This window comes from Pipistrellus kuhlii, unplaced genomic scaffold, assembly GCF_014108245.1.
Source record: "Pipistrellus kuhlii isolate mPipKuh1 unplaced genomic scaffold, mPipKuh1.p scaffold_m20_p_6, whole genome shotgun sequence".
Lineage (NCBI taxonomy): Eukaryota > Metazoa > Chordata > Mammalia > Chiroptera > Vespertilionidae > Pipistrellus > Pipistrellus kuhlii.
In genome coordinates this window covers 6,401,633-6,473,721 of record NW_023425562.1, presented here as the reverse complement: position 1 = coordinate 6,473,721, position 72,089 = coordinate 6,401,633, and positions in this window count along the sequence as shown.

Sequence of the window (72,089 nt, the reverse complement as noted above, 5' to 3'; positions counted from 1 at the left end):
CTGCAGTGACCGGTACTGGCTGGCATGTTTTTCCCTCGATTGTTTTTCCTGTGAGTGCTGCTGGAAGACTTTCCAGACCCTGCATGCAGATGGCTTTTGACGGAAAAATGTCTCCCTGAGCACCTCCTTGTAGGAACCACATATATCAAAATCCAGCTCCCAGACCACCCCTCCAGCCAAACATTCATAAATGTCCAGGAGGGAAAGAAGTTATGCAGGAAGACTATATCTCTTAATAAAATCTTGAAAGAGTTTCCATTTCATTTCTCATAAATCCTCTGTAAGTGAGTGTCGTACAATACTTTCTTAAGAGGCAAAATCGCCTCCAAATCTTTTCCTGGATGGAGGCTACAGGCTCATTTGTACCTGTCCAATATATCGTAATCCATCTCTGGCTTGACAGTAGAAGACACTATTTTTTATTTCATTTATCATATTATTATTCAAGCTCATGTTTAATAAAAAGAACACAGCTTATTTTTAATATGAAAGCCTAATGAAGTTCAGCATCAATGTCACACTTGTTCCTGGAGTGGAACTTGCTCCAGAAGGCACTGTGCTCTATTTTTGCCTTCTAGAAAGTGGTAGAAATTTGGGGAGTGGACAGAGCATTGTGAGTCAGAATCACAATGAATTCAACCGGATGGGTCAGATTCAAATACCTCTATGTGACCTAGAGAAAGTAAATTTATTTTCCTGAGCATAATTTTTTTTCTTTAATTTTTTTGATTTTATTGGGGTAACACTGATTAATAAAGTTATAGGTTTCAGGTATATAATTCTATAAAGCGTTGTCTGTATATTGTGTTGTGTGTTCACCACCCCAAGTCAAGTCTCCTTCCATCACCATTTATCCTCCCATAACCTTTTCTACCTACCTGTGACTTTCTTAGCCTCAGTACCCTTCCTCTTATCAGTACTAGAAAACTAGTGGCATGCTTATAACACCCTCAACAGAAAAATATGACTGAACTGGGGGTCACAAACATAGCTCTGCCTGTTTTCCTTATGTGAGAAATTCTTCACTGTACCACAGTTGCATGTGATCGGTTTCAGGGAATTTAATTGAAATGGCATAGTATGTTGTCAGTTACAGGCATCCTAAATGACAGTTATGAGGTTGTCTAAGGCACCTGCTGAGGAACTGGCTTTGGGGTCCGAGAGTTCCAGCACAGCCCTCAATTGAAGCCACTGCCACATCGCAGCTATGACACGTCTTAGAAAACCCTGAGCCTTAAGTTTATTTTCTACTCATGCAGGGTCTCCAAACTTTTTCTGTAAAGGGCCAGATAGTACATATACTTAGGGTTTGTGGACCAAGAAGCAATGTATTCAACTCTTCCAACAATTGGACCACCAAAGGGCCACCACCCAGCCTAAGGGTATAGTTGGACAACCCTGTCCAGGGTTCAGCGGCTGAGTGCATGCATTCTGGAGCCAAACCACCTGGATTTGTGTCTACATGTGTCACTTTGTAGCCGGGTGACCTTGGGAAAATGGTTGAAACTCACTCTGCCTAGGTTTCCTGCTGTGTGTATAGGGAATGAAGATACTATGGGATGCTGGGTTGGATGAGTGAGCATGTGGCAGGCACTTATGCAGTGTGTCCCCTGCAATACAGGATGTTTGTCTTTATTCCTACCATGCCCCTCCAGCTCTCATTTCTCTGTTTTATAAAACACGCCCAGTACCAGCTACACCTCACTTTGTAGTGATCTAGCTTTCCCTAGTCCTTGTGTCAGGGTTTCTCTATGTGTGTTTTCATGATTCTCTTGTGTCTGAACCACCTGGGACACATCCAAACCACCTGTTACAAACACAGATTCCTGGGTCCTTCCCCAGACTTGCTGGATGGTGGCTTTTGGAGGTGGGCCCTGGGAGTGATCATTCCATATACTTACGTCACTGGTGGTTGCTCTGCACATGAAGTGTAGGGTCCATTGCCCTCAGAGGTCCCTATGCCATTCTTCTGATTAGATTCCAGGCTGGAAGATGAATAGAAAGGAAGAAGGCCAAGCACTGAATGAACATTAATTCCAATTCATCAGCAGCCTGGCTTGAGGCTCAAAACCCAGTAGTTGAGTACACACTTCTCAATTTCCTCCAAGACGAGGAGGGAAAGTAGTAACTGACGATTGGGAAAACCAAGAACGGTCCCATCCAGGCCGTGTGGTTGAACCAAGGGAGCTAATGCCATGCAGAAATGAACTCAGCTGAACCCTGTGGATTTGGAACTCAGTGTGGAAAGGCTGACCTTACAGTGTCCCGGGCCTCCTTCCAGAACAGTGGGTTTGGGAGACACACAAGCACCTCCGGACTTCCCCAGCTTCCACGATGAGAAGCAAGCACCCCAGTGTGCAGCTGCAGGGAAAAGCCCCCGGGATTACTTTTTCTAAGTGCAGCCATCTTCATTAGTCTTCAATGTATGCAATAAGAGTGAATACGTGGGGGTAGGTGACTAGTTGATTGTTATTTGTGTGTTTTTTAAGGTAAAAAAAACTTCAAAAAGTGCAAATAATGTAAAATTTAAAAGCTCTCTTCCACACTCAATCCTTCTCACCAAAGATAACTATAATTATTATTTTCTTCTGTGTCCTTCTAGAAATGCCTTAAGCATATGCATAGCCTTGCGCATATGCATAGAAACTTGCTGCACGTATTTACTAGAAACTCATTTTGTTTACAACTAAGAAAATCATATAATATTTACTCTAGGCAACTAGCTCTTTTGAGTTTAATTATATCCTGGGCCAAAGTTCACTTTTAATTCTAAATGTCCACTTCTAACACTTTTATCCTTTCTAATACATCCACCTCCTTCTTCCTCCGTTCTGTAATGTCATTCTCTATATTACTTAGAAATTAGATGGAGGGGTGTCTTATCATCCCAGTAAGGATGACCGCCTATAGATGAGAGATATTTCTTAAAATGTAACAAATGCATAGACCAAGCTCTCTGCCACTCTGCAAATGAGCCTGATGTTTTCCTGTGCTCTCTCAGCAAAATGCCAATATCGCTTCCCACCCTTCTTTTCTTCTCACTCACAAAATCTGGGGACAGCTTCCAGAATAGTTGATGAGGCTACCAAACAAAGAGGTGACAAGTGCTTGCTTAAAGATCTACATATCCAGCTCACCTCTAGCAACTCACAGTGAGCTTCAAAAAGCTGTTAGGTAGTGTAGAACATTGATTTGCTCAAAAAATCTACAGTGGCTCCATCCTACAAGGCATGGCTCATTCAGGGAGTCAGTAAAATAAATATCTCTAGTGTAGAATATGAGAACTTCCAGAGCACTGAAGACAAGCAAGCACGTAGAGTTTATTAAAAGAGAGAGAGAGAGAGAGAGAGAGAGAGAGAGAGAGAGAGAGAGAGAGAGAGAGAGAGAAAATGCAGGATCCCCAACCATAGACCAGCAGGCCTGATACAGCATATCAGAAAAAAAAATTGGCAGTGGGCAAGGAAAATGGAGCCTTGTGAACACGTAGTAAAAGAGGAACCAGCATGAAGTCACCAAGACAATGCCATCCTTCAGTACCCATACAACCACATTCCCTTTTTTGGTGCAGTTAACAGACTGTCAGACCAGGAAAAACACCATAAACATAGGGGATGAAGAGCTCAGCAGAGGGTTTTACAAAATCCTCGATGAGGGTAGGATGATATTTTATTTCGTTGAGCTTCTCAGAATGTCTGACTGGCCAGAGGTAATTAGTGGTGCACCTCAAGATTTGCTATGATACTTCTGGGCCCCATGGATGACACAACCTCAGGGAAAGGACTACTGGGAATTCTGGAAGAATGCAGAGGTCCTAGGTAGGGTACTTATTACAAGACTGTGTGCTTTGGAGCTGATACGAATGAGCAAAAATAAGCCAGAGCCATACACAATGATGTAAAGACACAGGGATGCTGGGAAACTTAGGAAAAAGGATAAAAGATGACAGAGCCCTTCTCTGCCTGGCAGGTGTTGGGGCAGAGGCAATTTCCCTCAGCGTCTATGATCTCCCAGTATCATTAGTTTGGGGTAAACTTCATAGAGAAGAAAGGAAACCCTCTAGATACTTAGGAGAAAACCCTTACATGCTCATTAGGAATAGAATATATTCAGTAAAAGGAAGCAAATAAAAAGAGAGTTCTCATCCACTTTCTAAAGTTCTTCACAAAGAGCAGGCTAGACAACCTGACCCCAGAGGGTCAAGTGGGACTTCGGCATTTCCTTGGAACTTGACTTCTTGCCTCTCCAGAAATAATGATCTCTGAGTGGATGAGCAAGGGAGTGAGAGTCATTCGTTCAGTCTACTCTCACTAGATACTGTCTGCCCCAGACCTAGCCTTGTGACTGGTGCTGGGCAAATAGACATGTATAAGACACCCCTTGTCTTTAAGGATCTTGTAGCCAAGACTATATTTCCCAAGGAACTGTGCCTGAATTACCTAAATCAGAATGCTTGTGTTAAAAATAATGTAGATTTTTTGAAAACCACCCTACATTTGTGAAATGTACCTTTTGAACAATTTCCTAGGTCATGGTATTGAACACTGCTCTGATGGAGGCATGCAAGAATCTAAGTAGAGAGTGGATGCATGTATATGGTCGTGGTGAAGATATGTGTATTCATACATCTGAGGACATGCTGTGAGAATCTATGGGTGAGCATATATGAATGCACATGGTAGAGGGGTTGTTGCCTGGGAAAAGACATTTATATGCATTATGTTCAATTACCTAATCAGAAAAGAACAAAGGACCAGACCCTGAGTTTCTGAAACTAAAAGCAGCTTATGCTCCATTGAGAGCAAGTGAACCATGGGATAGAAAATAAGCAAATGCTTTTATACTATCAGTGTGTTGTGGCAACAGCACTTCTAAGAGACACAGGGATCTGGACTTGTGTTTAGACTGTAACACTTACTATCTGTGTGATGATACACAAAAATCATGATTGTGGAGCCTTGATGTTCCTTTCCAAAGAATGGGGTAGCAGCACCAGTTCTTCAAAGTGTTGTAATTCTGGCATTGTGATTCATTGTAATTCATGTCATGCAGCCCTGGAGACCAGATGCATGAGACCTGGAAGAGGGCAAAGTGGCATGGCTTGAGGAGTGAGATCCAGGAGGTGGAAGGTTTTCCCTCTAATATTGCTCTGGGGGTCTTGGGCATCAACTCAGGAATTCACAATGAAGACAGCTGCATTTGTCCTCTTTCATCTGATGAAAGCCTGGCTTTTCCCTGTCCTTTACAACAAGAGCAAGCCATCAAGCCATGGACTTCCTTAGGAGATGCTGTGTTTCCTGTTAGCAGAAGTATTTGAGCACATACTGGACCATGAGATGCATGCCCCATCCACCAGCATGACTTTGACTTTGAGCATCTGACATGTCCCAGAACAAGGATCCCATAATTCTGAGACCCTGGATTTCCCTAGCGCCCCAGGATCTTATGCATTGTTTGACCTGATGACATGCTCAGATCCCACATTGGAGCGTTCTTCTTGTCCACTTGTACCCCTAAGAATAGCTCTGAGGAGGCCGTCGGAGGTGGTCCTCAGAAGGTCATACACACAAACACGGATTTACATCCAACTCCTCCCCCCAGTGAAGGTACCACCCGGGCTGGAAAAGATGTGGCCCTCACCACAGGGCCTTTCCCAAATGCACCCCAGAACAGGCTGGGGGCAGCGCTCTGCCCGACTTACTGTGTTTCAATGGCTTCCTACCTACTGGGTTGCCATATGTTCAAGATCATTCTATTGCCAGATGTATGTCAAAGTTTTCCTTTTTAAAATGTAATTTCCTCCAGAATTTATTGGCATCCTACAATGCTGCTTCTTGGCTGCAAAAGCAGCTTTTCTGCCATTTAGGCCCAAAATAGAAACCACACGCAACCTTGACAGTAATCATGACCAAAGAGAGAGAATGCATGTCTATTTATAAGGCTTCTGAAGGTGAGTTCTTCTTTTGTGCTACTGCTCTGAAGATAAGGTCAACCTAGCTGGGAATATCATCCTATTGACTATGCAACTTTACTTAAAAATTAATTCAATCACAAATATATAGTGATTACAGAAATATTAAAAATCATAGATAAAGTTTGTTACTATGAATTTTTAAAAATGTGAGATGTTCATGAATTTGAATTTTGTTTAGAAGTCATATATTTTGTTCTTTGCCTTATCATTTATTTCTTGCTCTCAATGTCACATGCATGGTGAGATCTTAACATCTCCTTACTTCATGGATGCTACAATACCCAGGCATGTGTTCATATGAATGAGTATGCTGCTTAAAGAGATGGTAGAAGAATGCTCAAGAATTTTACTGGTATTCAACAAAGCACCAACATGTGTGTTTGACATCCAGAATGCACTTCGAGGAATGGAAATCACATTCACGTTTAAACATTCTTACTCATTTTCATTTGAAGAGTTTGGACAAATAACCAACATATTTGTTTTCCTTTTCATTTCCTGGCACTTGGGATGGCAGCCTTCATGGGCCCAATGGGAAATAGTCAACTCAGCTCTGAAAATAAGAGTGTCCGTATATCACCCCAGGATACTAATGTTCACCCCCACCTCACTCCTTCTCAAAGCTGATCTCTTCTTTCCTATCAGCTACCCATCTAAGTGCGTTGCATTTCTGGGTTGTTCCTTTGTTACCTGGTTTATTTGTTCAAATAGTTTTGGATAGAAAACATGCTGCCTATTCAAATCTGCAAATTAAAAAAAATACTGCTGGGTCCTCCTAGGGTAGCCTTTGGAAGATTCACTCCTCTGGAACTTTATCAGTGCCAAAGTCGAGTGCATTTAAGGTGGATCACATACACAGTGATATTCTGGGACTTAAGATACTATCAGTCCTATTCACACTTTCGCTGCCTCTGCTGAGGATTTTGCTGGAGATTACTTCGGGGGCTCTAGGACAGAGTCTGGCTGCCAGCTGGTGTTGAAATGGAGTTTTCCCTGTGGAGTAATCAATTATCGTTTCCCAAGACGAGCTCATGGAATGCTGCCAGCACAGTGGGTTGAAGAATCCTGGAGCTGGAACTCTTTCCCAGATGTAGAGGCCGTCCCATGTGCGTGTGGTGGTGATAAACCAGAGAGGCAGAGAGAAGAAACAGGGACTATTGAAAGCAGGTCTGATGTGAAGAAAAGTTGTAAAACAGGTAACAGTGATATAACACATATTACATACAAGTTGTTATCAGCTGAGGATGTTAAAGAAATCAGAGATAGATTTTCAGGGACCAGTGGAAGGAATGGATCTTAGATATAATCTGTTTCAATCCCCTAATTAGTAGGCAGTAGCTTTGATGGAGAAGCTATTATGTGCAAAACACTATCCCACTGCAAAAAAAAAAAAAAAAAAAAAAAACACAAAGGGAACAACCCAAACTCTTTCTCCAAGGTCTGTACAGGAAAATAGCATATTAATAAATAATAATAAAACAAAGTAATACATATGATGATAATCACTTTTTTGAGCATTTATTAGGTGTATCAAATGCTTTGCTAACACTTTATGCACACAATTTCAATTAATTACTTAAAAAAAAAACACCTTCAATTACCTTGCAAAAATATTTTAAAAAATAAGGAAGGCCCTGTTACAATTCCCACTTTAAAGATGGAGAAACTGAGGTTCAGGGCAGTGTTGACACTAGTGAAGCAAGAGGCACTTGCCTTGGGTGTGAAATTAAAGGGGAACACTTTTTCAGGTATTAAGCGAAAACAAAAAAATATATATCACATAGACATAGACATGAGCGTGGTGTTAGCCAGAGGGAAAGCTGTTGGGGAATAGGTAGAGGTGAGCATAAGAGGGGGTAGGGATGGGGACAGAAAGAGACTGTGCTTGGGGCAATGGGTGGATGCAGTGTGCAGATGATGTTTTATTGAGTTGTACACTTGAAACCCATATTGTTTTGTGAACCAATGTCACCTCAATAAATTCAATAAAAAGGGTAACCTTTCAAAAAAAACAAACAAAAAAAAAACACAGTAATTACAATTTGAAGCAATCGGGTGTAAAAACATTCACAATGGACAAAATATCAAAATTTTAAATTAAGACAGTATTAGTATAGCTGAGTTTTTCCTTGGCCTGACTCGGGCTCCAGTCTAGCATGGTGCTGGTAAGAAGACTTCCCAAAGCTCTATGGCAAGTGGTGGTGATAAACCAGAGAGGCAGAGGGAAGAAACACCAGTGGGGCATATGGCCTAAGAGACTTGATTGTCCAGCTTGAACTTTCACCCACTGCTCTCCGAGTGTGAAGGTCCAGGGTCTTTCTTGTCTTGCTGATGTGGGTCCTGGGCAGGAGCTATCAGGGGAAGTCTATCTTGCCCAGATCTGCAAGTGAGTTAAGATCGAGCAGATGTGAAAAATCAAGAGAAAAGTGGCCGTGTGCCAAGTCCTGTCTACTGGGGAAGAAAAGCCAGCTGGAATTCAGGAAACTGATGGTGAAATACTGATATTTGAATACTGTTGTCAGGATCAGGGGGACAGCAGTTGAGTGTGCAAGTGGGAGTTAGGACTGGCTACATCCCTGAGTTAGGGAAGTGTTTTATGAACTCCAAGAAAAATGGTGCTCAGATGAGCAAGCACACCCATGAATGGGCCCAGGGAGTCACTGAGCATCTTGGACCCAGGGCCGCAGCTCAGATTCATTCTAGGTTGGCAATTGATAAAACCAGGCCTTGCCACTTAACAACCACCTCATGTCTCCAGAGAAAGGGTGATTCGCCTTATTCAGTTACACATTTCTAACCACACCCCTGCCCCCACAAATATTTGAGCCCTGGTCTGGGATAGGGTAGGTTGATAGCTCTATGGGGACAGGGTGGATACTGGCTTTTGGACACAGAAAGATTCCTTTCTCCTAAACCTCTGAAAACTTGGTAAGAGCATTGTACTAGTTAGGGCTCCTTACCTACTTTTGCTTTTGATTTTCACAATCTTAATCATTAGTAGGTGCTCAAGCAATTGAGCTTGTCTTCAGAGTGGCGAATGTTGGTACTAAGATGTAAGGACAGATCTGGCAAGGGGTTCAGTTGGAGAATGAAGCAAGAGGCACTTTCTTTGGGAGAGTGAGGACTGGATGAATTTCTGATGGAGGAAATACGGAATTTCACTTACAAACTAATGGAATGAGAAAGCTGTTGGAATTTCATAGCAGGGATACCCCTGAGAGCCCTTCCCTAGTGTCCTCACATTACTGCCTATTACAGTACTATCTAGTTTAATGCAAGAGATGTTTCTCCAACTCCCAGGTAATCTAAAAAATATGTTATTCTGATTTCAGGGGGATTCACCCAACAGGCTCGGAGACAGGAGATCCTAATGTTCTGCTTTTCTCACCAGTACACTGACCCTCCCAAAATAAGTGACTTCAATGAGGAATAGTTCCTTTTATTTTGTGTCACCACTTCACACAGCCCTCAAAACTACCCGAAGCACTGGGCCTCTCTCCCTCTGGGCCCACCTCCCACATGAAGTGCTTAGGCATGGAGCCAGCTAATGTGGGTTGGCTATTGGCACCTTGAAATGGACGTAAATCCCTAATCTTCTGATTTATTATTTCCTTTTCTTCAAAGAGGGGGGAAGGCAGAATGCTTGAAGTATTTAGGCAGTTAGTCTCTGTACAAATCCATCTCTTGTCTCACCCCCAATTCAGGGGAATAATATTTTTTCCCCGAGTTACATAAGGCATGATAGAAAGCATTTCAGAACTCTCTCTGCCCGGGGACCGATTTCTTGCAGTAAATCTCTAGAAAATCTTTCAGTTTCTAAAATAAGTGCCCTGGCTTTGGAAATAGGTTTTACAATGTGAGCAAGCTTAAGTTCACTCATGTGTTAACCTTGCCATCATTTCCTCTCTTTTCATCATCTTTCTGTCTTCAGTTCCAGCGCAGTTTCATTCAAATCACAGGTGCAGCTGTCTGTGTTTGTGTAAGTAGAGCTATAGTTAAGACCTGGGGATTTTTGATATTAAAGCTGAATGTGAAGTAAAAAATAAAAATGCCACGGGAATGAGGTGAAATTTAACATGAACTGGACAATTTCACAATTAGCCAAAGAACTGAGATCATTACCAACTAAAATTTCCCAGACACACCCTGTCCTGGCTGAACAAGGCATATGGTATGACATTAACCCCTTATAGTGTTGTCCGTGTCTGTGTTAGTTATCAGTAGATGCTGTCACTAAATGAATAGAAGATGCACATAGGAACCAAAGAGCAGTTGGTTACATCTGTAACTTAGCCCTGCTTATGGTTGTAAAATGGAGAGGGGGGCAATCATTAGATACGTTTTTGTTCTTGGGCTAATTCCTGATAGCTCCTGGCTTTCATCAGGTTGGAACCATGGTCCATCTTCTCTAGTTTGGCCCTTAAGATCTGTTCTCAGGCTCAGCTTTAAATTCACCTATTTCCCAACAGCTCATCTTTTGACTTGCCTGTGTTCTCTGCATCTCAGAACCAAAGGTTGTGTGCAATTTCTCAATAGTATCTCACAGATTAACTCATTTTCTATTTTCTGATCTTTTAACATGACCAACTTTCAAATGTCATTCTGGGTATCTGCTTCTGGCCTTCTCTTAAGATCTGCTTCTTGATTCTGGGAATGCCACTTCTTGTCACAAAAAGATCCAGTTGTCCTTAATCCATAGCTGTTGAACTATTAGCCCACATGCATTAATAAACAGAAAGTTTAGTGTACTCTCACTATATACACGCACATATATATAGACAATACCTGACTGAGACATACTCTATATATAGACAATACCTGACTGAGACATACTCTATTTCTTTATGTAAATTGAAGGGGAAGCCCCCATGCATTTATAGACAATACCTGACTGCATATATAGACATATATAGACAATACCTGAGCATATATAGACAATACCTGACTGAGACATACTCTATTTCTTTATGTAAATTGAAGGGGCAGCCCCCATGTTTGTGAGTTAATGTCTTTAATTCTGACAGTGAGGCACTTTAATGCCCAATTCTAGGCATATGGTTCATTTTTTACTCCAAGTCTGGGACCAATCAAATTCCAAAGCTATTGAGACCTCAGGTTACTATTTATACTTCATTATACTTCAAGTACATCTTGAACATCTCTCTCCTGCTCTGACTTTGAAATCAGCCACCTGAGAGATGGTGGTCACCTGCTACCTGGCCTCTATCCCTGATGGACATTTTCAGATTCCAGAGATACACTACTGTTATTTTTTCCTACCTTCCTTCATTTTTTCCATCCTTCCTTCCTTTCTTCCTCCCTATCTTCATTACTCCCTTTTTTCCTTTCTCTCTCCCTTCATCCCTCATTCCTTCTTTTTTTTTTTTTCAATAAAGATAACATGTTAATTATATACTTTGTAGAAACTTGCAAATATGATTGGAAATAACTTCTTCCACCCCCAGCTTTTGTGTAGAACACACACACAGAGTGAGGAAAAACATTTAAAAAGAATATAACATTAAGCACCAAAATAAATAATATAATACAAACAGTCCTTGTCATTGAGAGAAAGGTAAAGAAAATAGAATCTGGAACAAACTTAGAATAAAATCAATAATATAAATAATTATCTATACGTTTTTGAGTGTTTCTATATCTGAATTAGACAAGGTGTTGCTCTATGGCAATCACTGCTCAGGTATAGCCAGTTCTCCAAATCGTGGCTGTCATGGTGTGTGTGTGTGTGTGTGTGTGTGTGTGTGTGTGTGTGTGAATGTGAGTGCCTAGTAGGGTATATTTTAAGATTTCTTTATTTATTGGGTGTGTTTTTTAGAGAAACATTTATTTTGTTGTTCCACTTATTTTTGCTTTCATTGGTTGATTCTTGCATGTGCCCTGACTGGGGATCAAACCAGAACCTTTGGTGTATGGGGATGAATCTCTAATCAACTGAGCTACCCGACTAGTGCCTAAGATTTCTCTAAAACTCACATTTTCCTGAGGTAGGAATCATATTTAACTCATCAATGAGGAAACCAAGACCTAGAACTGTACTATTAATTAACTAATTTTCAAGACTAGTAAGTGGCAGGGTTGAGTTTGACTAATCCGAGGAAACAATGAGCATGAGGCTTAGATGCTGGGATGAAGAACCAAGGGTAGTAAGGAGCCCTCAATAGTGCTTGGTGGAGAAGTAACTCAGTGACTTCTGTCTTTGAAAAGATAAATTCAGCCCAAAAAGCTAGATCCACTGGGGTAGAAAAAGAAACAAGAAGGTTAGCAACTGACAGATGACATCCATTCTAATATGATCTTCTCCCTTCATCATTCCAATTAATTAGAAACAGAGCACATGAATTTGGTAGCCTGCCAAGGAAAATTCTTCCATGTTTGCTTCTTCAGTTGTTTGCCTTTAAACCAATTCCTCAGAGTGGTTTTCTTTTCCCTCTAATGTTAACTACTAAAGTGTGTAATGATAATCCAGAAATAAAAAAATAATAAAAGGAGAATTTATCAAAGCAAAATAGTAGTTCTCTCTGATCTGACATAATTTCTGAGGAATAATTTTGGGGCTAGAGACCCTGTACTAACAGTGAAACATGCTCAAAATTTCACCAACAGAAGATGGAATTTTGCCAGGAGCTGATGATTATTTGTTATTGGATGGAGAGTGTTCTGGAGGATATCCACAGGTGAGTCAGGGGAAGCCCCCTTCTGCTCAGGCTCTTTGTGAAGTCATAAGATGGGGTTTCAAAGGACAAAAAATTTGTTAGTCCCAATGGAAGTCAATCCTCTTCCTAGAAGTGTTCAACCCAGTGGTTTCTCTGGGGAAAGGAGAGAGAAAAGTTAGGGATGGATGAGTATGTGACTAATCAATATCATCCATGCCCCAGGAGGGAGCAGAGGTTGAAACCATTTATTTATAATTAGAGATGCAATGGGTTGTGTGACTTGAGATTTCATAATTCAGTGTTCTTAGTGAAAATGCCCAATAATAATTCAGAAAACAATAAAAAACTTGGGCAAGAAATATTTGAGTTTGTACCAGGTATCCTCTTTTCAAGAAAGACCAACACAGATCTTCTGATAAGTTACCACTTTGAAGACTAAACCATAATTTTAAAATTCCCCCTGCTGGATGGGTACTATTTAGGGCAAGAGGCTAGCTCCCAGTGAGAATAGGGTTACTGGAGGTAGGTCTGAGTTCTCAGGGATCCCACCCAAAACTTCCCTTTGATATGTACCCCTTGGAATTCCAGAGTCTGGAAATAAATATAACTGATTTATATGCAGCAGCATGAATTAGAAACCAACTCAATGTCTACCATTAGAAAGAATTTTCAGACTTTGAGTCCAATGTTTTAATTGAAAATACAAAACATGGAAGCATACTTACAACATGATTTTTAGTGTGTGTGTGTGTGTGTGTGTGTGTGTGTGTGTGTATGCGCGCGCGTGTGCGCGCGTGCCCATGCGGGGGAAGGAGAGTTGGGGGTGAGAATCAGAATGTGAGCCTCCTGATTTCAAATACAGATGGGAGGGGACAGGACAAGGATGACATTTACAAATATGTAAATATTAATTTAGGTTTGAGACATTACATTGAATGCTGCTGTTTTGTTGGTTTTACATTTTTCAAGTAGATCAGAGAACCATTCATTGTATAGAATTGAATTATCATCAAGATACTGGTTTTGAGGGAGCTGGGTATACTCTTCAACCATTTCTCATCATAAAACTTTGTCATGAAAAGTAAGTAAGTTAACAATGTAGAGTGCTTAGCACAGTGTCTAGCACCTGGTGGACCATCTTGTCATGTTTTTGTTGTTGTTGTTGTATTTTAATCATTTTTACTAGTATTTATTTCAAGAAGAACCAAGGTAACTATGTCCCTTAAACTTCTCTACCTGATTTGGCTTCCCTGGTGATGGTATTTTCCCCCTTTCATTACTAAAATTCCACTCTGGTTTTCATAAGCCTTCCTGAGTGAATTTTGACAAATCTGATCATTCTTGGTGCTGCACATGTGGTGTCACCCATAGAATGACATTGCAAATGTAAAAGAAGTAAGAAATACAGGCTGAGAGAACATACATTTCATGAAATACCCACATTGCCATGGCTACATATGTTAAAAATACCTAGAGGAATTTTCTGTTTGCTGAAATGTCTGATATTCTGGACATCAGAGTCCAGACACTGTGAGAATTTCAGACGTATCAGTCTTCCAACCTCCAAAGCAAGGGAACCTTTGCAGCCCTCATTTGATATCTCTTACAGGGGATTTTCCTGTCATAGAAAAGGCCTCGGTGGAAGCTCCAAATTCATCAGTACATATCTTCCCTACACTCCAGGGCCTTTCACTCTAAAGACCAGCTATTTAATGAAATGAAATATTTTGTTCTTTCTCACCCTCTCTAGAGGCCAAGCATTTCACTAAAGCTGCTGGCAGACAGGAGTCAGAAGACAGTCTGTTATTAGAACAGTGTTTCTTGTTGCTGGGACTGTCTCAGATGGGACTGGAGTCCTTTCAAGAAGCACAGCCCAAGGCTATTTCTAAGCTTTCCCATCATCAAGGTGTGTGGTATGCTATAAATGCATTGCCATTGCCCTGATTCTGGTATCCTCTGGAGGAGTCTGCTGTGTGGACTTCAAAGTAGAAGCATTATCCACCTTTCATTCATAATTTTTTATGGGTCATTGCTGCATTTTACAGGTCCTAAGACACAATTGTTGTTGTGTTGGTTTGTTTCATATTTAAAAATTTTTGAATTCAGGAGTGTTTGGGAAAGTTAGGCAGTTGATGGACATATGTAATTACTGCCTGTGTATAACCATCATCCCTTTTTTTATGATCAAAATTTTTGTAATGAGTATTAGTGACTTGGAGGAAAATCCTAAGGACAAGAGTTGGGCTATTTATGATTTTTTTTTTTTGCCAATATGCTTTAGAAACCCAAAATACAATATTGTGTGGGGAAAGAAAAAAATGAGTAACCTCAGAGATTGTGAGTCAGAAAGTGATTCACAAGACTCGTACTCAAGTATAAAACATGTTAAGAGCACCTTAACCAATTTATTATGCAATTATTTTCCTCTTCATGTGTGCACAGGCATGATACATAGCAGAGATCTATATCTAAATAAGTCTAAAAAGATATTTAAACTAAATATCAATGATGTCTTTAAAATAAGAATAACCTAGTTTAAAACAACAAAGTCTAGTTTTAGAATAAAGTTTATTCTATTATTCTCCTATGAAAAATAGTATGTGGTCAGGTTTAAGGACTATACAAGTCAATGGTATGAAAAAACGTGTACATTACACTTGGTTAATTATCTCGAATAAATCAGATTAGGCAATGCAGTGGTCTTCCTATAGGTATCTTACACCTGAACAAGCAGGGCTGAAGATGATCCATGGTCTGATGAATCTTCTACCTGATTGAGCATCAACCTCTGAAATGAATTTGGAAGCAACACTCAAAATGCACTGATTAAAAAAAAAAAAACTGAAAGAAGAAAAAGATCACTTATATTGAACATGTGATAGACATTGTGCTAAGCATTTTGTATGCATTAGCTCATTCAATCTTAACAAGAAATTGGTGAGGCATATATCCATATCCACAAATTACAGATTTAAAAAAAATTGACCAGAAGTGTTTTCTATTTGCTCCAAGTTACACAATTGGTAAAGTACAAATATGGGTTTGAACTCCAAATACGATGTTTTTTATTATATAATCTTAATACAAAGTATTGAATTATCCTGTAATCAATCTACGCCAAGAATCGTCCCACACACAAACACACAAACTAAATTGCTAAACCCACAAACTAAGAGCTAGTAATGAAATGTTTATATAAGTCAAAAGAAATATTGAGCCAAGTAATCACTTATTTCATCAGAGAATGCATTAAAACATAAAATGATTGATGATGATGTAAAAGAAAGTGATCAGTGGACCTTGGGATCTTGACATTGCGTGATACATGAGCCAAACTTGTTATGGAAAGTCCTGAAATTGTTTAACCTGTGTGAGTGAGGGGTGAGAGGTCATGCTTTTCAGGTTGGTGACAAATTTTTCTATTTAAGGGGAAAAAAACACTTTCATATATGCTGTACTCCCCTCTCGAACATAAGCTCAAGGGGGAAACAGTTTTTTAGTGTTCATTTAACTTCCATGAAGGATGCATTCTGATTGTAAGGTTTTGGAACTTAAAATAGGCTTTCTATAGAATGGCCCACATTTTAAACACCTGGTACAATCACTTCAAGAACTTAGCATTCAGAGACCTTTTCTAAGAAGTTATTTCTTTTTGCCATCTTCTTTATCACTGCATTCATTTGTAGAAAAATATCATTTTCATGGGAAGCTCATCTCCATCACAATTTTGGGCCTAATAAGTAAGAGAAAAAGGTTTAACAGAGGAATCACTCAATAGGTGATGCTATTTAAAAAGGAAAATTAAAAATATTCATTTATGATAGCCTTCAATGAGGAAAATTTGAAACAGCAAACATAAAAGGATGAATGCACAGCACAGATAACAATGTGGTGAAGCTATTGTAGATTGTGCTGCTATGAACATAGGGGTGCATATATCCTTTCTGATTGGTGTTTCTAGTTTCTTGGGATATATTCCTAGAAGTGGGATTACTGGGTCAAATGGGAGTTCCATTTTCAGTTTTTTGAGGAAACTCCACACTGTTCTCCACAGTGGTTGCACCAGTCTGCATTCCCACCAGCAGTGCACGAGGGTTCCTTTTTCTCTGCAACCTCGCCAACACTTGTTGTTTGTTGATTTGTTGATGTTGGCCATTCTGACAGGTGTGAGATGGTACTGCATTGTTGTTTTGATTTGCATCTCTCGGATAATTAGTGACTTTGAGCATGTTTTCATGTGCCTTTTGGCCTTCCTTCTGTCTTCTTTTGAAAATGTTCTATGTAGGTCCATTGCCCATTTTTTAATTGGATTATTTATCTTCCTTTTATTTAGTTGTATAAGCTGTTTGTAGATGTTGGAGATTAAACCTTTATCAGTGGTTTAATATCAGAACATTTGCAAATATGTTCTCCCACACTGTGGGCTTTCTTGTTGTTTTGTTGATGGTTTCTTTTGCTGTAAAAAAGCTTTTTATTTTGATGTAGTCCCATTTGTTTATTTTCTCTTTAGCTTCCATTGCCCTAGGGGTAGTATCAGTGAAGAAGTTCTTTTGGCATACGTCTAAGATTTTGCTGCCTGTGGATGCTTCTAGTAGCTTACATGCACATAGTCTATGTGAAGGAGAATGCACCATATTCTTCATAAATACTGTTGTTAGAATTGAAACCTAGAATTTCTAGGCCCATGTCATATCCTTCACAACACACTGCCTCTCTGCAGCATTGAAGAAAGGCAATGATCTATATCTAAATTAGTCAAAAAGGCTATTTAAAATAAATATTGTTTTCTTTCACGAATGGACATAGCCAATAGTTTACCGTGTTCAGTAAAAAGAGTATAACAAACTCAGGCTTGGTTACGACTGGTCTGAATCAAAGAGGGAAGGTGTAATCTATGAAAGAGGAAAAGCAACAGGTTCTAGGAAGATGCTGAAGTGAGCTGGGACACATGTCCATGGAGCCAGAGATAGATCCACGGCACCAGGACCTCATTCTGTGGCTTCAGATATAAACAAACCTGTGCAGCTCTAGAAAGATGGTTGCAAAGAACCAGGCGGAGGGAGACTCAGGGTTTGGCTAAGTGAGCGTGGCCTTAAGAAGCTCATAAGGGAAATGAAACGCTGACCAGAGAACATATTTGGAAGCCCAATTGCAGGGTTTGGCAAAAAAAAAAAAAGGAATGTTGTAGAAAAAGGCTCAGATGAGCCCACATACTGGCTTCCAGGCTAGCGGTGGCATGACTCACTCTCAGCCTTTGCACGCCCTTGTGCAGATAAGGGGCCTGCTGATCTGAGGTTATCAGAGGGACTTCAGTTGCTCCAAGGAAGAAACATCTTGTGGGACTATTGTGAATTCAAGCATCTCAGACGTTATCTCTTCACTTTATGTGCCTTCTGGAATAGCACCCCTCTGCTCTTTTGTTCTTAGCTGACCTCTGGTGTTTTGGTGGGAGACCATATGATGCAAAAGCAGACTGAGGCCTTGGCCATGTGTTTTGAGGGAGGAAAGGGAGGCTTTTATTGCCTTCAAATTCCTACCACTGATATGCTAGTGTCTGGAATTTCATTATCCCTTTGGGTTATTGTTCATTTCCAAAGATCTTTCTGACTATCTCTTTTTATTTGTTATCTCTGTCTTCATACTAAATATATCTTAACTTGCAGTAACATCTGAGAGGATGATCCCTTTCACCAACATGTGATTTTTACATGGGAAATAATGTATCTCTTGAGAAGACATCAAGTGGGTTTTTTAAATAGAAGTGGAGAAAGGTTGAAAGCATAGAATTCACGATGAAAAAGAGGACTGCTGTGTTGTTTAGGTTATATGAAGGAGTTGTAGGAATAGCAAAATAAATAAATAAGTAAATAAAAATAATGCAGTCCCTGTCCTTTGGGGCATGGCTCTGTCATGCCAGACATGTGCCAATTGCTTTATACATAGCATTTCATGGACAACTCTTTCGTGTAGCTTTGATTTTCTCCACTTTGAAGATGAAGAAATTAACTGATCATCTGAGAGCAGAAGACTAGTGACTCTGTTAGTGAGCAACCAAAATAAGGTTCCAACCCAAGCTCTGTTTTTGCTTCCCCAAAACTCTTTCTCTTTTCTCTATGGTGGCCTCTGTCCAAAGTAACTCCCGAGATGCATCTGACTTCTGGAAACATAAATGACAGCTCTAAAAGAAAATGTCGATCCCTGTAGCCCATCCTCCCATTTTACAAATGGGAAGCGAAGAAAATGGTGTGCCAAGTGTACTCTTCACTTCCACTCAAGTCTTGTCCTTGGATTTCAAGGGAAGAGTCTAGACTGGAACTGAGGGAGACTGCCAAGCCCCACCCAGGATTTCATGTCGTCCTCCTACTGTGGTATGCCCGGATTAGAGGGATGAGTTCAGGAATTTAGCACTCAGACCTTTTCTAGGAAGTTATTTCTTTTTGCCATCTTCTTTATCACTGCACTCATTTGTAGACTATCATTTTCATTTTTTTTTTACTTTTGCCTGTATAAAATATTATATAAGTATTGACTCTACACAAAGCAAACAAACAGTGCCAACAAGGTCCAAAGAAACCATATGGCACATTTTGCTACTATTGTGTCCTTGCTTTTAAGGTTGTGTTCTCTCTAAACCACCAGTATTATTCAACTTAAATAAAAAAGGAGGGGTGTGTTTTTTTTTGCAACTTTAAAATTTTGCTCATGAGTACTCTGAATATGTTTACGGGGGGGGGGGGGGTAAATAAAAATTATTGTTCAGATGTCATTCATATAAATCACTTCTGTGCAATGGAAATAATTGCAGCTGTGTGCCCTCTACTTGGAGGAGTAAAGAAAAACAGCATCGATCATTTAAACAGGAGTGTGAGAGTGCCCAGCATTTCTAAAGACCATTTTTGTCCATCCATTTCCCCAGAAACACCAGTGACTATTCCTCCAACAATGTTTCCAATTACACAGCACCCGCATCCCTAGTAATCATCCCCTGCCATCATCACCATAAGCGTACCCACACGATCTCACTCATACCCACTTTACCAACTCTATTTTCATGCCAAACACCCATCCTGGTAGGAGGGTCAGGCTGAATCAACAGGGGTTGAAGTAGTGGCAAAACCAATCCAATGCCAGATCTGAACTGCAGCCAGGCATAAAGCGGGGCTGGCTTGCAATGACCACATGGAATTGGAAAGTTTGTTCCCAACAACTTCTTCCCACATAGACGTTGCCCATACAAACTTTGAGGTCCACAAGAAAAAATTAATGAAGAGTAAAATAAATAGCTAAGGAGCATATGAGTTTTCTAGAATTCTAATTGCAAGTCTCTGCCCCAGGTTGAGAAAGCTGACCTCTAGCCATATAAAAGAATGAGTTCACCTGGCTGGCATGGCTCAGTGGGTGAGCATCAATCTATGAACCAGGAGGTCACGTTTGATTCCTGGTTGGGGCACATTCCTTGGTTGTGTGTTCGATCCCCAGTATGTGTGTGTGTGTGTTGGGGTGGGGGGGGTGTTGCAGGAAGCAGTCCATATGTGATTCTCATCATTGATGTTTCTCTCTCTCTCTCTCTCTCTCTCTCTCTCTCTCTCTCTCTCTCTCTCTCTCTCTCTCTCCATTCCTCTGTCTGAAGTCAATAAAAAATATTTTTAAAAGAATAATCTCAAAACTTGTGCTAATTTTGGGACCCTGGAACCTACTCTAGCACACAGGGCTCTAAAAACTATCTTCTTGGAATAGTAAGTCATTTTCTTGGTAAGCATTTTGCCCAACTACAAAAAAGAAGTTCCAATTTTTTTCTCTCTCTTCTCCATCTCCTCCCACAAACTTCAAAAGCACCATGAAGATCCAAATCTCTGTTCTGTTTGCACTCTCTTCCTGCAAGTGGACAAGCATTTTGTGACATCTGAGTAGGAATTTGAGAAAGTTACTATTGGACTTTGCATTATCTTGCACTTTTGCATTCTACATTTGCTACAATATTTCAAACGTATTTTTCTCTAATAGGACCAAGTACCAGACAGCAAATTTTCACATTTATAAATGCAATTTTCACAATCCCTAATTTTATGAATGAAACAGTTGCCTCAGAGAGCTTACTAAACTTATGTAAAGTCTTTTGTCATCTACTTCTTTGATATTTACTATTGATGAGAAGGTGGCCCACCCAGATTCCTCATCAAAGAAAGACTTGCTGTCCTGCTGCAGAGAATGAGTTGGCAGAGAGCTTTTCATCATCAGTAGCTTCTTTGGGGTCTGCCTCTCTTCAGCAAGCCACCTTGTCTAAGGTCTCCCCTTCCCAGGACAGCTGACCTCCAGCAACCGGGCAAGAACCGAGAATAAAGATGACCATTTTGGCTCAACGCATTACACACCGATGGGCAATATTACTCCCACACTCTCTTCTAAGTTGTCCAAGGCTTTGACAAGTCAACATGACCCTTTGACTTCTCCCTCTACTCAATCCTGCCTTCCTTCTTCTCTAATAAATGTCTCACATCCCAGCCTCTATCTCAATATCAGCTTCTGGATGACCAATTGCTGATACCTACACAAACCTTATTTCTCTCTCTCTTTATCCAGATCTAGTCTAGACTCTCTGACTCAGCTTGGCTCTGACAAGGAACGTACAGACAGTATATAGGTGACTTATCACATCCAGCCTCAGCTGGTGCTCCTCAACCTCCAGTGTCCCTGGGCACGGGCTTCTATCCCTGAGGGTGAATGCCTGTTTTTCTCCCAGATTTCCAGTGACTCTGCCCTACTGGTCCCCAGCTTCTAAACTCCAGTTTGCTCATAACTGACTCCCCAATATTTACTCTAAGACATTGTTTATAATGCTCATTATCTTTTATCAGGGGTCGCAAACTCAAATGCCTGTTGAGAATTGTCCAATAAAACTACTACTTGAAGCTGGTCATGTACAAGACAATAGATACTAAGCTGTTTGTTTCGCAATTAAACATAACAAGTTCCTGTTTGTGTTGCCTGACAAAATTCTGTGCATGTGAAACCAAACACATCCCATGCACCATCATCTATTTACCCCTTGCTTTGATGTTTACCAAGTGGCTAGCTATTAAGACACAGTCTGAATCCTTAACTGAGTAGATCTTCACATTTTTCCTTTATCTTCTGGGTGAGCTGGTGTTCTAATGGCAGATGCCCTTTGACTATGCCCTAAGTGCTTACCTATTCTTGGAATACCTAGCCCAGGCCTTACTCCCCTTACAGAAATATATCTAATCTATAAGAGAAAATTCCTAGTAAATGGCTGGTGGTTGCTGAGTGGTCAAAAAGATATAGTCCAAGATATGAACATTGGTGAAAAATGGTTAAGATCATAAATCTTTGCTGCATATTTGATGATAGCCCAAACTCAGTTCTCTTTTCTTCTCAGCAATATGGTATTATAATTCTTAAGCAATAAACACATTGTGTGTTGAGTCCTTGTTTGTTCTCTGTAACTTGATATTTTTTCACAGATGGAAAATAGGTGATGGTTGCTACATTCCATGAGCTCAATCTCTGTTTTCAAGTCTATCAACTATTATGGAATGATTCTTTGATTTATTAATTTCATTTATTTGACATATAGTCACTCATAGCCAACTTATGTCCTCCAGTTTAGTTATCTTAACAAAGCTACCCACAATATGATTCCTATGCCAGCCCCTCCCAGAAAAATTCCACATCAGAGTCAACAGGTCTTTCACTTTGAAATGTTCTTCCCCAGGTCAGTTAGAAGGCCCACATTCACTTAGATGCCCAAGCCAGACACTGGATACTCAGACTTGATTGCTCCCTTTCCTTTGTTATCCATGTCTACCAATTTATTCATCCCCAGATCTTTCAGTTATAACATTCAAATCTTTCCTGAACCTGTGTTCTTTTCTCCTCCGACTCTAGCCACCACTCTGGGCCAAGCCACGGCATCTCTCACTACTGCATTGAGATCAATTCTGAAACCTTTGCTTCTTATCTGGCCCTCCTCAAATCCACCTTCCACTGAGTAAGCAGACAGAAGGATTAACTTAAAACCTCAATCCATTTATGTAACTTTTTGTTGAATTCAGTTTAATAGCATCTAGTAGCACTTAAAGCAAAAGCCAAATTCTGTGTCTACCTAGTCATGAGGATCTAGACCTGCTTAACCTCTCCCGTCACTCATCAGCTTCATCCGGTCCTCTGTGGTCACATGACCTTATTTCTCAAACCAGCCAAGCACTTTCCAGCTTCAGTGCCTTTGTGTTTGCTGTTCCTTCTACCTAAAATGACCTTTCCCTGGATATTTCTTATTAGCAGGTAGTGACTTCATTGCCACTTACTCAAAGAGCTTTCTCCAACTGTAGTACCTAAAATAGACCATGTGGCCCTAACTGGTTTGGCTCAGTGGATAGAATGTCAGCCTGTGGACTGAAGGGTCCTAGGTTCAATTCCAGGTAAGGGCATATGCCTGTGTTGCAGGCTTGATCCCCAGTAGGGGGCTTGCAGGAAGCAGCCAATCAATGATTCTCTCTCATCATTGATGTTTCTATATCTCTCTCCCTCGCCCTTCCTCTCTGAAAACAATAAAGATATATTTAAAAGTAAATAAATAGGCCATGTGTCTACACCCTCTGTAATCCTTTATTATAACACTTGTTACTTTATAGAATTTCTTCCAATTTGTGATTAATGAATTTATTTGGGTATTCAATCTCTATCTCTTTTACTAAACTGAATTCCAGAGGGAGACGTTTTTCTTATTCAACCTATATTCCTAGCACCTAGCATAGTGTCTTGCCCATAACTTTAGAATGATTGAACCTTCTTCCTTCTCAGGCCCCCTTCTTAAGGCTCCATATTAAACTCCCTGGTGTCTCCACCATATTTGATTTTGTTTCCCAGTTCAGTGCAATCCTATTTTAACATTCCCACTATCATTCCCTTCTCTCTATCCCCTATGTCACTGCCTTAATCCAGACCCTTGTCATTCCACACTTAGACAATTACCATACTCTCCATGCAGGCCTCCCTGTCTCCACTTTCTGCCTCTCTATCCCCCATACCCTGTCAGAGTGACCTTTCCAATATGCAAATCACTCCCAGGTTTAAAATCCTTCAATGGCTCCCTGTTGCCTACAGGATAAAGTTCAAACGTCTTAACCTGACATGCAAGGTACTCTGAGATCTCACCCTGACTTCCCCTTGGGTTGCTTGTCTTCTCTGAAAACTCCCATCTTCACAGTCTCTGAACATTCTTTCCCTGCCTGCCACCATCCGGTCCATTCTACCCCCTAAATACCTTTCTAATCCATTCATTTCTCTGCACCTTCAGTTACCAATCTCACTTACTCTGGCCTGGATGACCACATCCTTCTCTTTAATTGCACGTGGCCCTGAACAATCCATTTTTTAAACAGCAGCAAGTGAGCTTTTACACATCCAGTTTAATCATGGAGAAACCTGCCTCGTCTCTTCCTTGTTTGAAATCCATCCATGGCAGAGGTTGACAGCTTTTGCAGATGGTACCTGGGTATCTCTCTATCCTTTTCTCATACCCCCTTTCCATGCTGCCCTTACTCAGACCCACTGTCATTCTCCTTCCTGCTCTTCCTTTCCTTGTCTACCTCCATAGCAGGATAGTCGATCCCTATGGCTATCTTTTTCATCTCATGGCTCACTGTTCTGCTTAGCCTAACCCAAGATGCTTTGACTGTCCTCTCACAGCTCACTGCATTATCTTCAAAGCTCTTATCCACCCACAAAGGTTTGAGAGAGAGAAAGAACATGTGCCCAAAAAAGATACAATGAATTTCAGACAGCAAGTTTGGAGGCTGTGAGTGCTCTCTATTCAGTGAAAGGTACTCCAGAGATTTTAAAAACATTGTTATACATTTTCCCCATAATTCCTGGGGGTTTGATGTAGCACATGTTGCAGCATGTGCTCAATTCAATGTCTGGAAAGAATTAAAATTTTGGCATTTTATTTGTTTAGGTTTTGTTTTTTGACATTTTCATTGTATCTTTTTTTTTTAATCTTTATTGGGAGGTGGGTTATTAATCAAGTGGATTTTTCATCAACTTCCCAAACTTATTCATTCATTCATTCATTCCTTTAGTCATGCACTAAGCAACCACTCAGGAGATGGCACATCCTTTCCTAGGGGCAAGGAGGAGAAAATGGCCTTAGGACACTGTGACTAAGTAACAGGGAGAAAAGAAAAAGTGCATTTGCATCCTAAGCTTCAGAGAGATCAGAAAGTAGATAAAGGTCGAGTTTTTCAAGTCCAGAGCAATAGATAAAAAATTCAATTGAAATTGATGAAGAGAGTGGGGCAGATTTAGAAAAAAACAGGAGTCCTGGGGCTGGATCCCTCAACAAGAGAGAGCTCCCTGCAGTGATCTCAGCCAAGTCAGTGGCTGGAAAAGCATCTCTTTGAGGGTTTGGCAGGTTCCTATAAACAAATGAATAAGATCAAGGTCACTAGCCAGTGTCACTTGGCTCCAGGCATATATTGTATTCTCTGCAGAATTAAAAACCCTCGCCAAGAATATTGAGGAGTGAGGCCCTTGCTGTAGCAGAATATGGACAAGTGCCCTGGAAGGAGTTGGGTCCCTCTAGAATTCTAGCTAGTGCAACAGACCAAAGGGACAGACAGGCACACAGGCCAATTTCCAACCCTATGGACGCAACCAGCAGTACAGTTACGGGTTTGTAGCAAGAATGCCTAAGACTTATCCAATGCTGGATCTATTATTATCCCTTAATTCTTAGTACTAAATACAAATGAGTGAAAACTGGATTAGACACTCAGCTCTGAGCAAATCTGTCTCCAGCAGAGGCAAGATGAGGCTGCAGGTGCCAGGGCAGGGGAATGAGGTGGACACTATGCACGTGCCACTGCCCCCTCACTGTCCTGTCTTCCTGCAGAACCCCAGGGGGGGAATCCTCTCTGTGAATCAGGGCCCACTGCCTCCATTTGTTCAAACCTGCCTTGTGTCCTTTTTAAATATCACTATTACTACCCCCTCATGGCACTGTTTGGTCCTTTACCCTTTCATCCAGATATTATTAAAAATGAGTGTCAAAATGGAATTCTCCAAAGACCTTGTAAAAGTCAGCTGTGAGGCCGTGCTATACAAGAGCTCAGCCCTAACACCTTGGTGAGCCACATCTTATGCCGTGACTTTTGCATTCAACACTTTTCATTTCCACCCCCATGATTGAAAACCTGGAGGTAGCTCACATCCCACTCCGCACACCGCACACTTCCTGGGCTTCAATCCATGATTAGAATGCCACTTTTTTTTTTTCAAATGTCTATCAGCTTAAAACATACTTACCTTTTATACACACTCTCCCTCTATTTTCAATCCCAACTGCCCTCCACACACACATACACACAGTAGTCTTTCTTTTTCTACAGATTTTTCTGGAACAGCAAGGGTATGTCTTGCCCTGGGACTCCAGTGAGTGGCCCCTTTAAGACTCTCAAAGACATTTTGGTGTACAGAATAAGACATTTGGAAGGAACAGTTTTAATTCAGCAGTTTTTATGTGGAAACAAGTATATAAAATGGTGTCTATATCTACGGTAGGTAATGTGTTGTTGTGCCATGAATCCAATCCATAGTAGCCAGCACAAAAGATAATTACTTTTTTCACAAATTAAATTAAATCAAACTTCAATATGGTTAAAAGAAAAATCAATTTCTGTTAGATTTAGTGACCTTTCCATCTCCCCAAGGTCAGGAAGTGGTCATTGTTGTTATTATTATTACATTATAATTAATTAAATACGGTAAGCATATAGCACTTGCTAAGTTTCAGTCACTCTGCTAAGTATTTTATCGTTACAAACTCACTTATCATCATAACCAGCTTATGAGGTAAGTACTATTGTGTTTATCCATTTATAGATATTGAGGCACTAAGATCTTCAGCCCAAGCCCACAGAATATACAGAGAAGCTGGCATTTGAACCCAGGAGGCTTGTTCTATAATCCATGTTCCCAGCAATCGTGGAAAACTGAAATCCTAGCACTTAGAAATTATCTAGGAAAAAGGAGAAGATCTAATTCTTAATCCAAGGTGTCAGACATTGCTAGCCATAATCTCCTGCTCCATGGGGTGGCTACTTCATTTGTATTCTCTATCATCTTTAGGACTCCAGTCCCTCAGGGGGTCCTCCCCTGACACAGAATCTTGATTAAAGACTGTAGGTCTTACCCTACCCAGCTTGGCTCAGTGGATAGAGCATTGGCCTGCAGACTAAAGGGTCCCAGGTTCGATTCCAGTTAAGGGCACATGCCCCAGTTGCAGGCTCAATCTCCAGTGTGGGGGGTGGGGTGCAAGAGGCAGCCAATGAATGATTCTCTCTCATCATTGATGTTTCTCTCTCTCTCCCTCTCCCTTACTCTCTAAAATAATTAAAAAAAAAAAAAAAAAAGATTGTGGATCTTAATGTCCAATTATCACTGTCTCCCATTGAGATCCTCAATCCAGGAGCCTTCAGGGCATGGGCAAATAGCTCTCGTGAAAATCCCCATTTACCAACTGTCCCCTAATTCACATACCAACCTTTTAAACTAAAAGCACAGATCTCCCTTTCTCAACTCAAAGCATCAGCCTGTATCCTCTCTCCTCCGGTGACAATCCAGAACAACCTCCCCAAGGAAACCTGAAACACAAAGGGCATTTACATCTTTCATTTCAGCTATGGATTTGGGAGTGGAGTGTGATGAGATCCTAGAGTGGGATGGAGAAAGTACTTGATTTATTCAACTGTGGTGAATGTGCATAATTTTTTCCTAATCTTGAACTCTGATATACACTGAGTGGCCAGATTTTATGATCTCTGAATGCCGATTAGTGGCTATTAGAGATGGGGGGGGGGGGTGTCTGGTGCATCAATTAGTGCATGGGTGGGGTCCAGCCAGCTTGACCAGGGGGAGGGACATGGGCAATTGGCAGGTCTGCCTGCTGGTCGAACTCCTGGTTGAGGAGACAATTTGCATATTAGCCTTTTATTATATAGGATATATGCTGAGTGCCCAGATTATTATGCATTCAGAGATTATAATAATCTGGCCACTCAGTGTATATTGAAGATATACTACAACCCTCACCCTATCACCAATCCTGATTCAACTTTATTCTACACACCTTCACTTTCACCTCTTCCTTACCCTCACCTCCACCCCAGCACTGACATGCACCCCACACTTTAAGGAGATTCACAAAACTTGCACCTGCATTTTGAAAAATGGTAAATCAAGCATTCCTTATCCTGCTTATTCTATATTGAACTGTTTTTTGTTTTGTTTTGTTTTTGTTTTTTTCAGGTAACCAAATAGTTATGGGTAGAAAGTATCCATTTAGGTAAGTGTTACTGATAATACATGAAGGTAGGATGATAAAATATCGCCACTTTGCCCCACCAGTATGGCTCAATTGGTTGAATTGTTGTCCCATGAGCCAGGGGTCATGATTCCATTCACCCTAAGGGCACATCCCTGAGTTTCAGGCTCATTCCCCAATGTATGAGGCAGTCGGTTCATGTTTTTCTCTCATTGATGTTTCTTATTTTTTCCTCTTCCTTCCTCTCTTTGAAATCAATAAAAACATTTTTTTTAATCACCAATTGGCAAGCCCTAATGAATTAACAGATCTAAGCAATAATCATAATGGACTCTTGCACCACCAAAAAGAGGTAACCAGAAATGAACTACTTCCTGCCAAAACAAAAACAAGTCTGCACCTGATCAAGTCTGTAAACCTGAGCTGTGCAATACAGGAGCCTCTGACCATGAGTGGCTATTGGGCACTTGAAATAAAGCTACTCCTAAATGAGGTGTGTTTTAAGTATGAAATGCACATCACATCTCTAAAAGTGAATCCAAATAAAGAATGTAAAATACCTCAATAATTGTATTGATTACAACAAAGTAATACCATTTTGGGTATATTGGTTTAAATAAATATATTATTAAAACAACAAAAAAATGTTTTGCATCTGTAAACCTCATTCCATCCCTTCTGTCTGACCTAGGGCCTCATTCTGATGTTAAAAGCATGGATAAAGCTCAAAGTAAGAAGTAAAGGTTTGAATTGGAGTAAGACTTGGCAAGGTGGAGCTCAGAGTTAAATTTGATTTTTTTTAAGTTGATTATCTATCAAGTTTTATCAAAATTCTCCTCTTCAAAATGGAAATATACCAATACCATGTGCTCAGGGATAGTGTGATTAAAAAAAAAAAAAAAAGAAAAAGAAAAAGAAAAAGAAAAAGAATGTTCAAGAAAGGCCTCAAGGCAATAAGAAAAGGCTAAGGCCAGTAGAAATGGTCTAGACTAGGGGTGTCGAACTCAATCAGAGAAGGGGCCAAAATCTAAAATCCAGCCTAAATCATGGGCCGAATGGTTTACTGAACAGTCATAAACTGTCATTGTGATGGAAACGCAGCGGAGTGCAGTGATGACAGCGCGGTGCGGGCCACATTGCAAGGCCTGGCGGGACGGATTTGGCCCACATGTGTCAAACACAAGGCCCGCGGGCCAAATCCGGCCCGCCAGGCCTTGCAATGTGGCCCGCACTGCGCTGTCATCACTGCACTCCGCTGCGTTTCCATCACAATGACAGTTTATGACTGTTCAGTAAACCATTCGGCCCGCGATTTAGGCTGGATTTTAGATTTTGGCCCCTTCTCTGATTGAGTTCGACACCCCTAGTCTAGACTGTTCAGATTGGACTGACCTCCTGGTTTTCTGTTAGCTCCCACTGGCTTTGGCCTTGAATTCCTTGTTGGAGTTTCATCATCCCACTTCCCAGCTGAGTTCTGCGCCTCTGCCTCATCCCCACCTCTGCAGTAGAAATGTTTCTTGGCTATTTCTCTCAAGACAATTGCAAGATTCAGAGAAGCCAAAAAAGCAAGCAAACAAACAAAAAACAACAACAACCTTGTTTAGTGTGAATATCACTGAGCAGCTAAGCTCTGTTGTGTTTTTAGCAAAGGTAGTATGGCATGGTGGGTGTGCTGCCCAAGCACCCAGCCTGCCTCTGGATTTCTGCTTCTTCATTTACCGGATTTTCCAATTTTAAGCCTTAGCTTCCTAGAGTTGAGCAGAGGGTGAGTTAAAATAATATCTGTAGATAGAAAGCCTTCCACAGTCCCTGGCTTAGAGGAGGCTTAATGTTAGTGCTCATGAAACTTAAGCTTCAGTACACTTAGCAAGTTTTATTAGTAATTTTGTATTATATTTCAAAAATTAGTTTAATCTCAGGTCCCACGAAAACCTGATCCCCCTCCTGCTTTGGCCTATTTTATTTCTTAAGAAATGTGTCCATTGATCCCATCTTCCCTCCTATCTCCCCCATCTTCCCCTATTATTCTTCCTTGTTCTTCTGGAGTCAAATTATACCCATGCTTCCAATTTTATCCTTCCTCAGATCTGTTTATATATGTCATAAGCAGAATAATAGGTTCTCAAAAATGTGCAAGGGTTTTTGCAGATATGATTAAGGTCATGAACCTTAAAATGGGAGATTATCCTGGATTGTCTAAATGGACCCAATCTGATCACATAAATTCTTAAAAGCAGCAGGTATTTCCTAGCTGCAGTCCACTGTTGGCTTTGACAATGTGAAGATGTAGTCACAAGCCAAGACATATGGGCAAGTCACTAGCAGCTGGATGGACAAGGAGACGAGTCTTCTTCCAAAGCCTCCAGTAGTAACCCAATCCAGTCCTGATGATACCTTAATATTAAACCTCTGACTCCCAAAGCTATGAAATGATAAATTTACATTTCAAGTAGCTAAGCCTGCACTGTTCTATGATGGCAGTGATTGGAAATGAAAGCAATGTAAATGCCTGTTTTTTCTCTTTGCTCTTTTAGTGCTTTTTCCTTGTGATTGACCTGAGATGTCTCTTATTTTTCGTATAATCATATGAATCCTTGGCTGAGATGGATTTGCTCAAGTTCCAATTTAACTGCATTTAGCATCCAGATATATTAAAAATCCATTGCCATGAGGCACCTATTGTTTAAGGGAATGCACCCTAAGGTCAATGAGAAGCTCAAGGCTTCAGTTTCAATTTTTTTTTTTTTTTAATTTTCTGCCCATCTGACCTTTGGTAATATCACCAACCTTTCTGAGCCATATTTTCTCTCACAGAACAGGAGACCCACAGAGTATTCCTTTCTGTTCTCTAGCTTGTAAGTTCTAGGAAGATACCCCTCCACCCAGTGAAAACAGACATTTTCTAAGACCGTACGTTTAACATCTGTTTTATCTCATTTATATCTTGCTTTGTAACTATGTTTATGCGTGCTTATAGGGCTCACACAGATGCTAATAGTGAGTGACAGGGTCGCTACTTATTCAGTAAAGTGTCTTTTCCTAGAAACTCTGAAAAGGATCTAATTAAAGTTTGACACCTCACAATGGTGGTGACCCGAGGGTTAGGTAATGATACCAGTGCCGTCAAGCTGTTGCCAAATGAAGTGGGTTAACTCATGGAAATTGTGGGATGGGCACCTAGGAGGCTTCCTGTGATGGAATTCCAAGTGAAGGAGTAAGCATGTCACTTCTTCTGTCAGGCACGTGAGTGTATTTGAATACTTAATAAAATCACCCCCTTGGCCTTGGCATTCGCAAATAGAATTATCTGAATTCTCTTAGTGGATCCTCTAAGTGAGAGTCTATGCAAAAGTGCTTTGGGAAGGTAACCAATGTTAGATGTTACTGTAAATTCAATTTTCTGATTATGTTTTTACCTTTACAAATCTTCTTTTCCCAGAACAGAAGCATACTGTTAGTAGAGTGTGGTATTAAACAATATGACCTGTTGGGAAGAAAACCTAAGTTTTTATTTATTTATTTTTTTATCAGGTTCTCCCTCATGGCATCCAAAGTGTACTCCTGGGACAGCTGAAAGCTGAAAAGGTCAAACTGAACTTGCCTCCATTTTTGTCTTTCTATATGAATGGGAGATAAACAACAGTAAGTTCTGAGTTTTGTTTTGTTTTTTTCTTCCTTTTCTTTGAGGCCTAAGTCACTATTGAAGAAGTAATGGTGGGTAACTGGATTTGACATCAGGGCAGAACTAGGATCAAACCCCAGACCTTCATCTTGAAAGATAATGGAAACATTTACTAACCTCTTTAAAGCTCAATGTTTTTTTTAGTATAAAATGGGAATGATAATCATAGATTTTGAAAGGATGTTATTTATATGAGAGGTTACTATGGTGCCTGTACAGTGTCTCAGGGATATTGTATTTTTCCTTTTTTGGACCTCTCTACCCAGATTATTCGATCTACTAATTTTTTGCTTAATCCCTTTGTCACCCCCACCCAAACCCTGTCCCCAGATAGCTGTCAGCCTGCTCTCTATGAGTGTGTCTCTATTTTGCTTGTTGGTTCATTTTGTTCACTATATTCCACCTATGAGTAAAATCACATTATTTGTCTTTCTCTGATTGGCTTATTTCACTTAGATAATATTCTCTAGGCCCATCCATGTTGTTGCAAAGGGTAAGATTTTCTTCAATTTTACAGTATTCCATTGTGTAAAGGTACCACAGCTTTTTTATCCACTCATCTACTGAAAAGCACTAGGACTGTTTCCAGATCTTGACTATTATAAATAGCACTGTAATGTACATAGGGGTGCATGTATTCTTTCGAATTAATGTTTTGGGTTTCTTCAGATATATTCCCAGAAGTGAAATCTCTGGGTCATAAGGCAGTTCCATTTTCAATTTTTTGATGTAACTCAATACTGCTTCCACAGTCTGCATTCCCACTGACAGTGCATGAGGGTTCCCTTTTCTCCACTTCTTGCTAGCACTTGTTTTTTGTTGATTTATTAATAGTAGCCATTCAGACAGTAGTGAGGTAGTATCTCATTGTGATTTTAATTTGCATTTGTCTGATGGTTAGTGTCATTGAACATTGTTTTCATATGTCTCTTGGCAGTCTATATGTCCTCTTTGGGGGAGTCACTTTTCAGGTCATGTGCCCATTATTTTACTTGGACCAGCTAATTATTTGCCAAGCATTGTGGACACAGAGGTGATGAGAGCACAGTTCTCCCAACCAGTGCCATGAGCAAACTCAATGTCTAGTGGGAGAAATAAATGAGTACACCAACAATTAAGATCTGGTTACATAAGTACTTGATGCTGTGATCAGAGAACTATCCAGCACCAAGGGAACTTGTAGGCAAAACATCTCAATCACATCTGAAGGCTCAGAAAAGGATCTCTGCAGGAAATGAGATCTTAACCAAGACCTGAGTGATGTGTCTGAGTTATCTGGATAAGAGATGGAGTGGGTGGGGAATTATGGATGCCAAGCAGAGGGGTTGAAGGTGGATATAAAAACAAACAAACAAAAAAAAAAAAATAACAGGGCATGGAAGGAAGCTCTGAAAGGAAAAGAAACCCCTATCCCCAATCATCCTGCAGTTATAGGACCTGGTCTCAACCCTCAGCTAGTGCAAAATCAAACTCCTGGCTGGGTCTGAGACACCTCTGTCCCCTGGCCTGTGGAGAGAGAAGACTGATTACCCACCCTGCCACTAAATTAAGGGAGAGGGCCAGGTTAGCCACTGATCAGGAAGAGCTTTCTAGAAAAGGAAATCTCAGAACAATCATCTGTCCATGATTGGCAGCACTGTACCTGCCCACTGACCTAGAGTGTCAGAGTTTCCTTAAGATCTTGGTGACTTGTTCATGGCTGAAATAGATGATATTTTAGCTGGAGCAGGAAAGAATCTATAGAGGAAAATAACAACTAAAAATAATAGATTAAAACCAGAAAAAAATAGACTAGTTCTCTACCAATTGCTATCTGATATTAGGGCATAACCCCCTGCCTTGCTGAGGGCTCCTGGCTCCTTCAATGACCTGGGCAAAGCTGGGCCCTCCCTGGGGAGTCAGAGAGTGCAGAGACCAGAGGAGAGAGAGGAGAGCAAAGGGCAAGGCAGACGCTCCATGGTGAACATCCAGAGGAACCTGGAAAAGTGTAAATCACAGATGCCACTTGGCTTTTGTAGGTAGAGTCTTTTGCTTTCATCCCAGGATTTCAAAGCCCCTCACAGCCATTAATTAGCTGTAAGCAATTCAGGCCTGTCAACTTTTCACACCTAATCAACGGCTGATATATGCCACCCCAAGGAATCTAATCAATAATCCTCTGCACTCTCTCCCTCCCTTTACCCTTCTCCCAGCTCAGTTTTTATTTCAAGTCCATCCCCACCATTTTTTTTTTCTTACAGTATCTGAAGTCTTTGCTCTTATCTCACTCATCTTTTTTTCTCTCTCCTCTTCCAAGGATTCCTTTCCTTCTCAGTTTGATGGATGATGTTGGGGGGGAAACCAAGGGATTGGAGGCCAAGGTACAGAAGTCTATGAGTCCCAGGCTGTCTCAATGAAAGGCCCAAATGAAAATGAGTTCAAGGTCATGATTTTCCATTTCTCCAGGGGGCAGGGAGTTATGTCCCAGGGAGATGTTGGCCTGTGAGTAGTTAGTCTGTGGCTGCTGGTCAGCAGTCAGATCAACAAGTTTTAGGGTGCAGGCCTCAGTGGAGCTGTTTCCCTTCTCCCTCTCTCTCTCTCTCTCTCTCTCTCTCTCTCTCTCTCTCTCTCTCTCTCTCTCTTCTCCAACAGGTCCCTGATTACAAAGAAAGGTAAAAATACAGCTCTGTGTCTTTAAAGTCCTCCTCATGTCCTCAAATAAAGTCAAAGCTCTTTTCCATGGAAATAAATCATTTGGGACAGAAATGATAAATCTACTGTACAAGTTTTGTCACTCTGATCTCCATGCTCATGCAGACTTCCATAATCAAGCATCGTTCTCCTCCTGAAACTAACCTCAGACCCAGCATTCCTCTCAGAAGAAAATAGGAACCCTCTTTGTCTGACCAGGACCATCATGCCCTGCTGCTCAGCCTGCTCATAGTCCATTCCCTTTATTTTATTTTTAAGTTTAAATCTTAGTAGTTTTATATATTTTACTATTATATGTGACACCTTTTAATATAATGTTTAGTACAAAATATAAACATCTTTATACATTATAGAGCATATTTATAGACTGACTACTTTTTAACTTACTAACAGAAAATAAGAACTAGAATATTACCAAAATTTGCACCCATGAAAGGGTTTCTCCCCATCTCACTCACTGATCACTGCCTCTACCCATAAATTAACAGCTACTATCCTGAATTAAATGTGTTGATCATACTATTATTTATTATTGATACACACACACACACACACACACACACTCTACAATATATGTTTTAGGTTTGCCTTGCTTCAAATTTTTCAAGAATAGTACACACTATTTTAGACATAGCAATGGTTCATATATTTTTATAGATGTAAAATATTCCACTATGTAAATGAACTCAATTTTTTTCAGACATTATTAGTATCATTAGGCTTTTCCAATTATAGGTCTTTGCCAATTGTTTCTGTCTCACAGATCACAAAACCCTTGGAATTACCTGAAGAGGCCAATAAAGTTGTCTTTTGTTATGTTAAGGAGATAACTTGGCAGGGGGGTGAGGGGCATCTGGTTGCAGGAGAAGCAAGCAGGTGATTAGAGGGTTGAAATTTTCAGACCCAGGGTGCTGAAGCCCACTCCCTCCCTGCCTAAACCTCCAGGGAGGGGAGAAGGGCTGGAACCTGAATCAGTTGTCAATGGTCAATGAACTAACCAATCATGTCTAAGGTATGAAGTCTTCATAAACACCCAAAGGACAAAGCTTCTGGGTTTGCAAACACATGGCAATTTTGGAAGGCTGTGCACCTGGCAAGAACATGGAAGTTCCTTGCCCCTTTCCACATTCTTTACCCTATACAATTCTTTATTTAGCTCCTCCTGAGTTATAAACCAATGATCTGGTCAGGAAAACGTTTCTCTGCATTCTTGAGCAGCTCTAGGAAATTAATCTAGCCCGGGGGCGGAGGGGGTGTGTGTGTCATGGAAATCTCTCATCTATAGCGCAGGTGACAACCTGAGATTGTGAAAGCAGGGGAAGGGGTGTAGGGCAGAGTTGTGGGATGAACCCTTAACCTATGGAACTTGATTCCACCTCAGATAGAAAATGTCAGAATTGAGTTGAATTCTAGGACACCTAGCTGGTGTCCTAAAAATCGCTTGGTGGGGTGGGAGAAATTCCTTGACACACATTGGAATTGGGTCCAAGAACCTAAAAAACCTGCTATGAAAATCCTCAAACATTTTTCATGTTTCAAACATGCAAGGTTGTTTTTAAGGTATATACTTCAGAGAATAATCCTTGGATTGTAGAATTTATGAAGTTTCAAATTTAGCAGAATTTTTTTTTTTATTTCCTGTGTTTTTTCTTTGTTCAAAGTTTTTCTATACTGGTTTAGAATTTCTGTATTTATTCCTAGGTTTTTAATGGTTGCTCTTGGAATTTTAGCATATATTTAACTATATAAATATTAAAGGTAATCAATATACTAGATTATTATAACTAATGAAAGGATTTTGGAACTTTTATAGTTCAGCCATTGCCCTCTCAAGTTAAATACTGCTCTTGCCCATTATCTAAACCTTGCCCTTTTACGCCCATGTACTAAACATTACTTCATTATTATCATGTGATGATGTTTTTTTTTATAATTACATGCCTAGTTGTCACTTTATTTATTCACTACTAAATCTTCCTCAAAGATAGTCTTCTCGAATTTTTTTCCCTAATGTACATCCTTTATCTAATTCCCTATTTTATAGCCTATCAGTGAAACTTGCTCCGTTGTCTGTGAATGTGTGTATTCTACACACACAAAATCAAGGCAGAGGTTGATGTTTAAACAAGCAAATAAGGTACAATAAAAATAATTCAACTTAAAATAAGAAGACTGGTTAGGCTTAAGTTCTTTTTTGGCTTTAGATAAATTATTCAGTAATATTCAAGAATGTATGTGTGAAATAAACATATGGTGTATATCTGCTAATTGCTTGGTTCTGTCCTAGGTATTCACGATTCGAAACAGAAAGTATGGTTTCTGACAACAATGAGTTCAGGCTATAAGGAATAGAAATATGTATTTATAATTTCTACAAAATCATCCCTGGGGACAGCCCCCTGGGTTTGTTTTGCAGAGTGGCTGGTGACATTTGGTTTCCTGAAGGCCATGTGAGTAGGAGTGGGAAAAGTATTCCTGGAAGAGGAAAAAAAAGAAAGTGGAGGAAAAAAAGAAAAAGAAAGAAAAGGCTCAGTAACAAAAATTAGAAAGACATGTATAGCTAATTAATAACATGAAAATGGAGCACACGTTTGAGGTAGGAAGCTGTTGGGGAGGAGGCTGGAGGCTTAAGCACGGACAGGTCAGAAAGGGTCATCGATATGGTGCAAAGAGTTGGGACTTTGTCTTGTGGGTCGTGAAGGCTCATTACAGAGGTGAAATGGTAATGGCAGGGTCATATTTGTGTTTCAGATGGCTGACTGCAATGAGTGTGAAGAGGCCAGATTTGGGGAGCAAGACTGGTTTCCCATGTGGCTCTGAAACCATTGTATAATCTAGGCAAGAGCTGGGAACAACTTTAAATGAATCAGTAATATTATTGATGGATAAGAAGAGTACAGACTTAAGAAAATAAAATATCTATCAACTGCAGGCTCTACTGCTAAAACCATATGAGCAGTGAATAAATGGGAAGAGAAGGATAATTTCAAATAATCCATTGATTTCTAGCTGTGACATTGAAAAGATGGTGTAGCCACTAACTCACCAACTAAGAAATTTTATAAAGAAATGCAGCTTTAAAGCAAACGAAGAGAGCTCAGTTTGGAGCATCTTGGGTTTTACATGCCAGTGGGCATTAGAGTTGAGAACCTTGCAATTCTGGTTTCTAAGACTTTAGTTTTCTGACACAGGGAACCATAGCATTAGCCAGTCCAAGAGCACAGGGAGCCATAGCATTAGCCAGTCCATGAATATAAGAGATTATTGATTTGTAAATTATTGCCAGAATATTCCCCATTAGAGGCTCTATGGTGGCAAAAGGCACCAACAGGGAAAGGAAGAGGCATTTTGTCAGCCAACACAGATGTAACATTTTTTCTCCCATAGTTTCTCGTCTTGAGAATTGAATCTCATTGGGCTTAGATGGCCCAGATGGTCACTTCTATTACATGCTCTGGAGTCTAAGGGGGTACCTGATTTATCAAGCAGTTGGACAGGCAGAAATTTGACCTGCAGTTACAATCATTGGGCTTCATGATGAGTCTTTACCCAGCTGCTTGGGAATCATGTATGGTTAATAAAACATGGAAAAGGAAATGTTTTAAATGCTTACTTTGATATTTCTTGCAAATGCCTACCGTCAGTCCCTTATCATCAGAATAACTCCAGCCATTCTCTCTGAGACATAGAATCTATTCATTTAAAAATAAATCCAGGCCTGACCAGTTTGGCTCAGTGGATAGAGTGTCAGCCTGCAGACTAGGAGGTTCCAGGTTCTATTCCGGTCAAGGGCATGCACCTTGGTTGCGGGCACATCCCAGTGGGAGGTGTGCAAGAAGCAGCTGATTGATGTTTCTAACTCTCTATTCCTCTCCCTTCCTCTTTTTAAAAAAATCAATAAAATATATTTTAAAAAACACATTCCCTGGTTCATGAGCACATTGGGAGTTACCTAGAATCTCGTTTAGTTGTATTATCAGACTTTACTTGAAATCCTTTCTTCACCCAAAATTTCTTCCCATTCAGTTATTCAAGGCAAGAAAAATGGGGCTCCTTCTCTACTCAGGAGCCAGAACCCAAGTTCATAGTTCTTAGATCTTTACTGTCATTTAGGCATCACTGCTGAGAAAATCTCTGTGACCAAAGCCACCCCTAGAAGTGTTGTTGTTGTTTTCTGGAAGTACCAAGTGTGACTCTTATCCTTTACCTTGTGGGAAGTGCAATAGAAATTGAGAATTTTGATGCCCCAACCAATGTTTTATCTGACCAGCCTCCAAGCAAGAATTTATTCACTTAAATATTGTGCTTTGATAAAAGTTCTGCTGTGAATCTGTGATTATTGGAGTTTTTTTTACAGAGTACTTCATAAGCCATTACATAAAACACTAATTACCCAATATTTCTACCAGCAGGGTCCTTTGCACTAATTAAATTAACACTGAAAACTGCTAACATCATTGATTAAAGAGTCCAAAGCACTGTATAATAGTAACAATTAGGACAACTTCATTTGGGGCAAAATTACATTTACTCCTCTTTTATCTCAGGGGATTAATTGTCATCTTTTCCTAATAGCCAAGGCTCTCACCTGGGAATAAAGGCTTTTGTAACTCATCCCCATTTTGGCTCCCATTGTGGAGCCTCATTTGATGATGGCAGTCTTCAATTTCAAACTTGCCTTTATATCTGGCTGAACGTATTCAAGCCTCGGCCCTGCCACTGAGCAGGTGTATATTCCTGGACAAAGCATGCCTTCTCTAGGGCTCAGTTTCCTTTCCTGCAATGTATTAATAAAAGTAGTTTCCATCATAAGTGCTGGGACTGTCACTACATGAGGAAAGTCCTATAAAAGAGTGTAAAAGAGTTAGTTATGAGCCTGACACATGGAAAGAGCTGAGTAAAGGGTGATTGTTTTCATTATCAGCTATATTTCTCATGATGTTGTGTTAATGATCCAAGATAGTTCAAATATCTTTCTCTAGAATCTTGGAGTTGGAAGGGAGGATTCAAAGCACCACTTCACTAATCTTTAACTTCTACGGAAAAGCAGAAGTGCTAACATTAATACGATACAGGAGAGATTTCCATAGTGAGTGGATCATTATACCTGGCTAGTTCCCTTTCTGTAAAAACTGTGTGGCCCTAGCTAATTTGGCTCAGTGGATAGAGTGTTGTCTTTCAGACTGAAGGGTCCTGAGTTCAATTCCAGTCACGGGCACAAGCCCGAGTTGGGGGTTTGGTTTCCAGTAGAGGACATGCAGGAGGCAGCTGATCAATGATTCTCTCCCATCATTGATGTTTCTATCTCTCTCCCCCTCTCGCTTCCTCTCTGAAATCAATAAAAAAATAAATTAAAAAAAAAAACTGTGTGGAAAATGTGGAGAATCCAGGGTAAAATATTCCCAGAACCGCTATAGAAAAGAATAAAAAACATGGAGGTCATGTCCACCATGTGGAAGGTCACTCTGTGGAAAGTCCTCATACTCCTGTAAGACTTTTGCTGAAAGATATGGAGAATCCTTTGAGGTATCTTGGCGAAGTTGTTTTTGAAAATTATTCTTGTAACATCAGGGTTTGTTTGTTTTGTTTGTTTGTTTGTTTTTTAAGCTAAGTTTAAAAGATCATTTTCTTTGTTTCAGTCATTGTGCTAAGAAGCATACCTGCATCACCACATTCTGTCTCCACATGAAGTATTATAATTATCGCCAAAGAAGGTATAATTATTCCCAGTCTACTCATCAGTAAACAGACTCAAAGAGGGTAAGTGACTCCTCCAAGGTCATCCAGCTAGAACATGATCAAGAAGAGATTTAAATCCATGTCTTCCTGATGTCAGAACCCATGTCCTTAACCACCATGCATATTTCCTGCATGTTTCAAAGACCCTGCTCCTTTCCGTGAGCATCCCTGGAAAACCCCCCATCAGTACCAGTTCCTTGGCCACCCTGATGCTTACAGTCTTTGAGAAAATTCAGACAAGTTTGAGAAAATCCCAGCTGCCCCGTTGCAAAACAATGAAAATAAACCATCGTTGGAACTCTTTAACTTACCTCTGACCTTCACACCTCTTGCTTTTGAGAAGACAGTAACTATACAGCACATGTTTGCAAGGGATGCGCCCCCTGCTGGCCCCCCTCCTTTCTCACAGAGACCCTCCCTTTCTATTCCCCATTATCGGCTTTCATCTGACACCTCCTTTCCAGTTCTCTTTCCACCAGAAGCTCCAAGAATTCCCTTCAAACCTCGCCTTTTCTAAACTGATTCATCCCCGCAAGCCCTAAGTCCTGCCCTTTCATCCACTTCTGCTCCCAGCTCCTTCCCAGCCCACCTTTCTCAGATTCCCAGTCCCTACACACATTCCAGGTTCTCATTCTAGGCTTCTCTCCCTCCCCTCCTCCCCCCCATCCCCATACACACAGGCACAGACCCTAGAACTTAAGCACTCCATCTAATGGACCTTCTTACTCAGCCTCAATATTTGCTTTCCGATACATTGGATTTATAGAGTGTTTGCCTGAATTAAAATGAGAAATTTTAGAGCAAACTGAGGCTTCTCAGCTGCTAAGCTCCATCATGTACTTTAAATAAAGGAAGGGGGGAGCGTGTGTGGAGAGAGGCCTGATGCATTCGCCAGCCCCCCGGAATCGCATTTCATCCCGGGCTGCTCCCCTGCGAGCCCAGCTGGTGCCCACTGGGCCCCCGCTCGCCTCCCCCGGCTAAGTTAACAAAACAGTTATGGCTCATCCGCAGAGCACCCGCTAATCGACTCCCAGTGAAATAATATTTGCTCTCCATGCCTACTTTGAATCTCACTCACTTTGTTAAGAGATTGCCTCTGGCTGTCTCCGCTGGCCTAATCTAATAGTTTCTAGTTTGTACAAGCAAAGTGTTTTCAACCACCTATATAAACAACTTAAGCAGAAGAGGACACCGGTGCAGCCCCGCGCAGGGCGATAGGACATGACAGATCCCAAAATGACACCAAGGCTGAGCCGCTGGGAGGCCCCCCTCGCTGCTGGGAGCAATTACATATGTACTGGGCTGAAAGGACAGTCTGTCTTCCTGTGGAAAGGCTGATGGGCACAGACAGCCCTGTCTGGTTTCCCCAACTCAGGAGACCAGCCAGAGGGCCTCCCCATCCCCTGGGCCCCTCCATGCTGCCCACATCTGGGATAGCTGGGGATCCAGAGCAAAGGAGGGTGAGGAGAGAGGAGCCATCTGTTATTCCCCCTATAAAAGATTGAACGCAATCAACTTCACTTTTTTTTTTCACATGTGGTAAAATACATATAACGTAAAATTTACCAATGTGGTCATTTTAGGTGTACAATTCAGTAATGTTAATATGATTCACATTGTTGGGCAACCCATTTCCAGAATACTTTCATCCTGCAAAACTGAAACTCTATACCTAGTAAACAACCACGTTTCATTCCCTTCTCTCCCCATCCTCTGTCACCCACCATTCTAGCTTGCTTCTGTGAATTTGACCCCTCTAGGTACTTCAGATAAGTGGAATCAAATAGCACTGTCTTTTAGTGACTGGCTTAGACAGCCTTGGGTTCCTGTTATGGGAGCCTTGACTTTTCCAAGCAATTTGGATGCTCAGTTTCTGCTCCCACTAAATTATTAAATAGTTTAGTTTGCCTGCAGGGCATGGCAAAAGTAGGTTTACAGTTGTCCATGTGGTAAATGATACAATTATTAATGAATAGCAATACAAGAATAAACTATGTTTCATGTACTCACAACTGTAAACCTACTTTTGCCCCACCCTATATCATCCTACATCTTCTTTGGATAGTGCCACTCCCTCAACTCTTTTTTTCTTCTTTATTGATTAAGGTATTACATACTAGTATGGTCCTTAACCCCCCAATATCTCCACAGCCCCTCCCCCCCACACACACACTCATGCCCTCACCCCCCTGGTGTCTGTGCCCATTGGTTAGGCTTATATGCATGCATACAAGCCCTTTGGTTGATCTCTCTCCCTTACTCCCTCCCTTCCCTACCTACTTTCTTAGGTTTGATGGTCTGATCGATGCTTCTCTGTCTCTGGATCTGTTTTTGTTCATCAGCTTTTGTTGTTCATTATATTCCACAAATGACTGAGATCATGTGATATTTATCTTTTTCTGACTGGCGTATTTCGCTTAGCATAATGCTCTCCAGTTACATCCATCATGTTGCAAATGATAAGAATTCCTTCTTTTTTACTGCAGCATAGTATTCCATTGTGTAGATGCATCACAGTTTTTTAATCCACTCATCTGCTGATGGGCACTTGGGCTGTTTCCAAATCTCAGCTATGGTAGATTGTGCTGCAAATCAACAAATGACAAGTGCTGGTGAGGATGTGGAGAAAAAGGAATCCTTGTGCACTGCTGGTGGGAATGCAGGCTGGTGCAGCCACTGTGGAGAACAGTATGGAGTTTCCTCAAAAAAATAAAACTGGAACTTACATTTGACCCAGTGATCCCACTTCTAGGATATATCGCAAGAAACTAGAAACAACAATCAGAAAGAATATATGCATCCCTCAACTCTTTCACTCCCCAAATGTGTCCAACACAAGGCTGGATAATAATGACAATACAATACTATTAATAATAACGACAATAACAGGAATGGTATATGCCAGCAGCTATTCCAAGGATTTTACATATTAACTCACTTGAAGCAAACTGATGTTTGTTGTGTTTATCTAAATACCACCCAAAAAATCACTTAACATTGGATATTAGACCATTTGGTTCATTTTTCAAGAGGAACTTCGCATGCTGCATGCCTGGTATTTCTCCTAGATCTTTTCTCTGCTCTTACATTTGCCCTTCTCCTTTTCCCTGCCTCAGAGATTTCTCAATTCCTGTTACTTTCTCATCCAGAGGATCTTAACTCTTTTTGTATATCACAGTGGCCTCTCAAGGTCTTGCTTGGGGTTCTACTTTTCACATATGAACCCAGACCTTCCAATCTGCCCTCAATCCCTCAATCCCCCTTCAAAGGGAGACTTGGGGACCAGCTGGATACTGACCAGTGTTGCACTCTCCTTCTTACATAAGGGGAAGGAGGTTTTAGGAGGATACATTTTCCAGGGTGTGTGCTAGGCATTAGACACTAAAAGCAGTGATTCCATGATTTCTGTTTCATTGATGAGAAAGCAAGTTGTAGACTACTGCCCAATGGAGAGAAGGGTCAGAGGGACTGATAAGAATCCAGTAGGTACTGACTACTCAGCATGTGCTGTACTTTGTATGACCATTCTGTCTTTGAGAAAACCCCATGGGTTCACTACTATTATTCAAGCAGTACAGGTAATAAACGCAGGATCACAGGGTTAAGAGATTTACCCATGTCACACATGTAGTTAGCAAAAGACTAGAGATTTCATTCTTTGCTCTTTCTACTGTATCATACTCCTTTATCTAGATACATAAGAAAGAAGTGGCTTAAAGGCTTAAAGAGCAAGCCTTAATTTGCTGTGGCTATCCCTTGTGACTTTTCAATTGCCGACACCAACATCTCTTATTTTCCATGTCTTATGCACATGTTCTCTCACTCTCACATCACAGGAGTGAATATATCAGCCCTCCAATGGGACTTAATAGCAATAATTTGCAACATTTGTTTTTTCTAATTTCCCTTCTAAAAATCAATAAATGGTTAGTGATGCTTTTAATAGAGTGAAAGCAGATTTTTTCTTATGATGAGAATTGATATTTGTAGCATTTATCATACACACCACAAAGAAAAGGAAAGAAAAAGCCCACTGAGTTTGTGAAAGATTAAATACTTAGGTTTAAACACCTGCACACTTAAGAGAGGGCAATGCAGGTGATGCAATTGAGTTCTTGCACAAGGGTCAGAGAGTCCTGAGGTCAAGTTCTAGCTGCACCTCTTCCCACTTCAGAGGATTGTTTTGAAGATTAGCTGACTTCGAACCTTAAAATCATGGTGCCTGCTTCTAGTATATAGGCAATGCTAAACTAAGGGTAGTCACAAATGCAGGTGACACCACACTTTTCTGGTGCCCAGACATCTCCCCCTTTCCATGCACTCCCATTTTGCTCCTGCCCTAAGTGGCGCCCCCTGCCGCCCCAGCCAACCCCTGGGCTAGCAGCCATTTTCAGGCCTTGATCCTGCCTCCCCAGGCTGCCTGCTTCCAACTCAGTGCATGACTTCAGGAAAATCAGTTCTCTTCTCTCCACTTTCATTTCCCTCCCTTTTTATATTAGCTATTTATTGACAGTTACAGCTCAAAAATGATTTCATAAATCCCCAAAGCTAACTTCTGATCTTCCTGAAACAACTCCTGACTCAGTATGAGAGGTTTCAACTCTAATCGTGACAAAGAAACACCTTTGGGCTGGAGTTGGGGCGGAGATTTTTACAACCTAGTCCTCAGGAAATGCATGGCTTCTAATGAGATATCAGAAATATCAAGTCCATGACCAATGTCAGATGATTTGGAATAGCCAAGCCCTCCCTTACAATGGAGAACTTCTCAGCCTCCCCAGAGAAGGCTGCGTGGTATCAACCAGCAGGATCCCTCCAGAATGCTCAGACCTAGGGGGAAACTGAGCAAGAAGAGCCAGGTGAGATCAGAGACCACCACCTGTGGGACCTGGCAGCACCATGGAGAAGTAAGACACCCTGCTGGCCCCAGAGGAGAAAGCAGGAATGAGAAAGCTTTTATGTTTCCTTTTTTCTCTAGTTGGAGTGAAATCTGACATGCTTCCTCCAAAGTTTCCCTTCCCCTGCAATTCATACAAGGAGCCCCAGGAAACCTGCTGTCCGGGGCAGGACTCAGACACAGGCAGAGCTTCAGACATAGGCAGACCCAATCTCCTCTTCTCGCCTTCCCCTCCATGACGAAGGCGCTTCTGAGTTAGCAGTTAGTAGTTCCAGTTTCTCCCAGCTGGAACAAAGTCAGGAGAAACCTGCCTCCTCCCCACTCAGAATCTCCTGTTACATCTGTGTGGGGGAGGAAGCTAGAAAAACATCACGCAAGGCTGTGGGGAGGGAGGCTGGATTTACTGAGCTCCAGGGATACAGCTGTGATGTTGTGATGAAGCGAGAAATACATATTTTGTCTTCATCCCTGGTTTTGGCACAGAGCTCCTAAAACTCTTGTAATTTCCTGAGCAACCAGGGCAAAGGGGGCATATTTTTTGCTCTAATATTTGGTTTTTAGGCCCTGGTTCTTGCCACAGGAGCTTCTAAGACTCTTGGAATCTCCAGAGTGATGAGTAGTTTTTGTATATTAATGAGATGACAGGTGGCTGGGGTCCCTTGACAGCTTCAGGATGGGAACTGTTCCCAGAAAGGCCAAGCCATGATTAAAGGGTTGACATTTTTTAGCCCCAACCCCTGAGCTCTGGGGAGTGAAGAGGAGCTGAGGATTGAGTTCATTACCAATGTCCAATGACTTATGTAATAATAAGTGTGTAATAGAACCTCTATAAACACACAAACAGTGGGATTTGAGAGCTTCTGTGTTGGTGGACACATCAAGGTTCTGGGAAGGTGATGCTCCCAGAGAGGTCCTCTAAGCTCCTGCCCCACCCTCAATGGCTTGCCCTATGCTTTGCTTCTATTTTACTGTTCCTGAGTTGTATCCTTTCACACTGGTCATACTAAGCAAAGTGTTTTTCCTGAGTTCTGTGAACTGTTCTAGCAAATAAGTGAACTCCAAGAGAGGAGTGGGAGGAACACTGTACCCTTCTTTAGAGCTGGTCGATCAGGAGTTCAATGTGGCCAAGGCCTGTGATTGTCATCTGAGGTGGGGACAGAGTGTGGTATTGAGTCCTTACCCTGTGGTGTCTGTGCTAACTCTGCATAGTGTCAGGATTGAATTAAATTATAGGATACCCAGTTGATATCTGGAGAATTGGTTGGGGTGGAAAAAAACACCCATACATTTGGTGTCAGAAGTAGTATTGTGAAAACAAATAGTAATATTAATATAAAAGAAAGTAGATTCCCAGAAACCACCACATAGCATTACCTATCCCCTATCTCTCCAGGAGCGTCTGCCATAAATTCCCAGCATTGTAAGAGGATTTTCTTCCCATACATCTTAGTTTCTCGAGGTAAAATGATCATGTCACACGACCAGAAGTCTTTGGCAAGGGACGAGAGATAAAGAGGTGGGCTCCTGAGGATGAGCATGGATAAGCTAAGCCTTGGGAGTGAGGAGTCAGCATGAACTAATCTTGCAGTGCCTTATAATACCAGGAAAAGAGTGTGGATGTTATCTCAGAACAGTAAGGGGCCATTGACAGTTTTAGCAGAAGAACATGGTCAAGACACTCCACCTATGACTGGAAGGGCACACGTCTGGAGGCCTGAAGGTCATTTAGGAGAGTGTTGACAGTTTCCAGGCCAAGTATGGTGTGAGCCAGGACCTAGGCGGTAACAGAGGTTGGAGAAGAGGGATAGGCAACAAAAATGTGAGAAAGACTGAAAAGGCCTGGGTAAGTGATTACTTGATTTTGTAGCTGAAGATAAAGAGGAGTTGATAACTTGTGAGGCAAGAGGATGAGACATAGAAGGAATATGGGTGAAGGCAAATAGGGAAATCATCATTCCAGTGTTTCTCCTCTTGTTTCCTCTCTTCTTCTGCCTCTGCCTCCTTCCACACCACTCTCCTCTTCCTAAAGGGCTGCAGCCTGTGGAAAAGGCTTTGAACATTGGTGCTTGTATAACCAATGACACTGAGTGAGAGGCAGCTGCCAGCTGGGATGGCTCCAGCTGTGGCCGCAAAGAATGATGGGATTGCCCAGAAGAAAGAAACTTCAATGAAAGGAGGAAATTCTGCATGGGGTCTGTGGGACTTTCAGAATTTTCTGGTCCAGAAGTCCCTCTGTCAGGCCTTGGCATGTGGTCAGTCAGCTGGAAGCACAAAAGTTCCAAGGCTTCCAGAAATCACAAGAAACAGCTGCAGAGAAGCCTGCTAGCTTGTCAGGGGGTTCTTCCCTGGTAATAGTTCATGGTTCATTCTAAGATACACACCCAGCAATGGGTTATGGGGGACAAGAATTACGAGAGGGGAAAAAAAAATCCCTCAACATCTAGTCAACATAACAATCCTGATGATATGGACACAGTAAAGAATAACACCACCTATTGTGGTTCCCCGAAGGTTCTCAGAATAACTGTGCTGACCATAATTTGTTATTGTCACCCTTGTCCCCAGACTAGAGAGCGATAAAGTCATATGGCATCTTGGAATAAGCAAGACGTATTCTTTTGCCCCATTTCAGATGAGTTCTGTGGCCTTAAGCAATGCTTCTGCTCTGTAAAGCCTCAGTTTATTTTTTGTATCTGCAAAACGGGCTGAGGATAGTAATCTATATTTCACAGAGCAAAATGTAGGTGAAATGAAAATGCCTGGCAAAAAGTATGTGCTCAGTAACGAATAATTCAATTATTCATTCAACACATACTTACTAAATGCCTACTATGTATCAGACACTGGGGTTCATGTTTGGGAACAAAACAGAGAAAGATTCCCATCTGTGTGGAGCTTATATTCCAGCGTGTGTATTCAGAAGAGAAGGTAAGGCAGATAATATTCAATAAAAAATAGTAAATTGATTACCTAATCTGTTAGAAAATGGTAAGTGCCAGAAAATGAAGAACACGGTAAGGGAGGTGATGGCAGGAGTGACCTTGAACAAGTAAGTTTATTTTTCTAAGGGTTTTGTTCCAACAATAAATCAGATACTATAATACCTACCTCACATGATATTGACAACATAAATGAGTAAAAATCACTTAGAACTGTATCTAGATCTTGATAGATGCTCAAGAGTAACAGTTTATATCATCATCATTATCATCATCATCATCATCATCATGTTGCAGGATTAATAGATCCAGTCAAGATTTACTGAGAAGGGGATATTTGAACAAAAATGGGAAGGAGTTCAGAGAGTGATGCATGCAGTTTCTGGGAGAGGGCATCCTAGGCATAGAGACCATTCAATGACAAGGCCCTAAGACATGATCAAGAGTACCATGGAGGCTGTGCCATTGACAGTCCTTTACCTGACTCCATCAGGAAAATTGGGACTCAGTCAATCAGCCCTTCTAGAAGAAGTTGAGAAAGGGAAAGAAGCAGTTGGAGGTGGGCAACCCTGTGAGAATTGAGTGTTAGAGAACTTGGCTATTGCCACACCAACAAAAAGGGGGAAAAGCCGCTAACCATACCCCCCACCCTACTCCCCAACCAGCTGTTGTGAAATTAACTCTAGAACTTGTAGCCCAGCTGATTGTGATGCGTGTAGCCTGCCTGCATTCCTGTTGGGATCCTCAGGTTTCTGCTCCACTGTGAGTGAGTGAGTGTTTCTCGGGTACCTCTCTCTGTATGAAGTTATACGAGTTTGTGAACATTGTGTTTACTCTATGTCAACGCACATCTTTGTGTACAGCTGTGCTATCTGCTTGCTAATATGTACAAGTAGTATCTATCTTTGGTTGTGTGTCTGTGTCTCTCGAATGTGTGTGTATTTTTAGATGTTTGTGTTCATATATTTGAGGGGTTTGCATATAGTGATTTGGAGCAGGACAATTCTCCTTGCTGAAGAGATGTGTGCAATGGAGAAGGAAGAGACAGAATCACCATACAATATTTCATATCCACATGTGACACTCAACAATGGCATTACTCCTTTAAGGACCTCATGTTCTATCCCCCCATCTTCTCAGAAATGCAATACTTGTCAAATGCCTAAATATATCCTAGTCTCAGAGTTTCAGAAATTTAAATAGTCATATTGCATGGCCTTAATGGGATATTAAGCTAATGAAGTCACTAATTCATCCATTTATCAAATTGATAAGTATCTATAATGCTAGACCCCCGTGTTAGGTGCTGGGAATGCCAAGAAAATGGGCCATTGATAGTTATAGGTTTTGGAGATTTGGGTTTCAGCTAATGCTCTTTACTGGCTACTTAAGAAAAATCATTTTATTTTTCTAAAGGGTTTGCTTCATATGCAAATCAGATACAACAATACTCCTACCTCACAGGCCTATTGTGAGAAATAAAGAATGAAAATATTCACAATAGTAGCTAGACCCCAATAGATATTCAAGAGTAATAGTCAATAACATAAACATTGGCATCATCATCACCATCATCATCATCATCGTCTCCATTATTAATGACTGTGGTTTCTTCCCTCAAGTGTCACACTATGAGAGAAGCGACCTTTAAACTACCACAGCCCCTGACCCCCAATCTTTACATGACCTGTTTCCTAGCTTCACTCTGGTCATTATTTCTATAACTGTCCTCAGAAGGGTTTCCCACCCACCAACCCAGCAACCTGCTTGATTTTTCTCCCTGCATTTACCATTATATTTGCTTGCTTGTTTATTTGCCTATCTTCTCCAATGTAATCTCCATCAGTGAATGGCAAACTTATTTCACTCATTTGCTCTGGAATCAAGTGCAAACTTGACCTTCTGTGTCCAGGACAATACTCAGTGAGTACCTGTGGCATCAATATGTGAATTAATCAATTAATTAACATGATCTATGCCACTACAGAGACTAACTCTGCTGAAACTAAATCTTCAGTGGGGAAGGCTTCTTAGGTACACAGTCTTCAATGAGGGACATTGACAGTGTTTTGCAGGTAAAGAGCATATCAGGTAAAAAAAAAAAAAAAAAAAAAAAAAAAGACATGAGCAAAAGCATGCAGTTGTGACTGTGTCAAGTGAAACAACCCAATATGATCAGCCTTGCTCCTAACCACCCTGGAAGATGCTGCTAAAACTACACTTGGCCTGGAGTGAGAGAAAAGAAGAAATGTCCCAAATGTATGGCTCTGTGTAATCCTCTTCAGTCTTCTAGACACACAAGACTCATTTGCATATAAATGGTCATAATTTTTTAATCATAGGTAAATGTCATTCTGTTTGCTTGTCCTTGTGCCTCCCTTGATGGGGAAATAAGAATGATTTATGATTCATATGTAACAGAAGTTAAAACACACATACACACAATGCTTCCTTACTTCTTACATCTCTTAGTTCTCTTTTTCTCTCCTTCTCCCACCCCAGACTGGCAAATGGCAAAGAGAATGTCAATGCTAAGATAGTGGTTATAAGGGCTCTGGATTCAAATGACTTGATTTCACATCCTAAGTTCTTCACTTACTTTCTATAAAGTTATGGACAAGTCACTTCATTTCTCTGTCCAGCCTGATCAGATATATAAACACAATATAAAATTACAATTTGCAAGGATGAAAAGAAGTGATTCATTTAAAATACTGATATAATGTAAGCCCTTAAAATAGAAATTGCTATTTTATTACCATATTGCATGAAAGATTTAATTCCAAACAGCAAGAGAAATCAAAGGTATTACTCATTTATCAGAAAAGAAGAGAGAGAGAGATGAAGCTACCATATTGGAATGTTGATACAGATTGGACTTCAATGATGCTTACATTGAGGAAGTCCATATTTCATCCCTGGAGCAATCTTTTTGGAAAACAGACTGGCCAGAACTCAAGAGAAGACCTGCTCCCTGGACCTTACTAAAACTTGACTCTGAGAACTAGATCAGCACTAAAGAAATCAACCGTCCTGGTTGCCTGGTTTCTGTTTCAGTTCTTTACTCTTGTTCTGAGATAATCTGTGGGGGAGGAGAAGTGTGGGTGGGGTTGGGGGTGGAACTGACAATTACTGGGTCCTTCCTGCAGATGTTTTTCTTGCTTTATCTCATCGCAATCTCACACAACCCTATGAGACAAGAGTTATTATTTTAATTTGCAGACCAGGAATTTGAGGCTTAATAAGGTTAAGTAATTTGCTCATAGCTGATGAGGGAGAGCCCAGGTTTAAAGTCAGACTGCCAAAATACTTCCATCTGCAGCATGCTTCCTATTCTTCATGGAGGTAAAAAGTGTGGGAGTATTTTTGAGACTGTTGAAGGCCATCCTTTTTCCAGAAATTATCTCTTAAGAATCCAGAAGCATTCCAGTCTCCTGATAATGTGAGGCCCACCAGCACCAAGAACACAACATGTTCAAAACTTAAACCCACATTTCCCCACTTCTCCATTCCTACCCACCTCTCACCATAGCTCTGCTCCTTTTGCATTTTTTATAAATTATTACCACAAGTCACCCTAGAATCCTCCTGTTGCTCACCTCTCAACATTCTATAAGTTATTAAGTCTTATCTACTTTGAAGGCCTGCTCCAGCTCCACCATCCAGTCTGTTACAACCTCTCACCTGAATCAGGTCGATACAGCTTTCTCCATGGTGTTCTTGCCCTGTATATTTGCCCTTCTTGCTCATCCTTTTCACTCTGCCAGGGTTGTTGTTAGAAAAACAAGTGTAATCATGATCATGCCACTCATCTGCATGCTAAAGATCAAACACTTTAGCAAGGCATCTACAATATAATTTAACATTACACTCTCATCTCATGTCATCTCCCACACACCTTCACAGAGATTTCTAATGATTTCTCAAAATGCAATGCTTTGCCCATCTGCTGTGGCTCAGCGGTTGAGCATCAACCCATGACCAAGAGGTCCCTATTTCAATTCCCAGTCAGGGAACATGCCCTAGTTGTGAGCTCAATCCTCAACAGGGCGTGTTCAAGAGGAGGCAGGTGATTGATCGATCAATGTTTCTCTCCCATTAATGTTTCTATCTCTCTATCCATGTCCCTTCCTCTTACTCTAAAATTAATAAGAACGTATTTTTAAAAAATGCAATGCCTTTTCATCCTCCCATGTTTTTCCCCATTTAAGCAAGTTCTGTCTTCAACATCTTGTCTTTTGCATCCTAGTTAATTTCCAGCCCATATTAAATGTTCTATCAGCCCTCTGCTCAGCATTTCTCACACACTACCATCATTGCCCTCACACCGTGATAATTCTTACACACACCTTCCTCCCTCAGGATAGCATGAGCCATAAGCTTATTAGAGATAAACATATTTCTTATTCTTCTTTATCTCCTTAGCACCTAGCCTGAGAATTTTTAGTCACTGAGAATCATAATGCAGACACCACTTTGCATGTTCACATTAAACCTATCATAAACATATTTCCACGAAGCTATGCAGTCTTTCTAATTATCTTTTTAATTGCTGCATAATATTTCCTCCTGTTGATGTGCTATAATTACTTAACCATTCAATTCATGTCATTAAAGTCAACAAACATATGCCAAGTACCTAAAATGCATCAGGTATTTTGCTACATGCTGAAGACACCAAGAGGAGAAAGATATGGCCTGTGCCCCCAAAGACCTCATATTCTAGTGTAGATGGGTAATGGATGCTATCAGACAGGTATGTCACAAAAGGGTTCAGATTACCGGGTACAGGAAAACTTTGTGTTTTGTGCAGAGGTTGGGGAGAATAAAAGACATAGGTGAAATTTTGTCTGTGTTTTGTTTTTGTAAATGTATTTTACTCATTTTTCAGAGAGAAAAGAAGAGGGAGAGAGAGAAAGAACATTAATGATGAGAAAGAATCACTGATCGGCTGCCTCCTGCACTCCCCACACTGAGGGTCAAGCCAACAACCTGAGCATGTGCTTCGACAGGGTATCAAATCGTGACCTAGTTCATAGGTCAGTGCTCAACCACTGAGCCATGCCAGCCAAGCAAACAGATAATGTCTGTGTTCTAGAAATTGAATAAAAATCTGAGAGAAGAGTAAAACAGTAAATTATTTTAGTCCTCACCGCTTATCAGAGACAGAGCTAGGATTTCAACACAAATGGTCTGGTTCTAAGACCCCAGTGTATCTCCTTCCTCTTGGTGAACTCCTCCTCCAACAATGCTTGGCTTTAGCCAGCTGCACACTCTTTGTTCATCTCGGTTCTTTTTTTATTCAGCAATTATACATTGCAGAGCTGGGTTGTGCTAGCAGATTTTCTCCAGCCCACAGTTTTCTTGTATCTGATAACTGTGGTTTTGCAAAGTCTGATTTTATTTTTATTTTTTTTAGTTAAAAAAACTGGATTCAGTAATAGGATGCATGCTCATCCTTTGTTCCTGTTTTCTATAAGACTTGCAATGTTACCAAGAAAACAGGATTCTAGGGCAAGCCTGGTAAATTTCAGATTCTTTAAAGATGTTGAATGAATAAATTATTGACCAAAGGCAAAAAGCATGAGTTGGGTGGGTGGAAAGTAGAGAAGAATTAGTAGAAAGTGAAAAGCAGTGGCAGATTGTTATATTTGCACAAGTTAAAAAAAAAAAAAAAAGGGTACCCAAATTAGTATCTGATGCCATGACTGAGGCATTGCTGCTTATGGCATCAGCAGAACCACGTTTATCAAGAGTTATGAATCAACCCTACCCTTTGAGTCACTCGTTAACCTAAGAAATTCAGTTAAAAAGGGGGAAACAACAGATACTATTTGCACCATTTTCTATATTAGTAAAAGTCTGGAAACAATCTAAAATGTCCACAACAGAGAGTGGTTAAATAAATTATAATATGTGAACTGAAAGGAGTATTATGAAGTCATTAAAATGGTAATTAAAAAGATTATGTAGCCACATGGAAAAACATTTACTATATAATATTAAGTGGGGGGGAGGGGGACAGAATACAAAATTAAATCTAGGCCATCACTGCAATTATGCAAAAATGTGTACGCATGAATCAAGACACCAGGGGAAGAGGCATGCATGTGAATGGCTGTTTTAACTGGTGTATTTTCTTTTGAAAATGTCCTTCCACTTAATGTCTTCTCTCACCCACCCTATGCTATTTAACCTCTAGGGGGAGCTCAAGTCTTCCCCTTCACAGGCCTCCTCTATCCACCCTGGGAAGATAGAGAAGGTGGCAAACAAAAATCAGAGGCTCAATGAGGTGTCAAGGGTGGGGCTTCTAATAGTTGACTTAAAGGGATTATGAATAGAACTGAAAAGGAGCACACCTTCCCTGGGTCTTTCTTCTCTTTGTCTTTTCTGTTCACAAATTTTGGTTCCTCTTTTGGAATGATTTGCTCTCTTGCCTCTTTTCTCTTCTGGGCATGTGAATGTTTCTCTTGCTTCTCTCCTTCAGCCACTGTATTAAGAGGGATCCAGGGTGTCTTTCATCTGGAAAGCAAGCACCATCTATAGCTCTGTAATAAAGAAGCAGGAACTATCTTCTAGGTATCTTTATATAGCAGACATCTGTACATCAGTGGTCCCTTAATTTCTAACTTAAGAAGAAACTAAGTTTCCATAAATAGAATATTAGCTAAATAATTTAGGGTGCATCTTTACAATTAAATACTAGGAAGTTATTTTAAAAATAAAGCATGCACATGGGTTCATAAAGTTCTCTGAAATGCAGCACTCATTAAGGAGAATGGAGCAAGACACAGAATAATGTGCATCTTTGTCTCTGCCTGAATATACATAAGTATTCTATGTGTTGGACTGAATAAGCACTGAACATGTAAGAAAATGCAAGAAACTGATAATAGTAGTTACCTGGGAGAATAGAAATTAAAAGAGGAACAGAAATTTTTACTCCGCATTCTTTTATTCATTCCTATGTGCACATATTTGTTTGTTGTTATTGTTGTTTTTTTTCACTTATTTATCTTTTTAAAGTGGGATTGAGGTAAACCTAAGGGTAAGGAGACTGAGATAGGTGATTTAGAATCAACATATATGAATCCACCCTCTGCATCTGTACTAAGGTGCTCTCACACCTTCCAAATATATTCCAGCTCACTATTATAAGAAAGCAGGTAGGGATTTGCGTCCAAAGCTAGAACACAGAAACCTACCATTCCTAGGATGGCTGATATCAATATCTATAATAATAAAAGCATGCTAATGGGACCTGACAGCCGAACGATCTTCCAGACGTCCTTCCAGATAAAGCCACCGCAGCAGGGGCTGAGGCAGGGGCAGTTAGAAATGATCAGGCAGGCAGGAGAGTGGTTAGGAACAATCAGGCAGGCAGGCAGAGCAGTTAGGGGTGATCAGGCAGGCAGGTGAGTGTTTAGAAGTCAGTGGTTCCAGATTGTAAGAGGAATGTCCATCTGCCAGTTTAGGCCCTACAGGATTGGGCTTAAACCAGCAAACAGACATCTCTTGAGGGGTCCCAGATTGTAAGAGGGTATAAGCTGGGCTAAGGGATTCCCCCAAATTTCATGTACCAGGCCTCTGATTTTTAATAATAATGATAATAACTGCAACAGTAATAAATAATTGTATAAGAATAAAAATATTCAATAATAATGCAATGATAATAAGTGGATGTAAACCAAGAGATCCAAAATAAAAGTAAATATTTAACCAACAGTATCCAATAAAAACTGTATAAAATATTGTACTTTTATAAAATTAGGACAGGAGAAATTTTACAAACAATGCCATTTTAACCAAGTCACATTGAACCAGGACAAAGGAAATGGAAAGTCCATTTAAAATAGGACAGGGCTAGTCCCTGCTTGTGGTTTCAATTGGCTTCCTAATAAACTGTGACTAAATGAGTTTTAGCTGACTTTGAGCTTCAAAATGTGCCTTTCTCAAGTGTCCCTTTCTTCTTAGATTTTTGAGCCCCTCTTAGCTTCTGCCCTCCATGAGGCTTTAAAGTCTAGTGATTTTGCTGTTTTGAAATTTTTGCTTCTGGTAGGGAAGATGGAGCCTGAGAAGTGACTATGGAAGCTGGAGGCAGAGGGACAAGTGAGGATTCATTATTAGAGTCAAGGCCAGAGACCTGATGTGGCCTTGCCCCAAAGTGGAGCCTGGCCTAATCTCTTTTCCATATGTACCCTCATTAAAAACCAGTGGCTTCTCAGGCTTTTAGAAGGAGGTGGCACTCAGTCCGTGAGGGACCCAAATTCTCTCCCCCAGCAGAGTTCAAGTATTAGAAGAGAAGGGAAATGTGGAAAGCACCTAGCATGCCAACCAGGGATGCTTTATGTGAACGCAGTCACAGCCAAAAGGAGTCCTGTCTTCACATCAGGCCCTCTCCTGGCACATGTGGCCCAGCGGTTGCTCCTCAATGTCACTTCTGGGGAAGAACATGGCATGGAATCAAAGCTATTGTAATATAGGACTTTTGAATCCCTTCATTGCCTTTAGATTCCTTTCCTAAGCAAGCCTGGGACAAAGTCTATAGGAATTGATTATAAGGTGCTGGTCTCCATATTCACACACCATCACTGCCCAGTGTCGAGTGATTAATGCTTGATTTCCTTTACCATAGGGTTAGGATGGGTCTAACTGGTTAAAAATAAAAAACTAAAATAAAAAATGGTGCTAGCCACAAGGTCTTCATCTTTCAATGTCTCTTGTTTGGAATTTAGAGCAACTTTCCACATATAAACACTATTACAAAGGGATGGTTGAAACTACAGTACAACCCTAGATATAGATATAGATAATATAGATATAGATACAGATACAGATGTAGATGTAGATATAGATATAGATATAGATATAGATATAGATATAGATATAGATATAGATATAGATATAGATATAGATATAGATATAGATAGATATAGAGATAGAGATAGAGATAGAGATAGAGATAGAGATAGATATAGATAGATATAGAAATAGAAATAGAAATAGAAATAGATATAGATATAGATATAGATATAGATATAGATATAGATATAGCCAAAAACCAAATGGCGGAACGACTAGAACCACCAGAACAACCGGTCACTATGATGATGTGCACTGACCACCAGGAGGCAGGTGCTCAACACAGGAGTTACTCCTATCCCACAGGCCTCAGGCTAGCCAAGGAGGGTGCCAGCAAGGCCCCCCACCCCTCCCCACCCCAATCACCCCACTGATCACCCTGCAGAAGGAGGCAACCAGCAGCAGCAGGAGGAAGGGCTGGTGAGCAGGTGGTGCCAGACCAGCCAAGGTGGGTGCCAGCAGGGGAACCCCTTGATCACCCCACCAGTCACCCCACAGTTTGGCCCTGATTGCCTACCAAACTTAGGGACTCTCCTCATGCATGATTTTCATTCACCAAGCCTCTAGTAGTATATAAATGCATAGCTACATGTAAACTGCAGGCCTGTGACCAAATAGCCAGCTTCCATGGTCTAATAATCAGTGTGACCTGGAACAAAATATTGAATTTGGATGTTTTTTTCTGCAAAAATGGAGTTGGTAACATTGACCCTTTGAAGCCACTGAGGAAATAAACAAGCTGATGTGCATGAAAGTGCCTGAGCCAGTATTTTGTGGATATTTCCAGGCTGTTTCCCTCACTGTTACAGCTTGTAAGAATTCCTAAGGTACTGGAACTTCAGAAATAATCCTAACTCTAGCTAATTGGGAGCCTCTCAAATCATCAACAGTATGTCAGCATTAAGAACCAGTTTTCTGTATTTGAACCAATTTTCTATAAGTAATTTTTGCAAGCACCTGGTGCCAACTGACTTGTCGCCGAGTTTATCCCAGATCAGAGTCTGCAAATCTCCATTTATAAAATGAATATCTTGCAGTTAGTTTATTTCAAAAGGGAATTCCATTTGCCTTCAAATGTGAATAATTGCTATATTTCCACTTCTACCATTCTGTAATTTTATAGGCAAAGGACAACATGCTAACTTGTTACCTACCTATTAAACATGTTGGGTAGATCTGGATAGAATACTTGCTCCAGGCATTACTAATTCTGTGATCTTGGGCAATTTATATAATATCTCTGAGCTTCAATTTCTATATATGAGTAATAAGGTAATCATTTATGCAAAGCTTTTCTTTCCTCTGGTCTCAGATTGATATTCATCAATCTATTTATCTCTTAATCCTTCTCTCTCTGTCTCTGACTGAGAACACAGAAAAAAATTTCTGGATCTCAAAATCATGAAACCACTCCTTGACATAGCCATGGTTCAGTGTTTAAGGGTTGCCCTTTTAATTTGTTTAGGATTGAGTGCCTCCCCTGAGAGGTATAAAGCTCCAGAGGTCATGCTTTGCGGCTTTGCTTCAGGTTCAGTAAGGATTTGTTGTAAAGGGTGACACAAAATTGTGAGCTTGAACTTTTTCAGATACTTGGGGTAGTAAGTGTCTCAGGACTTTGAAACATGAACACTGCAACTATCTATAGGATCATATTCGCAGAAAGAGGTTATATTTACTTGATGCTGCTAAAACACAAATGGCCTTGTATAAAAATAAAAAATAAAAATAAATAAAAAAAGAGTGCTTAAATATTTGGTCTACATCAACCCATTCATTTCTGCTCTAGAAGCCTCAACCTACTTGCCTAGCAAAGAGAAATAATCCATTACAATCATTGTTCCATCAGCCTCTTCTGCATTCTTTAAGGAAATAGAGATCCAGTGGTTGAGAATACTGTTTCAGCTACTCAAAGCACTTCCCACCCAGCAGCTGGGACATGGCTCCACAAAAATTCTGCATTTGTTTCCTATGCATGCTGTAGCAAATTAGCCCAAACTCACAAATGTATTATCATACAATTATGAAAGTCACAAATCTGCAGTCGGTCTCACTGAGCTAAAATCAAGGTGTCAGCAGAGATGCAGTCCCTCAGGTGGCTCTAGGGGAGAATCTATTTCCTTGCCTTTTCTAGTTTCTAGAAGCCACCGGCATTCCTTGATTTCTGGCCCCTTCCTTCATCTTTTAGACCAACAGTATAGCATCGTCTCTGTGTGATCTCCTTCTTGCACTCATAAGGACCCTCACATAATTACATTAGGCTTACCAGAGAGCCCAGGGTAATTTTTCATCTAACAATACTTAATGTAGCCCTGGCCAGGTAGCTCAGTTGTTTGAGGCATCATCCAGATAAGCCAGGGTTATAGATTTGATCCCTGGATGGGGCATGTGCAAGAATCAACAATTGAATGCATAGATGGGTAGAACAAGTCAGTTTCTCTCTCTCTCTCTCTCTCTCTCTCTCTCTCTCTCTCTCTCTCTCTCTCTCTCCCCCTTCTCCCTCTCTCCTCTCTCTCCCCCCCCTCTCTCTCAAAATAAAAAATAAATAAAATTATCCTTAAAGTAATCACATTTGCAAAGTCTCTCTTGGTATGTCAGGTAATGTAATCCCAGGCTTCAGAGATTAAGACATTAATGAGGGGCCATGATTCTTTTTTACCATGAATGCTGAGGAAAATTTATGAGCAGGCTCTAGATCTAGGAAATGAGGAAGAAGTGAAAGAGAGGGCCCTCAGCATTGGTGGAGAGTCTGCCTTTTGCCTAGCCTATTATTTTGTCATAGAATCCAAGGGAAAGGAGGGTGAAGTGTCCCATTTTCATGATACGACAACTGAGACTCAGAGAGTTTGCATGGTATTTCCAAGACACAGTTATTCCAACTCAAAATTCACCCAACTCTTTCCAACAGCACCATACCCCTGGGTCTACCACAAGTATCAGATGTCACATGTGTTTAGCAGGGTTTTATGATTCAGACATGGGGTTGTGCACAAATATTAATTTACCGTTGGTGACTTCTCAAAGCCAAAAGTTGACATTTTTTATGTTATTCCTCAAAGGTGAGACTTACTCCTTGAAATAATTTTTCTCTTTAGGGTGAAGTGAAAACATTCCTGCATTTTTGGCTGAGCCAAAAGAAATGCTCTTTTCAAAGAGTAAGTAGTTTTCACCTGTGAATACTGTATTACATTTCTCTACTTCAGAGGACGGTTTAAGGAATATCCAAAAATATCAAAAGGTAAAACATTTCTATATGGAAACTTAGTTTTAAATCTTTTAAATAAAAGGTTAGTCAAGGGTGAGAGAAGCAGTTGTAGAATTAAAAAGAGCTGATATCCTATTCACCTGCCTTGTATTTCTGAGCCAAATTGTATTGAATTTCCGAAGAAAGAGGCTTGGCATTTTCACAATATTTGGAAGAAAGGAAAAAAGCATCTCATAGAAATGCTATAAGAATAAATCATGTTTTGCAATGCCTGACTGGAGAGAGCAGCCCCCCCGCTCTTTACTCCAAATTAGCCTAAGAGGTTTTCTTTGAAATAGCATGGACCTTTGAAATTTTGAATTATTAGACTAATTCAAATTACATATTTAGAATTCTTAGTAAGGCCAACAACATTTTGTCTTTTTTTTATTTTTCTATCATAGAGTATTGTCTTCTATGTGATTCTGGGAAGAGACATGATGGACAACATTTTATAGAGTATTTTGTTTTAAAAGCTTTGCATTTTGTTTCGATGCCAAATTTGGATCCGAGCATGTGAGAAAGGCATCTCAGTTCTACAGATTATTGCTGATATTACAAACAAGTCAATAAGTCACTGATTTCAATAAGAAGGCTAAAAGCTTACTTACCACCTGGCCCATTTGCAATATTAACCAAAACATTCAGCTTATTCATGAACCAAAAACAAACCTCAGAAATAAAGGATATATCTTTAGCTAAACTATCAATATTAGAGTTTAGAATAAATATGAGAAGGCATCAGAAAGATTAAACCTGGATGATCATGGCCTAGAATAATAAAGGGAAGGATGGGGAGATACTTAATAATTTTTTATTTATCTCCTAATTGTCCTTATCTTTATGTGAGCCTCACAATCATGCTTTGACATGAGTATAATAACCGTTTCAACAAATAAAGGAAGTGAGGTTCAACAAGCTACTTAAGCCAAAATCGGTTTGGCTCAGTGGACAGAGCATCAGCCTGCGGACTGAAAGGTCCCGGGTTCGATTCCGGTCAAGGGCATGTACCTTGGTTTCAGGCACATCCCCAGTAGGGGGTGTGCAAGAGGCAGCTGATCTATGATTCTCTCTCATCGATATTTCTAACTCTCTATCCCTCTCTCTTCCTCGCTGTAAAAAAATCAATAAAATATATATATATTTTTAAAAAAGCTACTTAAGTAACTTTTCCATGGACACCTTACAAAGGTGGAGAATGTCCAGCCCATGTGCCATATATAAGGCCTGGGCAATCATTTGATCTGGCCCAGCCAAGGCATTAGGGGTGAGTTAATTAAATATTTGACCAAATATAGAGGCTAATTTTTAAGTTGGTAATTTTGGGTGTCCCATGAATGATGTTATAAATATCTAAATGGCCCTTAGCTCAAAAAAGGTTCCCCACCACTGTATAATTAGAAGATAGTCAAAGAGGTTTCTGACAACAGATGTTTTCACTGCCTTCAATATGAATACATTTACTCTATTCTAATAAAAGAGAGGTGAGGTTAAAATCCATAAAAGACACAAAGATTGTATCAAGCTTCTTTACTTGTCAACACTGAAATGTTCCTTTTGGATCAGAAATATTTCCAGGCTGGGCATGAAGACAATGATTTCTTTTAATATTAATATTAATATATTTATTTATTGATTTCAGAGAGGAAGGAAGAGGTAGAGATAGAAACATCAATGATGAGAGAGAATCATTGATTAGCTGCCTCCTGCAAGCCTCCCACCAGGGATCAAACCTACAACCCAGGCATTTGCCCTTGGCCGGAGTCAAACCTGGGACCCTTCAGTCCACATGCCGATGCTCTATCCACTGAACCAAACTGTCCAGGGCAAAACAGTGATCTTGATGTTCAATGACACTCAACAGGTCACATTTATAAGGATTCCGTGTTCTGTTGATAATTGAATCTACAAGTCATCTCATAACTTACAAATCATTTCATAACTTACAAATTATTTCATATTTTTATACACATAATCCATGGCTCCTCCAATACTATCAGTTATTCTATCTACTGCATTTGAACTAATATGTTCAAATTAGTTGCATATATGTGATGTCCATTTTAGTTGCCAGCGAGAACATCAACTAAAAGTTTATTTTAATCCAGAACTGGGATTCATCTTTGTACATGATGATCAAAACATAGAAAATGTAGAGCCCAGAATCAGATACCAGGAACATGCTGCCCTGTGTATATATAATAACTAATAATCTATACTAATAAAAGAGTAAGATGCAAATTGACTGTACTTTCACGACACCCACCAGCCAATCAGTGGTGAGTATGCAAATCAATCCAACAAATATGGTGGGTTGATTTGCATATGCAGGTGCCAAGTAAGTGGCTGGGATGGGACAGGATGCTTGTGTCATCACCATGGCGATGATGCAGGCATTCTGCACCGCCCCAGCAGCTCTGGGCTTCTGGGCAGCATGGGAAAGCAGAAAGGCAGCTCTGGTCAGCGCAAAAGCTGTGCCAGAAGCCAGAGTAAGGAAGGCCCATTCTTGCATGAATCTTCATGCATCGGGTCTCTAGTATATGTATAAGTATAATATACAAAAAGTTTATTGTATTATTTACTATGTATTATATCATACATACAGTATACAAATATATATGTGTGTATATATATATATATATATACACACATATAAAACGGTGCATATATTATTACTTAGTTATATAAACCAGTTAGAATATACATTATATAAAAGTGTATATCCCTGGATGATATGGCTCAATTGGTTGAGCATTGTTCTGTGCACTGAAAGGTTAATGGTTCAATTCCGAGTCAGAGCACATACCCAGGGTTATAGGTTCTATCCCTGGTTGGGGTGCATGCAGGAAGCAACCAGCTGAAGTTTCTCTTACATCAATGTTTCTCTCCCTTTCCCTTTCTTTCTCTATAAAAATCAATAAAAACATTTAAAAATGTATATATATATATATATATATATATATATATATGTGTGTGTGTGTGTGTGTGTGTGTGTGTGTATATACATTTTATCAAGATTTCTTACTTGTTAACACTGATATATATAGTCACTACTTAGTTGTATGAACCAGTTAGCCTATAAAAGGTGAGTTTATTATACATATATATAATATATATTTTATATATTGATATATTCATGCTGCTCTACATATATAAATGTATATAATAAGTTATATTATATATAAAATAACCTTCATATAGGCTAGTTAGCATAATACCCTCCCACAAAACTTGCTCCATGACACGAACTCTGTGGCCTGGTTGTGAGATGTGACTAATAACACCTATTTCAGAGTCATTAAAAAGATTCAGTAACAATGTATCACAATTAAGTTTTGCTTGCTGATTCTTACTACTCTTTCTGATCCAGGTCAGCTTCTAGGAGCTTCTCCTGCCCACTCCCTGGCCCTGCCAAATTGGGCTGGCACCCTTTTGGCGTATCTTCCTCCTCGTGGCATGCACTACATCACACTAATTATCTCATTAGACTGTGAGCTCTTTGAAAGCAGGAATAGTGTGTCATTAATCTCAAGATCTTCAGCAACCATTCCAGCCCCTAACGCACGATCTGTGCCGAGTGAATAAATACAAAATGCCTTGCATGGATCCTAGAACATAATGTTCATGCTGTCTTCTTTTATGTTCAGAAAGCACTAATAATGCAACGAGCATTAACTATTAAAAAGAAATGTTTTAGTTACTTCAAGTTATGGAAGGTTTTTAAATGATTAAAACAGTGGGTGTGAAGAATCTCCTGTTTCACTTTTATAATGACTTGTTATTTTTGAAACCCACAGCTTGGGTAGTAAAAGAAATAAAAAGAGTTTGAGAAAGTTCCAGGACTTTCTATGCTCCACTACCACATTGCTCAATGCAGAATTCATTTCAGATAATCCTCCTTTTCAAGAGTTCTGATGACCCCAAAAATAAAAATGTCAAGGTTATTCTCCTTATTATCACTACTTAACTAGTTTTTGGGAAAACATTAAACATCATTTTTGTATATCCAAATGGGAGGTTTTGGCCCATTAAGTCAACCTCCACTGTCCAGGAGGACTGAGTCCAGATGAGGCCCATGACTGTATTTAAATCAGGAACCTAAGCCCTGGAATATTCTGGGCAAAGGGCAGACCTGAGGATACCCTCATCATGATCCTGTCTTTTCACTGAGAAAATTCTTTCACCTTTTATGACATATCTATTGACTTTTCCTTTCCCCATGAAGAAGTCCAGTCTTCCAAAGTCTGATGATTCCACTGAATATATTCCCACCTGACTTTCCAGAAAATCCCATAGGCACACTCTTAACTGACATACTCCAGGCATATCAGGTACCTAACAGGCACAGGATGTAGTTAAGTGACCTTTCCTATTTGCAAGGTAGGAGCCTATCTTCATGGAAAATTTTTCTGCTATTTGGCAGTGAGGAAACATACCTTCTACCTCCACTGTGGGATTCTCTAGCCATGAAGGTCTGAAAGCAGTGGTTCTCAATCTTGGCTTGACATCAATAATGATGTCATTTAGGGAGATCTGAAAAATCTTAATGCCTCTCCACAGATTCATGTGTTATTGACCCAGCAGCCTGGGCATCTGGACTTCTAAAAGCTCTCCAAGGTGTCTCTCCTCTGCAGCCAAGGTTGAGAACTGCTGCTCTGAGGTCTATAGCTATGATCCTCATCCCTGGTGCACATTGAAATCTGTGAAACTTTGAAAACATCCCAATCCTCACCCTCTTCCCTAAATCAGTGGTTCATAAACCTTAGGTACATCAGAATCACATGGAGGTCTTCTTTTTAAAAAAATATGTTTTATTGACTTCAGAGAAAGGAAGGAAGAGGGAGAGAGAGATTGAAAGATCAATGATGAGAGAGAATCATTGATTGGCTGCCTCCTGCACACCACTAATAGGGTAGAGCCTGCAACCAGGGCATGTGCCCTGACAGGGAATCAAACAGTGACCTCCAGGTTCATGGATCGACACTCAACAAATGAGCCACACCAGCCAAGCAGTAGGGGTCTTCTTAAAGTGCTGGTTGTTGGTTTTATCCCTTGAGCTGCTTATTCAGTAGGGCTAGGGTTGCATTTCTAATAAGCTCCCCTATGGTGCTGTTGATGTTTATCCTGGGGCCCACTATGAGAACCACTGACATAGAAATTAGCCTTTTTTTTTTTTTTCTTTTGGTTCAGGAAACTTAATATTTTTAAATTAAAAAATATCTGAAATCTACAAGTAAGTGCTCTCTCCTGCATACTTTCTACTGGGGACTGAGCCCACAACCCAGGCATACGCTGAACAGGAATTGAATTGGTGACCTTTAGGTGCACAAGACGATACCAACCAACTGAGCCACACTGTCCAGGGCGACCAGGGTTTATTTAGGTAATAGACTTTGCTTATTAGCTGTTCCTGGTACTTGTAATCCACAGATACAGCTGTTTCATTATTTGTCTTTAGCAATACTGGTACTACAGATCAATATATCTCCTTCACATGTACCGCATGCCATTTACTGCAGGAGATTATCAACAGGTCTAGCTTCTCAACTAGACTAAGAAGTGTGTAGGAAACTGTGACCATATTCCATCTCTTATGATTGTTGGTATCATGGAAGGGAACCTGAACCTTTAAAGTGAGACTCTTAAGGACTTCATTGGCAATATAATACAGGATTAAGCAGGACACAGGTGAGGTTCAGAAAGCCTCCATCCTTAAGAAAATTCTCCAGCTCTCTTATTCCTTCCTTCTCCCAACAAGGGTAGTCTCAAACTGTATCTTTTCCAGCTCCCAGTCCATACTAAGAGCAAAAGAGTTGCCATCCCAGTTCTTAAATTATGGTTATGAACCACTTGCAGTAGAATCATTTTGGGGTGATTATTAAAAACTCAATTTTCTTAAGCCTAATCATCAAACCAGAAGAATCACCATCAGCTGGGGGCACGGTCCAGGAATCTGCATTTTTATAAATAACTCAAACAAACCTTGGACTTATGGAGATTTAAGAACCTCAGATGTATATTTCTTTTTTCTGGAAGAATTTATGAAGATTACATGGACAAATTCAAGACAAATCTCTCTCTAGTAGTGTAAGCAGCATAGCCTGTGGCCAGGCTGTGCTCTGATTACCTATCTCAATTAAAATTAGACAGATATTTGGGGGATGGCTGAATGGAAACTATGAGCACTCTGTTTCTTTAGTGGCTTTTAAAGATATTCTATGTCTTCTTAATGAACCTTTATGAATGACCTCAGTCCTGAGGAGAATTAGGCTACTTCAAACCCACCACTTTCCCTACTTATCCAGAAGACTAAGTAACTATTAGAGCAGACATTAAGCCCTAACCACCACTAGCTATACCAGATGACTCAACTCAGGTTATAATTAGGGGAAGAAAAAGCCAGAGGGAGACTGGTGAGGATTAGGGCAGGGCAGCCTGCTGGAAGAGAGAATGTTCCAGGCCTTTTCCCAGAGGGACAACTGGCTCTGCTCAGAGGTCAGGCCTGGTCAGTCTCCACAGTCACTCCCAGTACGCCATTTGGACCCCTAAGTATCCAGAATTGCCTGAAATTTAGAAGGCCAAAAAGCAATAGATTCAGATATGATGTTAGAGTCTGAGGCTGGATGCCCAGAACTGTCCTGTGGATAGCATTAAAAGGAGAGTGATAGGCCCTGGCTTTCTGGTGTTTGAGGAGATTCAGGAAGGATAAATGACTTTTGGAGCTAGAAGTAGCCTTCGGATAAGAAGCCCCCATATATACCAATAAGAATTATAGAGCCAGGAAATAGGCAGAATCTAATTCCTAGGACAGTTCACCTTCAATAATATTAACTCATTGGGAAGGTTGGTGTTGGGGGGCGGGGGAGATTGCAAAGGAGGAAATCCTGGAAAATCCTTAGCAGAGCTAAAGACTTTCTGTCATCCGAACCCTGGTCATTTCTCTGCCAACAATTCTCTTTCAGCTTCCTGCTACAGCTTAAAGTCCCTGCTTCCTTTAAGGCCCTGACCATACCTGCTCCCTCTAACATCGCACTCTTTGCATATGCTGTTCCCTGGAACAATTGTGCCTTCTACTCCCTCCCACCGAGCATGCAGACACCACTTTGCCAGGAAGCTATGCCTGAATCCAAGGCTGGTCAGTTCTCATGTTTCAATGTCTTTTGTTGGATTGGTTTCAGTTTTCTTTCCTCCAGAGCACTAAGCATGGACTAAACTTGATTGCTAGCTAGCTTCCCCACCAGACTGCAAGCATGGTGGGGACAGAACCTGAGCCCTCAGCTTTTACTTACCACTGTCTCTACTCTGCTTAGAGCAGCTCTATTGTTTATGGAATGCAAGCATGTTTAGTGAATGCCAACCTCACCAACTTAAAAGGACAGAATGTCTCCTTTAAAAATAAATTCACTTTGCCCAGCCAGCTGAGCAGTGATTGAGTGTTGACCTATGAACCAGGAAGTCATGGTTTGATTCCTGGTCAGGATGCAGGAGGTAGCCAATCAATAATTCTCTGTCATCATTGATGTTTCTCCCTCTCCCCCTCTCTTTTTCTCTTTTAAATCAATAAAGATATAGTTTCCAAAAACAAAAAAACAAAAAAAATTTCATACAAAGGGTGGGCAAAAGCAAGTTTTCTATTGTAAGTTCTCTGAACAGGTTATTCTTGTATTATTACTTATTAATTACTTTATTATTTATTTGTATTACAATTGTAAACCTACTTTCACCCATATTGTATGTTTTGGTTTGTATTATCAATAGGAAGTAACATTCAGTTTCTCCTTTCTCCAAAGAGGCTTCCTTAACCTCAAATACTCTTCTGGTTTTGAATAAACTCCATTACCCTTAGAAAGCAATGAGGACAATATACTCCCCACATAAGCTGTCCTGAACTTGTGTCTGTGACCCTTAAGAGCAACATCTTCAGGAAGGAGCCAGGGTGTGATGGACGATGGTAAAAACATAGAGCATCCACCCCGGGTCAAGCCCAAAGCCCAGGGCCTTCCCTTTGTAAGCCTGTCTTCATGGCCTTGTGTCCACTGCTCCTTGACCCAGAATCTGCTGGTTAAATAAACCAGGGATTAGCCAGAAACTCACACAAACCCAAACCTACCGGGCCCTTTAACATCCTTGAGAGACCCACTACCTGTTCACACTCATTTAGGCTCCAATAAAATGGCAGTGTAAAAAAGCCTCCCTCGCCAGAACCTCCAGACGCAGAGATTAACTCAGTTTTTCTTTCAAAATGACACTTTCCAAACCGTAGGAGCCAAGTTTCTTTCGCAGAGGCCCCTTGAATTGCAAAGAAAACTAGCCAATGGTCCATGTCACTCATAAGCTATTCTAACCTCAAAAACTTGCCCCAGAAATCATGGCTGTACAAATTTGAAATACCCAAACCTGGATTAAGCCTGTAAGCTTCATTTGACTTCAATTCAAGCTCAGCTCCCTCGTTTTATCATGTATGACATTACATCACTGCCTTGCAATGAAACATCTAATCAAAAAGCCAGACTCCACTTTCCTCTGGGGTTTTGGAAGAGCAAATCCTTTTTAGGGGTAAAAAAAAATATGAGCTGGGACCTTGTTCTTTATCTTATCGGTCAAGTATCAACCTAAATAGTCATCCTTTCAAGGAGAGGTTGCCTTGCACTCCAGCCAACACCTGGCTGGGTGATCTCTCCCCCACCACCCAAATAACGATTGTGCAGCTCACTGTTCAGGAAGATAGCTCAGTGAGGCAATCCCACTCCTTCTCATTTGACCCTGTTGGAAAGTTCAGGCAGAAAGAGGCAGACTTTGGGGCATCAGGGTTCAGAATCTGTGAAGCTAGATGAAGAGTCAGGGTTTCCGTCCTCCATTTTTATCGACTCTGCTAATTACACTAGATCCACCTGCATAATATAAGGACTCAGTTGCACAGGCACTGGGTAAGGGCTATGAGAAATTACCTTCAGGGCACATGATTTAAGGACAGAGTAGGACACCCAGTTTGGAAGATGGACGGAGAAACTTAGAGCACAGCAGAACTGAAGTGGAAGGAACTAGTGGGGCCACACTGAGGCAAACAGGTCTAGAGAGATGCACAGTTCTTCTGATTGTGAATGAGCCAACTCCTCCCAGACTCCCAGCTCAGGGCCACCGCAAGGATGTGTGCCTGGGCAGGTCTGAGGCCACAGGCCCAAGCATGTTCACCCATGTGCATGGAGAAGAGGACTCCAGGGCAGGGAGCCTGGCTCCCAACGCAAGGTCAGGTAACAGCTGCTCCCTACCTCCAAATGAGCATCATAAAGCCAAGCAAAAGACCTGTCATCCCAACAATCCCTCATGATTCACAAGGAGAGAAGGTGTTTTAAAAATTGAATATGAAGAAACTTTTAAAATATGTAAATTATTCTACTGGCAAACAGTTAATAATTTATAATCATCTTTATTTGCTAATAATTTGAATATTGTGAACTGTGGTGTGCTGGAAAGCATACTGATACTGTTCTCAAAGAGCTGTAGATGTAATCATCTAGGAGTTTAGTTTTATTTTACTTTTCAGAAAAGGAATCACCCCAGGAAAGGGTGATAAAACAGGCTGCTTGAATTCACACTTTTCACTTCAATGGGAGTGAGTCTAGCTTAGTCTAGTTCAATCATTAGAGCCATAGCTCATTTCTATAAGATACTGTGGGGCTGCTAGGACCAGAAGGATGAAACTGGCCCAGTTCTCCAGGTGTCCTGGGCAAATCCTAGCCCACTGGCTTGGGCAGAACATCTGTGGCCTCTCTTTGAGGCAAAGCAGGCACCTTTTCTCAAAGGCACATTGAGAAAGGGGCGGAGCCAACATTACTGAGTATTCCCCACTGCCCCTGCTGGGCACTAAGTGATTGACATATATTGTCTTGCTTAATTCTCATTTGTCAAGTAGGTAATGTAATTACCCCCATTGAACACCTGATAAAACTGAGGCACAGAGGAATTAAATGGCTTTCTCTTGAGCATTAGTAAGTGGGTGTATTAGATCTCTATTGCTGCTATAACAAATTACCATGAATTTAGGGGCTTAACCCAGTACAAGTTTGTTGTCTTATAGTTCTGTAGGTCAGAGGTCTCACTTTGGTCTCACTGGGCTGAACTCCAGGTGTTCTGACCTCCTGTTTCCGTCCTCAATTTTTACCGACTATGCTGATTGTACACTGGATCCACCTGCATAATCCAGGGCAGGCTCCACATCCCAAGGTCAGCTGTTCAGCAACCTTAACCCTATCTGCAACCTCTATTTCTCTTTCCATAAATCTTCAGGAATCATAGGTTTCAGTAGTTAGAGTGGGTATCTTTGCAGGTCCATCGTTCTTCCTAACACAGGTCCTGAATCCAACAAATCTGGCTCCAGAAATCCATGCTCTTACTCAAGAGACAACACCAACTGTTTGGGATATGACCATGTTACCCACATCAACATCCACCATGATGTTTGTAAAATGAAAATCCGCTCTCTGAACAAAAGTAATTCTTTATACTACTTACATTTCCTGATGCATTCCTTTTCAGTTTAAGGAAGTTAACCGTGTCAAACTAAATGCTATTCAGACTGAAACTATTAGACCATTAGACTAACTATTAGACTCTGTTGTCCCCTTCCCAACTACCCTAGAGATTCTGACTCTCTCTCTCTCTATCTTACACACACACACACACACACACACACACACCCCTTTACTCCAGCTACCTAGTACAACAAACATTGAAGGGCTTCTTTCTAAACCACTGGAAGGAGATATCAAGAAAGGGCTTTGCTGATTTGGCTCAGTGGATAGTGCATCAGCCTATGAACTGAAGGGTTCCAGGTTTGATTCTGGTCAAGGGCACATGCAGGGTTGCAGGCTCAGTCCTTAGTGAGGAAGGCAGCTAATTAATGATTCTTTCTCATTATTAATGTTTCTATCTCTCTCCTTCTCTTCCTTTCTGAAATAAATAAAAATATGTTTTAAAAAAAGAAAGGAACCAGTCCTAAGTCCATACAATCAATGGAAGATGATGCGTGCCCATAGCAATGTACCATAGGGAAGCAAAATTAGTAAATGCAGGGCACTGAAAATAATAGCATACAGTGTGCAGACCAGTCTGAGAATGGAGAGGCACTCGGGTGTATCACTCGAGTGTGATTAGGAATGCAGAGTTGGGCTAACCTTTTATGAGGTAAGATCAAGAGGACATAGAGCATATGATTGCAGTCATGTTTTATGGAATGTGGGAATTATATTTTACCCTGGATCTTAATACACACATACATCAAACATAGGGCTTTTTTGAACAAGGTAGTACCCACAGCCTCTTATGTTCCTCTTTTCTTCAAGCCAGAGGGTACCAAGAGCTAAGTTTAATAGAAGTGGACTGTGGTCTAGTTAACCAGAGATAACACCTGGAGAATATGTGGTTTATATGGCTTTTCTAAATGGATATTTATGAAATCTCTGACTGAAATCCTATATAATAAAGAGGTAATATACAAATTAACAAGATGATGGCCTAGGACCAGGCCAGCAGGAGGGTTAGTGAGGGATGACCAAACAACTGAACAAGCAGGCTGTGTGGGGCGACCAGGCCAGTTGGGGGGCAGGGGAGGGGGGGCATGAGGGGTGACCAGGTCAGCAGGGGACGCCATGAGGAGTGACCAGGCTGGCAGGGGGGTCAGTTGGGGGTGACCAGGTCAGCAGGAAGAGGGCAGTTGGGATCAACCTAGCCAGCAGCAGTGGGCAGTTAGGGGCAACCAGGCAGGCAGACAGATGAGCAATTAGGAGCCAGTGGTCTAGGATTGGAGAAGGTCCCAGATTGGAGAGGGTGCCAGCTGGGCTGAGGGGACCCCCCTCCCCTGCAAGAATTCCATGTACCAGGCCTCTAGTAGTTTAATCAAATGCCACAAGTCCCACAGAAATTCATATTTGTAATCCTTACACATGATTAAGAGAGTGACTCATCAGTGTGTCTAGTTGAATTAATTTAAACTATGATATAATGTACTTATTATTTTAGCATCTATTACATGCCAGGCACTATTTTAGACA